Source organism: Pseudorasbora parva, chromosome 14, assembly GCF_024679245.1.
Source record: "Pseudorasbora parva isolate DD20220531a chromosome 14, ASM2467924v1, whole genome shotgun sequence".
NCBI lineage: Eukaryota > Metazoa > Chordata > Actinopteri > Cypriniformes > Gobionidae > Pseudorasbora > Pseudorasbora parva.
In genome coordinates this window covers 2930964-3003052 of record NC_090185.1, presented here as the reverse complement: position 1 = coordinate 3003052, position 72089 = coordinate 2930964, and the positions used below count along the sequence as shown (strand labels likewise).

The 72089-nt window shown below is 39.8% G+C and overlaps 1 protein-coding gene, 4 long non-coding RNA genes and 1 pseudogene across 6 annotated transcripts in view; all 6 read right to left on the bottom strand.

Moving 5' to 3' along the window:
• Positions 1–17414, bottom strand: part of LOC137040797 (uncharacterized) — a 34873-nt gene extending 17459 nt beyond the window's left edge. The window contains exons 1-4 of the mRNA XM_067416567.1: positions 17034–17414; positions 16298–16668; positions 13710–13762; positions 12389–12715 (exon numbers count right to left, since the gene is read on the bottom strand). Coding sequence (XP_067272668.1) covers positions 12389–12715; positions 13710–13762; positions 16298–16668; positions 17034–17414 — 1132 coding nt within the window. The remainder of the gene's footprint in view (positions 1–12388; positions 12716–13709; positions 13763–16297; positions 16669–17033) is intronic.
• LOC137039916 (uncharacterized) lies at positions 2342–3446 on the bottom strand. Of its 2 annotated transcripts, XR_010897779.1 has the most exons (5): positions 3417–3446; positions 2911–3047; positions 2649–2693; positions 2499–2563; positions 2342–2412 (listed from the first exon to the last, which is right to left on the bottom strand). It is a non-coding gene; the product is annotated as an uncharacterized lncRNA (long non-coding RNA). The 2 variants fall into 2 exon arrangements; XR_010897778.1 differs by lacking the exon at positions 3417–3446 and having other exon boundaries at positions 2911–3353.
• A 2096-nt stretch (positions 17415–19510) lies between the features above and the next one.
• LOC137039918 (uncharacterized) lies at positions 19511–20263 on the bottom strand. Its single transcript, XR_010897781.1, has 3 exons — positions 19975–20263; positions 19773–19824; positions 19511–19682 (listed from the first exon to the last, which is right to left on the bottom strand). It is a non-coding gene; the product is annotated as an uncharacterized lncRNA (long non-coding RNA).
• Positions 20264–23362: 3099 nt separating this feature from the next.
• LOC137040818 (uncharacterized) lies at positions 23363–26395 on the bottom strand. Its single transcript, XR_010897986.1, has 3 exons — positions 26167–26395; positions 25966–26073; positions 23363–23461 (listed from the first exon to the last, which is right to left on the bottom strand). It is a non-coding gene; the product is annotated as an uncharacterized lncRNA (long non-coding RNA).
• A 15538-nt stretch (positions 26396–41933) lies between these two features.
• Positions 41934–60792, bottom strand: LOC137040796 (CD48 antigen-like; annotated as a pseudogene).
• A 7969-nt stretch (positions 60793–68761) lies between these two features.
• Positions 68762–70740, bottom strand: LOC137039404 (uncharacterized). Its single transcript, XR_010897636.1, has 3 exons — positions 70358–70740; positions 70157–70264; positions 68762–68860 (listed from the first exon to the last, which is right to left on the bottom strand). It is a non-coding gene; the product is annotated as an uncharacterized lncRNA (long non-coding RNA).
• Positions 70741–72089: the final 1349 nt, after the last annotated feature.

The window sequence follows — 72089 nt, the reverse complement described above, 5'->3', positions numbered from 1 at the left end:
GCATAAATTAAATAGTTATTATTAGTTATGGTTTTTTATGCTTTTATATTGTATTTTCATTAGGCTATTAATTGCGAACCTTTGTACTGTTTTTATTTGTAAGCCACTTTGGACAAAAGCATCTGCTAGCTCAAATAAACCATAACATGCACAAAGTAAATACAGGTAGGTCTCACAAAATTTGAATATTGTGGAAGTTTCAATAATTCAAATTTACAACGTGAATCTCATACGTTATGTAAATTCATTAGACACTATGCGAAATATTTATATTATGCATGTTCATTTTGATTACTACAGCTTATATCTAAAGAAAACCCCAAATTCAGTATCTCACAAAATTAGAATAGCACAAACAACCAAAAATAAACAAAAATTTAATTACAGAAATTAGGACGTTTTCCCTGAACTCTGTCAACACGACTCACTGTCAATTAATCGGCAGCAGTCTGCCTTTATCCAGAAACAGCTCAGATAACGTGACAGTACTGTATAAAACTGTTACAGTCACCGACATAATATTTCTGTCTTCATCACAGCACAGAATAACAAAATACGTCCATAAGAACCTATTTATTATTTAACGTCCGTAAATTAAAACAGTGGACAGTATATTAGTTCATCATTTGTGTTCTGCATTGGGCTATGTGTAAATAATACGAAAATAAAAACTGCATGTAGGAGTGAAGAGGTTTGCTCCAGTCATGTAAACATTTTACTGCGATTAACTCCTTACTCTGATCATTGGAAAAAAGCGCATTATTGGTGTACATTAGGGATGTCAACGATTAATCGATGATCGATTAATTGTCGATAAGACATTTGATCGATAAGACTTATCGATCATCGATTAAGCAGGGTCATGCGCGTGCGTGCTGCTCAACCGCGAAACGGGAGGAAAAATGATGCGAGCGTGCCCCAGTTCTATTTGTGACCATTTTACAGCTGGAGTTACTTCTTCATCATGACTGCAAGTTTGCATGTGCAGTCGCAGCCTTTTGTTTTGTGCAAATGTAAGTTGTAATATTGTGTTTATATTGTGCAGGCCTATCTATAGCTGATTTATCTCATAAGGATGCATTTGGTTAATAATTAACGTTAGAGGCGGTAGTTAAAGCGTGGCGGTGATCAGCTTCAGCTCCAACAGCAATGCACAGCTAATAATGACTATTATTGGGACTGTCATATTACACAACATTAATGAGAACACTAGTGTAATAAAACATTGTGATTGTTAATTATTTGGGTTTATTTGCCGTGTGTTTCATTGCATTGATCCAGGAAGAGCACATGCACAACATGAGTCACGCATTCTGACTCGCGCATGTAACTTAGTTCAAGTGCACTTGTGCATTCGCATCAGATTGTGCTGAAGTAATTTGAAATATTACATTTATTTTGTGACGTTATATATGTGATGAATCAGGATGCGTTTCTTTTAGTGAAATAAAACGCACTAGCAAATGGCTTCAGTCAGTGATGGCTACCGGTTTTCATTCAGTGCTTCTGCTTTAGCGCATACAGAGCAGTGCATAATAACTATGATTGGGACGATCATATTATATACCAGAAATGAGAACACTATTTTAATAAATGGTTGTAAAGTCATTGGGTTAAGGTGCCGTGTTAAGAGCGTTCTAGGAGGAGCGTGTGTACGCGTCTCCCATTCTGAATATGAATATCAGCAACTCAATTCAAGTTCACTTGTGCATTCGCAAAATTTTGTGTAGATATAATTTGTAATATTTTGTTAACTTTATATAAATCTGATTAATCTCATATAGGAAGCTTTTTGTTTAGTTAAATAATGCGCTAACAAAGAGATTCAGTGCCTTCAGTGCTATCCGCTTCAGCTCGCGCAGTTCAAACAGCAACGCACGACTAATAATAACTATGATTGGGACTGTCACATTACATAACATTAATGAAAACAATATTTTAATAAATCGTTTTGAATTAATTGGGTTGAGGTGACGCTTCAGCACGTTGTTCTTGGAAGTGCGTCCACACATTCTGAATAACAGATCTGAGGCGGGGTTCATGTTGTATTACAGGTTATATTTGGTTATTAAATAAGTAATTTAATTAAATTATAAATCCATTTGACTGTCTGTTACGATCTTCTATTTTTGAATATATCACATGATGTAGCATGTTGTATACATCTATATAATGTATCCATTTCAAGTTTTACATTTAATTCAGTAATTCACACACTTTTCCAAAATATTCTAATTTTTGGAGACCTACCTATATAGAATGCATACGTGGAAATGGTTGTCTGGTTAGTTTGGCCATACCTTGACTATTTGGGGTCGATAAAGGCTGTAAATCGGTGGTGGGGTGCCTGCCATCAGTTGTTCTGCCTCCTCTGTCCAGAAGGCAAAGCGCTGCCCTAAGTTCTGCCCATGCCTATTTAAAAGTATGGTACTGTTAATGCAGCACAATTGTAAAGCAGACATTGCAAGCAATGTTTTAGTGCTTGAAATGTGTCCTACCTTGCGATCGAGAATTTCTCCAGGATCTGGAGACACCACCACTTCCGAATAGATGGTATGTCAGTCTGTAATATGCATGTAATATTGGAGTCTTGCATTGTTTGTTTTTTAACATTCTTGGATACATACATTACATGAACTACAACTTACATCCAAAAAGTGAAACATGGCACCAGTACAGATGCAGAGGGCATACTGTTAAAGAGAAAAATAATGACTTTCTGTGATAGACAAACAATGTTTTTACAAAATGAATGCACTTTTTGTAACACATCACTTGAAGATATTAAACATTTATTTTTTGTATTGCCCTTTTTCTATTTCATTTTGGACTGACTTTAAAATAGATATTCCTAAAATTACTATTCCGCCCATTACTCCTAGCTGCTGCTACCCGTCTCCACTCACTTACCTCTTATAGCAAAATTTTTAGCCATGCGTGAGACCTTCTTCTTCAACGCCGCATCCACTAGCCCGTAAACCAAATATCGCTGAACGGCATCGTAAAGGGCAAACTTCTCTGTTTTTCCTCTGAACTCCATTTTCATTCTATAAGAAAAAATATTTTTTTTCTGTCAGAAACCCTTCTCTGACACCAAATCCTGTCAGAAAATATTACATGCTACTGTCATTTCTTCACAACTTTATAAAAATCATGTATGCAATATGAAATAAGGTGAACAATTACTTTAAAAAAACAAATTTCTGTCAGAAACCCTTCTCTGACACCAAATCCTGTCAGAAAATATTACATGCTACTGTCATTTCTTCACAACTTTATAAAATCATGTAATCAATGTAACCTCTGTTGTCAGTGTCATCTAGGCCTTATCACTTTATTTTTATTAGATTTCTTTTTTAGTCGTGAAGTTAGTTATAATATTTAAACAGTTTGTGCAAAAATAAAAAGTTACTCACCTCTGGAAATAGGCTTACTTTGTTGCCGAGCTGTTGCTGAGTGGATGATTTGCGGGGGGCAGTGGTATTAAACTTGACAGCAGTCCAATCAGCCAATATCTCCAAGGCACATGATGACAAGATGGTAACCTCTGGCCAATGATTTTATGATTTTCAATGATTTGACCCCAAACCCTCCAACCGAGCTCATACTCATACTCATACATGCTCCACTCGCCCATAGTCATACTTTGTAATTAACAACAATAATAATAAACATTAAAAAAAAAAAAAAAAAAAAATCGCCCATAGTCTGCAGCCAGACGCTTCTCTTTTCTTTTGCTGTGAGTGAATGAAAGTCTCGTGGTATAAATATGCGCATGCGTGGAACAGATCGTGCAGTGTCGTAAATCGTTGCAAAACAGTATTTTTATTTGCGCATGCGCATTTTCTAAAGAGTCTACTACGCATGCGTAGAACGGATCGTGCAGGTGGAACGGATCGTGTACCGACACTGCTTTCATTCACAATTCGATGACGTCATATACGCATGCGCAGTCGAGCTTTGGGGACATCATTGAATGCACAGGAGAGTTTTGCTGGATAGATAAATAATCAAACCGCTTGCGCAAAAATAATGATTAATTATATCATTATTGTCATTTCAAATCAACTTCAAAATGACAACACACAATAATCCATGATGGAAAACCACAGCTAACTCGATAGTAAACTCCTTGCTCAGAAAAGATAAACTATAACATGTGACAGACAAAAAAATAAATGCTAGATGTATTCAAAACAGGAACAATAAAACCAGAAAACACACAAATCAACCTTAAACACAACATAAAGTACCAAAAGTATAGTCAGCCACATGGAACATAGTAAATGTGCAATAATATCAGAAATGCAAAACAGTTTATCAAAAATAATCTAACATATGCTTTAGTAAATTTGTTAACATCAGTATATTTTTATAATAATATGGATGGCTAATATAATTAGAGAAATGATCAGTTATTATGGAACAACCGTGATAGCCTTCCTTACCTTCTCATAAAGGAAATAAGACTGTGGGGGTAAGGAAGGGGCAACTCCCTCAAAGAAACACAACAGTCAGCTCCCCCCAATGGCAGGGAGAGAACATTACATCTTCCCTACACAAGCTATTATCATTTCAGGAAGGTTTATGGACTTTATCCAAAATACAAGCACTTTCCAAACCTTGAAAACACCACATTAAAAATCAAGCGTTTTCCAGGATTTCCAGCACCTGTACGAACCCTGTCTATCATTAGTTCATTAATCCCAGACCTGTTTCTGTTCTTCCCATGATCTCCCTGTTATTTAAACCTGAGTTCTGTTCAGTTCATCGTCCGGTATCGTCTACGTTACGTGGTTGTGTTTCTCCTCATGATTCTCCTGTGTGTTGTGTGGATTATTAGATTAAAGACGGTTCTTTGAGTTATTTTCTGAGTCGTGCGCTTCACTACAGCCACCGTTGCTGACACTAACAGTGAATGTTAATCTTCTTCAACTCATTTAACCAGTAATTTATCACATGATACAGAACAGAAGCAACTGAAGCCATAAAAACACATTTAAAACTCACCAACCAGACGCCACAAACAGAGCAAAAGTAATTTGAGGAACATTTTCTTCATCGGTGCACTGAAAAGCCCACGATAGCGACTCTTAAAATGGCTGCTAACCCTCAGATTGATCTGAAACACTGAACTGTGATATTTATCTGGTTGTGTGTGAATCCTCCCCTAACCTCAGTAAGTTTCCACTCACACATCCGTCTCCTTTAACATCACGGAAATCAACACGCTTTTAGTGATCTTACGTTTTCAAATGAATTCTGGCCCTGAATGAAAACTAGGGGCTGCGCTCCTGCCTTCATCTTCAGGCTGGAACTGCAAGCATCTTGTGAAAAGTGGCATAATACGTCCCCTTTAATATCATTTCAAAACTCAGTGTATCGTGGAGCCTCTGGGGATTCCCACCCCTATAAACTACTAGTATACGTATAAGTTCACTTGTAGTAAAGATTCAGGACAAATGAGAAACATGGTTGTGCACTTAAAGTTTGCTACACTTATAGTACACTTAAACATATACTTTTATATACTAAAAGTGGGCCAATTTAGTCCCAAGCAGTACTGAAATAGTGCACTTACAAGTATACTACTAGTACATTAATATTAATATACTTACTACATGAAGTGCACTTAAAATATACTGGAACATTACATAAATGCACTTAATAAAATTAAAGAAGTATACTTCTTTTTGCTAAAGGTTGTGTGGAGAGGAAGATATGAGCTTCTTATCAGAAAGATAAAATGAAGAGACGCTTCAGCCACAAACTACTGACGTGCACAGAGACGACAAACATCCAGCAGACGGTTAACCACCCGACAGATCAGACCAGACACACTGATGTTTGAACAGATAAAATTAAAGGAAAAAACATCACATGATTAATTTGACTCAAAAGCCAGTAAATCACATGTATAATAGTGTGTGCGTGGGTGTGTGTGTGTGTGTGGGGGGGGATGTCACCCCCATTTTTTAGGAGCTTGGGGGTCCTTATAATATAGCCATCATAAAATGTGTACTCAGTTTGTTGCATATTGGTGACCATGCTGACCCCTGACCCCGCCAAAAGCACCAACAGTGGCACGTGAGCATCAGAACTGGACCACGGAGCAATGGAAGAAGGTGGCCTGGTCTGATGAATCACGTTTTCTTTTACATCACGTTTATGGCAGGGTACGTATGCGTCGCTTACCTGGGGAACACATGGCCCCAGGATGCACTATAGGAAGAAGGCAAGCCGGTGGAGGCAGTGTGATGCTTTGGGTAATGTTCTGCTGTGAAACCTTGCAAAGCAAAAACTGTTCAGGAATAGTTTTGAGGAGCACAATGAGTTTGAGGTGTTGACTTGGCCTCCAAATTCCCAAGATCTCAATCCAATCAAGCATCTGTGGGATGTGCTGAACAAACAAGTCCAATCCATGAAGTCCCCACCTCACAACTTACATGTATTAAAGGATCTGCTGCTAACATCTTGGTGCCAGATACCACAGCACACCTTCAGGGGTCTAGTGGAGTCCATGCCTTGACGGGTTAGCAAGAGGTAGACGAACACAATATTAGAAATGTGGTCACAGTGTTATGCCTGGTCAGTGTATACTATTCATTTAAACATATAAAACACACACACACACACACACACACACACACACACACACACACACACACACACACACACACACACACACACACACACTTTGCTGACCTCCTAAATGTCTCTCAAACCAGATTGAGGGATCCAGTCTTCCTGACTCTGGGGCAGATGGGGTGGGGCGGGCTGGTCTGGATGAAAGGGGGCAAAAACTGTCTAAGGAGGATGTTAGAGTGGAGCAAAGAGTGTCGGTAGCACTGTTAGCATCCAGTGCTGAGAACTGAGCAGGTGGAGGGAGTGAAGATGAAACCATAGTGGATAGGCGAGAGGGAGAGAGTGAGCGTAGATTACGCCGAAAGGTAATCTGTGTAGGAGTACGTGTTGTATCAGGAGTCAGTATGAGGTTAAGAGTGATGAGAAAGTGGTCTGAGGTGTGTAATGGAGTAACTGAAGTGTTGTCCGTGGAGCAGTTGCGTGTGTAGACCAGGTCTAATTGGTTACCTGATCTGTGAGTAGCCGTAGTAGATACTAACTTAAGGTCAAATGAAGTCAGTAGAGTGCTGAAGTCTGCAGCTAGGTGTTTATCAAGATGGATGTTGAAGTCACCAAGCAGAATCAGTGGAGTGCCATCCTCAGGGAAGCTAGAAAGTAACACATCCAACTCCTCCACAAAGTTACCGAGGTGACCTGGAGGACGATAGACCACTACCACATGGATTTTAACAGGGTGAGTAATAGTGATTGAGTGCGATTCAAATTAATTGGCCGGTAGAGACGGTAATGGATCAAATTTCCAATCATTTGAGATATGATAAATAAAAATAAATAAAATATATAAATAAATAAATAAATAAAATGGAAGAAGCTAAACATGACTGTCAATCTCCCTCGGACTGGGGCTCCATGCCAGATCTCACCTCGTGGGGTCTCAATGATCCTAAGAAAGGTCAGAAATCAGCCCAGAACTACACGGGAGGAGCTGGTGAATGACCCGAAAAGAGCTGGGACCACCGTTTCCAAGGATACTGTTGGTAATACACTAAGACGTAATGGTTTGATATCATGCATGGCACGGAAGGTTCCCCTGCTTAGACCAGCACATTTCCAGGCCCGTCTTAAGTTTGCCAATGACCGTTTGGATGATCCAGAGGAGTCATGAGAGAAAGTCATGTGGTTAGATGAGACCAAAATAGAACTTTTTCTACTAAACATGTTTGGAGAAAGAAGAATGATGAGTACCATCCCAAGAACACCATCCCTACTGTAAAGCATGGGGGTGGTAGCATCATGCTTTGGGGGTGTTTTTCTGCACATGGGACAGGGTGACTGCACTGTATTAAGGAGAGGATGACCGGGGCCAAGTATTGCGAGATTTTGGGGAACAACCTCCTTTCTTCAGTTAGAGCATTGAAGATAGGTCGAGGCTGGGTCTTCCAACATGACAATGACCCGAAGCACACAGCCAGGACAACCAAGGAGTGGCTCTATAAGAAGCATATCAAGGTTCTGGCGTAGCCTAGCCAGTCTCCAGACCTAAACCCAATAGAGAATCTTTGGAGGGAGCTCAAACTCTGTTTCTCAGCGACAGGCCAGAAACCTGACGGACCTAGAGAAGATCTGTGTGGAGGAGTGGGCCAAAATCCCTCCTGCAGTGTGTGCAAACCTGGTGAAAAACTACAGGAAACGTTTGACCTCTGTAATTGCAAACAAAGGCTACTGTACCAAATATTAACATTGATTTTCTCAGGTGTTCAAATACTTATTTTCAGCTGTATCTTACAAATAAATAGTTTTAAAAAATCATACATTGTGATTTCTGGATATTTTTTAGATTACGTCTCTCACAGTGCACCTATGATGACAATTTCAGACCCCTCCATGATTTCTAAGTGGTAGAACTTGCAAAATAGCAGGGTGTTCAAATACTCATTTTCCTCACTGTATCTTTCCGCACTTAATTTAGATTTTTTTACGGGTGATTGGCGATGCAACACATATTAAAAGGCATATGAATATGACAGGAAGAGGGGCTAGACTGGAAAGAGTCCATGTACAGATTCACTGACCACAATACTACTGGAAAAAGCCCTGAGGAGTTGCTTTCCATCAGGAAAATCATTGGGAAGCTGCCATATTTTACCACACCACACAATGACCAGAAGACAAGGAATCATGATGCTAATGAAAACTTTACATCGATCACAGCCGAAGGGTCAGAGATTCACAACTACAGCTGAAGGACCAAGATCTGGCAGGACACGAAAAGACCAACAACTCCGTTCAGCCAAGATACATAAACTACTGTGTCCAAAAAGAGAAATTCTGTGTTCACAATATAAAAGGAATACCAGGTTTGAGAAGAAATTCTTAAAGTCCCAGTGAACCGGAAGTAGCGAGTGAGTTTTCTTCAGTGCTGTGACGTATTTCCAAGTGAAACGGAATATACAGTCCCTGTATATTCTATATATACTATATATAGTCCCTGACAAAAGTCTTGTCGCTTGTGTAAAAATTGACCTAAAGTGCCGCTGAAATTATTTCTAATCAAGATATTTTTACAAGAAATGGCTCATTTTAATCCCACCAGCTTTTGTGATAATGTTTCAGTGAAAAGCTAAACTTTCAAAAAGTATTCTAATTTTCACAGCTTGGTAAAGCCCATTGAGTCAATTTTTGCAAAGACATAAGTGTTGTCACCTTGTCATATGAGCTTCCCCTGTGACTAATAATGGATCAATTAGGTCTCAAGTGTGTATAAAAAGAACCCCAGTACGCTAGACCTTCACATCAACTGCAACTAGACCTCTGCAAACATGCCTAAGATTCACCCTGAGACTAAAGTTTTGATTATCAAGAGGCTGAAGACCAGATCCACTGCTGATGTGGCAGACACCTTTAATGTGTCTCAGCGTCAAGTACAGAGGATAAAAAAAAGATTTGAAGAGAGTGGAGACGTTTTTGACAAGCCCAGGTCAGACAGACCCCGCAAGACAACTGCTCGAGAGGACCGTTTGTTGGCTCGAAAATCCAAGGCCAGCCCATTTTCCACTGCAGCAGAGCTCCACGAGACCTGGTCACCTGAAGTCCCTGTGTCAACCAGAACAGTTTGTCGGATTCTGTCTCGAAATGGCCTCCAAGGTCGAATCAGTGCCCAGAAGCCAGCACTAAACAAAATACAATTGAAAAACCGTGTGGCATTTGCCAAGGCCCACAGCCTGCTAAAAGGATGGACGCTGGAAAAGTGGCAGAAGGTGGATTTTCAGATGAATCTTCAGTTGAATTACACCACAGTTGCCACAAATATTGCAGGAGACCTACTGAAGCCTGAATGGATCCGAGATTCACCCAGAAAACAGTGAAGTTTGGTGGCGGAAAAAGTCATGGTCTGGGGTTACATCCAGTATGGTGGTGTGCGGGATGTGCAGGATGGAAGGGAACATCAATAGTCTAAAATACCGAGAAATCTTAGCTACCTCTTATATTCCCAACCATAAAAGAGGCCAAATTCTAGAGCAGGACGGTGCTCCATCGCATACTTCCATCTCCACATCAAAGTTCCTCAAGGCGAAGAAGATCAAGATGCTCCAGGATTGGCCAGCCCAGTCACCAGACATGAACATCATTGAGCATATGTGGGGTAGGATGAAAGAGGACGCATGGAAGACGAAACCAAAGAATATTGATGAACTCTGGGAGGCATGCAAGACTGCTTTCTTAGCTATTCTTGATGACTTCATCAATAAATTGTATGCATCCTTGCCAAACCGCATGGATGCAGTCCTTCAAGCTCATGGAAGTCATACAAGATATTAAATTTGGATCTCACAGCGCCACAACTTAATTTGCTGACATATTTTTGTATTTGCAGTAAATTTGTTACATTTCTGTATAGGCTACAAAACTTTTGTCTTGCCAAAATTTGACCTTTCTGTCTCGATTAAATGATAAATATTTCTTCTGTGAAAATTATTTATTTCAGTGCATTAAACATCATTTGGGAGGGTTTTAGCTTTTCATATGAGCTATTTCTAACACCAATTAATTAATTAAAAGTCAGGTTAATATCAGGTATTTCTAGAAAATAGATAAGCGACAAGACTTTTGTCAGGGACTGTAGAATAGAGGGCAGGGTTTTTATCTCAGCGCTCCTCCTCTCCATCTCTCACTCATAGCAGACGAACGGCTGGAGGGAAGTGGTTACGCATTTTACAACGCAAGCCGTCAAACTGACATCAGCTGAGAAGGAACGCCGTTTCCAGACCGGAAGTAACTTTTCAGATTTTGATTGAAGATTACTACGGCAAACAATTTTTTTCTGTGTATTAACTTGCACAGATTAATTGTTCACCCTAAGACCTGTAGTATGCGCTAACAAAGTAAATAACATCGATTTGATTTCATGAGGACTTTAAGTGAAAAAGCAAACGAGACAGAAGATACTGAGCAAATAACTCCTGATAACATGCCAATTCAGGGAGAGCCACTAGGAGGAGCTGTTGCTCCGCAGATGAGACACAGAGACAAATCACACTAGAGATTTAAAGACTTTATCAATCGCCTGATGGAGGAAATGGAGCACCGATATGTTTTATGCATTTCACTGTGATCTCAAAGTATATTATAATGAGTCCCAAATCAGTATTTTCTCAGGTTAAAGATGTTTTATTTTATTATATTTGTGGATAGAAAAACAAGAAGAAAATGAATAACCAAATAATAAAGATTTACAAATAAGATTTAAAAAATCTGACACTGAAAGAGAGCAGAAGCTCAAATAATCATCAGTATTTATGATGACAAAAACACACTTGAAGAATCTTTAAAGTTTAGCGTTCTGCTTTAGATTCAAGCACTTCCTGAAAAAGATGGAAATATGAAGCAAAATTAATAAATCTAAACCAATATTAATAACCAGCCAAGATGGTGAATGACATTGTACAGCAGTTTTATTTAATTATTTATTTAATTTATGCACATTTAATAAATGAGTAGCAGAAATGACACAAATGGAAGCGTCTTGGATTTGCTCATGCGCAGTACGGGGATGTAAGCGTTTTCAGACGTTTCAGTGTAGATTAAACATTTTTGGAAAACGATTGAAAATAATAGTGTGCACGCGGAGCGTTTTTAGACGAAAACAGTTTTTAAATGTATGCGGATTATGTAGACGTAGCCTCAGTCAATAAACGCTAATATCAGCGCTGACATCAACTAATATCAGCGTTGCTGCCGTACCTGAACATGTGTGACAGAGTTGAGTGATGTCCAGATGTTGAGTCTGGTGGCTGATGGGATTGTTCAGCACACAGCTGTAGGTGTTTTTATCCTGATATTCCACCTCCAGAGGTAGAGAGAGACTGATGCTGAGATCAGACACACTGATGTTGGACAATAAACTGTTTCCTTTGTACCAGGAGAGAGTCACATGACTCACATTCACCGCTGATGAACACACCAATGAACAATATGATGATGATGATGATGATGATGATGATGAAGAACACTGAGAAGAGTTACTGCTGATGACAGGAACAGGCAGACGAGCTGGAAAACATCAGAGAATAAAGAGAAATGAGGATGAATGAAGATATTCAAGAAGACGAGGAAGAAACATCGAGAGGAACCAAGATGATCAAAAGTAGAACATTTAAAACTATTTAACAGAAAGTTCAATATAAACCTGCTGTTAATGTAAAACAGTAAGAGAATTAGTCATTTAAACTAATTATTCATGATAAGATACTTCTGTAGATCTCACTGTAATAAATAAAACATGTGAAACTGATATTTAACTCACCGTAGACAGAGAGACGGATATAAGAAGGCGCCCAGTATTTTTTTATCTGTAGTTGATAAAGTCCAGCATGTTTGATTGTGATGTTTGTGATGGTCAGAGATCCAGTTTGATTGTCCAGCTTCAGTCTGTCTCTGAATCTCCCATCAAGAACATCATCATATACAGTGAAGCTGTCGGCCGGTTTATTGATTTCAGCGATTACATTGAATCCGAACCTCCACAGAATCTCATCATCCTTTATTTCAGTGAGACGAGTGTTAAGAGTGACTGAATCTCCCTCCATCACTGACACTCTCTTCTCTTCATCACGAGTCCCTCCTGAAGAACCTGAAGAGTTTTTCACAGATTAAAGCTTTAAGATGAATCTTCACTAAAATACTTTTATTTATTTAAATGTGAAGTGAATCATATTCTGCGGTACAAAGACAAAAGATGATGAATGAAAAGAGAAATAGATTTATATATGGAACAATAACTAAATATAAAGACACTTTAATGTTTAATGTCACACTAAAACTAATGCTGTCGAGTATCTGAGCTTCATATTTGAAGTATTACTGGACAGCAGCATAGGTGGTTAGGAACATCTTTAGGAACAGTTTTAAATATGGTTATTTTTCTTACATGCATCGATTTGTTTCAGAAGGCCTTTATTAACCCCCTGGAGCAGTGTGGAGCAGTTAGATGATGAATATATGCACTTTTATGAACTTCAAAAATTACACTGCCATCATAAAGCTAGGAAGAGTAAGGACATTTTTAATAAAACTCCGATTTTATTCTTCTGTAAGAAGAATCTCATTTAATCCTAGGATGGCTTGAGGGTGAGTAAATCATGGGCTAATTTTAATTTTTGGGTAAACTAACCCTTTAACCACACCCACTTTTGTAGCATTTTTCAATCTTTTTTCATTTTGCATCAGTGTTTTTAATCACTCAATTTTTCGATCAGTTACTTTGCTTGACCAATCCTCGTTGAGCTCATTAAACGTGTGACGAGTAAGAAGTGCTTCCCTCATGTTTTTTTGTTTGAAATAACCATTGATTTTTGAGTAGAGATGAACATTGTTTAAATTTCACCTTCTGGTGAATTTTAGGACTGGAAACACACCTGAGGAACAAAAAAAGGGACCGGAAAAGCATGCTAGGTCAAAAGAGCTCAATACATGCATAGCGATGTGGATGGACAAAGAGCACAGTCTTTTTTTAAATACGGACCAACTTCAACAAAACCAATATTTTATACAGTCAAAGTTGAAGGAACCAGAGACATAACAGGGAATGAGAATATCAGCACTGTGATTCGATAAGACGAGAACACCTTTGAGGGTAAAGAACATCTTGTATCTGTCGCCACCACAGCTCACGGAGACGCTACAACCAGAACCGAAACGATAATCACAGAGCTCACAAAGACTGGCCTCGACACTGACAGAATTCAGCCAGGTGTGTGACAAAAACTCACAAATTCAGGTGGACAAAATCTCTTACAAGACAGACTGGGCCGAAACACACACACAATGTTTTTTAATCACTAACTACATCTAGTGGTTGTTTGGGTGTTATCAACAGAAAGTGAAATTCAAGACTTTTTCAGAGTTTGTGATCTACTTTACAGCCATTAAAGGTGCACTATGTAGTATTTTTGCAGTAAAATATCCAAAAACCACTAGGCCGGTGTTATCTATTTTGTTCAGTTGAGTACCTACAATATCCCAGAAGTTTCCAACTATTTGTAAATTGTAAGAAAATTAAAGGGTCATGAAACCCCCTCTTTCAGCTCAAATCCACCTCGTAATCTTTTTGAAAAATGCTACTTAAATGGGCGTGCATGTCCGTGAAAAGAGGGGAGGGGGTGGTTGTGGCAGAGCGAGGCAGGGGAAGAAAGAGGGGGGCGAGCAACTGTCATCTATCAGTGCAGAGCAGTGGCCCATGCCAAATCTCAACAAAAATATGGGGTTAAACGTAACGAAATGCAGGATTTTTAAAGCTGGCAAAATTAAAGTCCAATAAAATACACTGACAACCGTCTGTTTGACCATTTAAAGTAACCGAATGCCTTGCTACATATATTAGATTAATCGGAATTGTTTAAAATATAGAAATGTTATATATATAGAATATAGAAAAGTCCTCCGGACTTGGTACAGCATTGCCGGCAAGACGCAAACTGCGTTGCTGAGCAAAACCGAAGTCCACCTGTCTCCAGTTCTCGTAACTTTCATTCGAAAAATGTTTGTTACACACATAAAGCTTTGAGGTGTCGCTAGTTGATGGCCAACCAACCGCCCGCAGCCAGAGACTAGCCCTGGCAGCATCGCGGGGAAAGCCATGCAACACACCCGAATCTTTACACCAGGGAAACAAACACTTACGACCCATCATAAACTCCTCTCATCTACTCCGTGAACACGCAGACTGTCACTTCTGTCATTTGAAAGAACCACGTGCTGTCATGAATAATTAAGAGACGGTGTCTTCTCATAGGATAAGAAAACTCAGTCTCATTAATAATAATGAGACACCGATGCGTCACGTAGCACTATTAGAGCGATGGTACGTCACAAGCTGTGACGTGGACGCAATGTAGTTTTTAAACCCGGAAGACGAAAATAGGGTGAAAAACATAAAAATTGACCAGATTCCCCTTTTAATTAAATCTAACAGATGCTAACATTATGCTCAATGATGTTCAACACACATACCTCTGTTAAAATCTCAAAAATTTAGCTGTAGGGTTTCATGACCCTTTAACTAAGGACAGGGACGTTTCAACATTGCATTTGAGGGAGTCGCCTGTCAATCGCGTCATATCTGCGCTACCCTTGGTTTCGGCTTTTATTTGACAGGAGCGCTTTACTCTTAGCAGTGTGAACAAGTGAACGCACAGAGTAAAGTCATAACATCGTTTTAAACACACTTAAATGTATCTAATATGATAAACAGAGCTACATTACCTCAAAATCATAACCGGAAGAGCAGATCAGTGCAGGCGCCCGGCAAATGAGTCCCGTCCCGTCATAATAAAAGTCCCGGTATTCGCGAGGCGGGTATTTGTTTAACAATCGCTCCAGCGGCCGTGCTCAGCTCCTCAACACTCGGTCCTGCTCTGCTTTAGACTACAGTAACGTTAATAACCGCATGCATGAACGTGATTTCTGCCCGAGTCCTATTTTCCACCGGCTGTGATGAGAAGACCACATCTCCCAAGAAGCTGCGCTCACACTTTGCGTCATCAAACTACGCATTTGTTTTGAATAGGCGCCCTCTAGTGGACGGAAAGCTCCATAGTGCACCTTTAAGTGTGTAAATTGCGCAGCTGATTGCTTTAAAAGGATTCAGAGGAATGAGCTTTTTGAGAATTATCAGCGATTTGGTCCCAAATGAAACCAGACCAAAAAACACAATGCACAATGATTCTCCTGAAAGCATTACTACTGAAACCTGAAGCATTACTCTGTTGAGGAAACTGTATTCAGGTTATCATACAGTATTTTATTATTTATATATATATATATATATATATATATATATATATATATATATATATATATATATATATATGTGTGTGTGTGTGTGTGTGTGTGTGTGTGTGTGTGTGTGTGTGTGTGTGTGTGTGTGTGTGTGTGTGTGTATCATGTGACACTGAAGACTGGAGGAATGATCCTGATAATTCAGCTTTGATCACAGAAATAAATGATCATTTAAAGTAAAATTAATTGAAAACTAAATATTTTAAATTGTAATATATCACAATAACACCAATATATATGTGTGTGTGTGTCGGCTACTGGTCTGTCAGAGAGGGGAAGCTCATTTTCGGCCTACATCATAAAATTGTCTGTTTATTTAAAAGTAAATTCTGCCCTACGTTCATTTTCAAGAAAATGGTCTGTGACCCTGTCGTACCATCTAGGAGTCTTTTCAAGTGACTTGACCAGTGTCCTCTCAATGGCCAGCAGAGCTAGGCTGCTTAAACTGCCTTGGCCCATTGTGTTTCGGGTGTAGGACTTGAGTCGCTTTAAACAGGAGAAGCTCCTTTCTACACCTGCAGATGTAGCTCCAATTGTTGCCACTAATGAGAACAGTTTGTAAAGCTGAGGCATTGCACTGTCCAACTCCATGTCTTTAAGGAACACCAAGTAATCACCAAGCTTTCCCCTGTTACCCTGCAAGTCCTGATCTGAATACAGGACTTGAAGTTCTGACCTCAGTCTTCCTGAATCAAAGTGATGGCCATAACTTTTCAGGACACTTTGGAAGGCCTCCTCTGGAAATACCTCATGTCATCAAATTTTCCTCTTCTAAGAAGAGCATGCTTTCCAAATTTGAAAAACGTCGAGGAATCTGCTCCAACATGTTATCAGCAGCGGCAGTGGCTCAGTGGTTCATGTAGGTTGTCTACAAACCAGAAGGTTGGTGGTTCGATCCCCGGTTCCAGTTGACCAAGTGTCGAAGTGTCCATGAGCAAGACACCTAACCCCAGCTGCTCCCGACGTGCTGGATGGCGAAGTACATGGCTGACATCGCCGTCGGTGTATGAATGGGTGAATGTGAGGAAAAAATGTAAAGCGCTTTGGATAAAAGCGCTATATAAATGCAGTCCATTATCAAGGATGGCCATGTACAGATTTCTGTATCGCACTTGGGGATCCTGCAATTGGGTCAGACGGCGCTTTTTCATGGGCTCATCTCGTGGGTCTGATGTGAGATCTGCTGTTTTGGCATAAATGGCTTGGAAAGCCCCCTCTGACCTCTTCTCTTTGACAATTGCAAGAAGAGATTCAATTCTGTTCTTGCAGTAAAGAACATCCATCGTCCTCTGCTGGACAACATCAAAGACCACATCAGTCTCAGAGAAGATTTGTTCATATGTGTACAACATGAACACACACTCAAAATCCTCCAGTTTCCTCACAAAGCCTTTGGCACAATCCAGTGTATCATCATCCATTATTGTATCTGCAATGATGTTCTCCAATGTCTGCAGGAGGCCATCATAATTGTTTGCAACAGTGCTTACCATCCGTGATGTGAAATTCCATCTAGTAGGAGCGTTTCTGGGCAACCTTGAACAGACTCCAGACTCCAGAAAAGATGTCCTCTTAGTGGATTTTGAAAAAAATGTGGCAAATCCAGAGTGATGCAAAAAAAAATCTGCACTCAGGCATGCATTTAGCCCCCTGTGACAGCACCAGATTCAGTCGGTGTGCATAGAAATGCACAAACATTGCACTGGGGGCTATTGCTTTCACTTTGGCCTGCAGACCATTGAGATCTGAAGCCATGACAGCAGCCCCATCATAGGTCTGTGCCACAAGCTTGTCCTTAAAATTGTAGCTATGCATTTTCTCATTTAATATTTCAAAAACGGACTGGGCCAAACTATAGGCCTAATGCCTATAAACAACACGTGAAGACGACAGAATAAGACTACTGCGCACCGTGACACCGTCGTTTAGATTGTTTAATCTATTTAATCTATTTTTTAATAATAAAGTAATTTAGTTCAGTTAGAGAACAGACCGTTCAAATAAAAACGGAAGGTGTCTGCTGCATGATCCGAACGTGTGATCTTGAGCTGACAGATGATCGCGGAAGATTTGGTTTCAAAGTGAAATGTAAAAGCGCCTATTAAGGGGGGTTGTCATTGTGTTGTGTATTTCATTAAGAATAATAGGTTAATTCTAAACCAAAACTCAAATCTGCTTTGCCGCACAGAGTGCGCATTTACTAACAAGCTGTCATTCACAGTGTGGGCGCACTGGCGCGTTTTCAGTTCTTATGAAAGCTTAACTTTTATAGGAATTCATTGAAAGCACTCGCTTTGCATCCACTCCCGTTATTAATGCCCAAGCGGCAGTGCACATGTTCCTTTCGGTTAAATAGAATAGTGATTTAAAAGCCCAGATTCCGGTGATGTCATCACACTTTGATTAACCGGTGGGAAAATGTCCCCACCGTCTCATCCCTACTGTACATTCGCGAGATGGATGCGCATTGCTTAGTTTATCAGAGATAAGGACAAGAACGTAGGCTAGTCAAATGCAAATGCAGTCAAATACAACCTTTGTCTAAAACCGATCTCGCAACTATGTTGCAACAATAAGAAAAGAACAACGTTATTGTCATAACTTAGAGTTTACACAGTTCTGTTCTGTCTATGAACAGACCAAAGCTATTAATATAATCAGATAATCACTTTACCTCTAAAATATAACAGTTGGATCGTCATGATTTCTTGCATTGTCTTGAGCATTCACTTTTTTGCCATTCTCTATTGTTAGCCTGGATGGCCCATGTCATTATGCTTCATCATATGGCCTTTTACTGGATTTATAATGCTCTCTGCCTACATTTTAGAATGTTAAAGCTACTTCTGAAGTTATTTTGGTGAAAGTAACTCAAAAGTAATACAGGAGTAATGTAACGCATTACAATTCTGAGACAGTAATATTGTAATGTAAATAATTACTTTTAAATAGCAGAAATAAGTAATCTATAATATATTACAGTTTGGAAGTAACTTGCACAACACTGCCAAGCTACCTAAAATATTAGCATTTTAAAAACATGCATTAGTGCTATAATTTTAACACTGACTGTTTTTACTCAAAATAACTCGCAATCGCAGAACAAACCAATCGCAGGCTTGTAAACAAAAACTGTCCAAATTGTTGGAAACGTAATTGTGAACCAGATAATCAGAGAACATATCAGATAATACTTATTTTGACCTTTAGATATTAAAGTTTCTCAAACCTTGTTCCAACCCTTATGCGTTCCTTTCTTCTGTTAAAAACAAGAGATATTATGAAGATTGTTGGTAAGCAAACAGTTGACAGAAGCCATTGACTGCCATAGTAGGGGAAAAATTCTGTTGAACTCGATGGCTACCATAAACGGGTTACCAACATTTTTCAAAATATCTTGTGTGTTCAACAGACGAAAGAAACTCATGCAGGTTTGGAACAGAAGGGTGAGTAAGTTAAGGGAATTGTCATGTTCAGATGAACTCTCTCTTTGAGACTTTCCCTTCTACAAGCCCTAAATCTGATGAACTGCTTTCTATCCTTACTGTTCTTCAGCCTCATGAATGAAGATCAGGAATAAACACCAACCTCTTTGTTCTTCAGTGTGTGTGTGTTCTGGATCACTCGTGTTCTCACTGTCCTTCAATAAACTCCGTCTTTGCATATTTCAGCTCTTCCTGAGGGTCTGATGCTCGTCTTCACTTGTAGGCTGATGGGAATATTCCAGCATTTATTGGTGAATTGCAGTGGGAGGAGCAGATCTGACAAAATCAAGTAATTTGTTTAATTATTTTAATTAATACACAGTTTAATTATAACTAAATGCATTTATATGAATTCACAAATTCTACCTATTTTTATTTCTAAGAATTTCATCCACACACTTTTTCCTGCAAATCTTACCTATAATTAACATATAGACAAATATTTATAAGACAAGCACAATAATTAACATATACCAAATACAATGTAAGCCTAAAAAAACTAGAAAATAACTTTAAAAATTACACATTTGCAAGAATGAAATGAAATAAATGCTGTTATGAAACTTACCTATATCTTGTAGATAGCTGATCATGGCGCTTTCTTAAGGCTGTTGACACCAATAAAATGAGCTTAATGTGGCAATGTATAGATCTGAAGACATTGGCATAATGAATGAGGTGAAAACAGGATCTATTGACATAAAATAGAGGCTTTGCAGCTTCTCTGACAAAAATTATGAGCCATATTCTATCAATACTCACAGAATTTGCTGCTAGAAACAGAATATAAGTGCTGTAATATTGCTATTATTTCACTCAAATGATACAGAAAAATAGCAGTAATATAAAGACAGACACTACTTTAAACAATCTTAATTTGTCCATATGAATCTACAGTTATTTTCCTAATAACTACATAAAGTAATTAGATTGTTAACATCTTACCGTTTTGTATGAGAAAAAATCATACCACCACCTTTAAAAATAACAGTTTTAGTTAACAGCGGCAAACCCGATGAAAACCTTTCAGAAATGACTCCGCATTTAAGAAATGCGATAATAAAGACGTCATCACCGCGGGGCGAAATAACCGGTAATTATCAAAAACACACCAAATACTGTATAAAACAGCAAAACATATCAGCATACACAAACAAAAATAAGGGTAAAACTGATGTAGACAGACATTTCATTCAAACTCAGTCGTGTGGGGTGAAATATATTTTATTAGGCATTTTATTTAAAAGCTTTATGGAGAAATTTAAAACACAGAAAGCCACAAAAGCAATCTTCATAATATTGCTTTTAGATTCAAGCTAAATTATAAATTTATTATTTATGCAAAGAGAATCAGCAAACAATAAAAATGGACAGCAAAAGTTTAATACTTGGTGAAGCAAATACACAAAGTAAAAGTGGATACAAACGACATCGATCTATTGACTAACAGGATAGCAAAGCATCTCAAGAAGGACAGTTGCAAAGCTACATGACAGAAAATCTGTTTTCTAAACACATTATAAGAATATCTAGTTGGTTTACAACAACAAAGAACAAGTAAAATCAGCCTCTTCTTCAGCTTCTTAAACGAGAACAGTTCGAATCCTTCTACTTTCCTTCATAAACGTGTCAACAAAGAATAATATACAAGAACTCAATCTTTGAGTTGATGTGAATCTCACATTTGAAACTGCTGGTCTCGAACTTTATTCACTGTGACAAATTTAGATGATGTTTCTTTGTCCTGTCGGTCATTGTGGCTGGTTAGGACAGATTTAGGGGTTGTTTACATGATAGTGTTGGGCAATGTCTACCAAACTGGAATCAGACGATGTTTACAGTGAAATATTGCGATGGACGATGACATTGAGAGGTTGCGTTTGAGATTTAAGCTCCGCTAATGTGGCACACGTCTGGAAAAAGAGAGAACGCGCACAGAGCTGAAAGGGCTTGAATAAAGTGCGTTTGGCTTAAGATAAAACTACTAGAGGATATAGCGCTGAAATATTACCACAAACGATCGTATGTGGTGTTATCCGCACCGCTGTTTTGACGCTTCCCTCACTTCATCTAGAAACTGGAAAATGGTGCTATCGTTGTGTCTCGTGGTCCGGATGGAAACATGTTGAGGGGTGCTAGGGTCTGCCATTTGAATATCATTGATTTCGTTCACATAAAACATCCAGTAGTCTATAATTTCTTTATAAAATCTTTAGTGTTTAAATTGTCTTCATTGAGGCCATGTCCACACTAATACGCTTTAATTTGAAAACGTATATTTTTCTCTCCGTCCACACTGAGACAGCGTTTTAAGTCAATGAAAACAGAGAGAGAGAGAGAGAGAGAGAGAGAGAGAGAGAGAGAGAGAGAGAGAGAGAGAGAGAGAGAGAGAGAGAGAGAATGGTTAGTGTTGTTTATTGGTGTTGGTAGCAGGTTTTTGAGGCCTTCAGCCCAGAGGTTGGTGGCACCTTAACATGAGCACGGTCGCGCTGAAGTGAGCTGTGGTTTACAACAGAGATTATTTTACTCTCAAATAATCTTAGACAAGCTGCCTATGATTATTGTTTGCTATATCAGTATGGTTGTATTTTTTCCTCTCTTTATGACAGCGGCAGGGCCGGCTCTAGCTCTTTGGTTGCTCTAGGCCAGATGGAGTTTTGCATTTTCAATTCCACAGTGAATTTTGAGACATTCATTGCGGGATATATAATCTTAAATGGGAGTTTAAATGCAATTTAGAAAAATAACATTTAAATGATCATTTTTCTACAATTTTAGCTTGAACATGTTAAACACATCTAATTATTTCTGTAATACATTTTAATTTTGCAACTTATATAAAGTATTACAATATACAATTTATGTTTAAATTATATGTTAAAACTAGTGTAGGCAAATGTAAATTATATTTTTCAATTTGAATTATCATTTTGTTCCAAATGTTGCACACATGGTATGGAAAATGTAAATTTAAATACTGAAATGCATTGCCACTTTGCATATTGCATTGCAAATTTTATATCGCTACACTTCAGCTTCCATAAATAGGGGTGAGCACGAATATATTCGATCTGTAATTAATATTCAAAAAATAAAAATAATATTGAAATTTTACTATAGTGCTTCGCTGGCCGTAAAAGCAGTGAATCCATTATAAATCCTCTAAATCTCGCAGTTATAACTAAATCCACTGGGTGGTGCTGTGGAGCGTGTTAATAACTCGACTGTATTTGATCACTAATGTCGTCTGCCTCGTGATGTTTGGAATTACTTCGATGAAAATTATCTTACAAAATGGAGTTACTTTTAATACATTAATTAATGAAAGTGAGTTAAACATAAAATCACACCCAAACACCAGTGGAATGAGGACAGCTGTCCATCACCGCATTCACGAGTGCAGAAGAGCACAGATGTTCACTGAGTGAGAGCGCAATAACGTACATGACAGCAAAATACATTTCATGCAAATCATGATTGAGACAAATGCTTCCTTTAAGTTTTGTTGAGGGATTAAGAACAGAAAACACAAAGTGCTGTTAGAAACTTAACTTAACACCGTTATCTTTGTGTCTCTGCGTCTGTCATCGGGGCTTGTAGTTGCCAACTAACGGTAAGTTACTTCAGCGAGCATTTGATTCAATGAGCGAGGCCGTGGCATGAATCACAGAACGTAAACGGTCTTGTGGAGGGAATATCTATATCTTACCCAGATACAGCAAATCTATTTTACGATTGGCTGTTCGGTATCTGTATATATTTTATTAGATTAACTGGTGCGTGGCAGAGCCGTCAGAACTCTACGGGGAACTCGCTTGACTCCTCTAATAGCGCGCAACTTAGTGTGTGTTACCCTGGCGATTTCTCTGCGTGAGAAATACATGGTGTGGCGTGTGTGAGCGTGTTGAAATGCGTGTCTTACGCCCAAAGCTTGAGACTTGAGAGCTCTGCATTTACCTCTATTGAGAATGAGATGTCGTCGTCCGGACACCGCGCCCCGCCCCCTTCCGCCATTTTGGGAGGATGGTCCGCCAGGTATTGGATTCGGACAGAGACTGGAGAAGAGATATTCTGATGATTACCATGTACATCATTTTCCAAACTCAATGGAACATGAAGTTTTAATCCACCCCAGCCGATCTGAGAAAGCAGCTGCTGGTAAACATACGCCATTATTTCACCACAGGGTGTCAGTCATCGTCTTACTAGTGCCACGATGCTGGAGTGTGTTGACATCTGATGAACACTATCCTTTATTTATTTGTATTAAACATTTTGAAAACTATTCTGTCATTTTTCATTGTCAATTCTATGTAATTTACATGTTAATGCCAAAACGCTTCATATTCAAAGTAACTTAGGCCTATAGCTAGTTGACTGTCATTTTCCTCTAAGGTTACATGTACGTACTGAGCATTTAGTCTACTTAAGACTGGACTAAAAGCACCAGCGCACAAGCGTTCCTTTTTATTAGTTAAATTCATTTAGAAATGTAAACTTGTCATCAGGTATAAAATATGGTCAGTATGAGAAAAACACTGTTAAAGGGGCGGTGAAACACTCAGTTTCAGTCAATCTCATGTCAATCTTGAGTACCTATAGAGTAGTATTGCATCCTTCATATCTCCGAAAAGTCTTTAGTTTTATCATATTTATAAAAGAAATATAGGCTGTACCGAGTCTTTCCGGAAAAAAACGAGCGCCTGGAGGCGTATCGTGTGGGCGGAGCTAAAGAATGACAAGCGCGCAAAGCGGTGACGTCCTCAAGCGTGGAGAAACCCATCTATCTCAGCTAATACAGATAATGATCCACAATCAAATCTGAGGGAGAAATAAATTGAACAGGAGAAACGGCAACATCAGGACGTCCGTCTCTGTGGTATGTAAGTTACTGTATTTAATGGCCTCTCCACATTTCTGTGTGTTTACTCGCAGTGTATGAGGACATGATTCGGTTTATGGACTATTGTATGCGACTAAACCTTAGAAGTAGCAAGCAAAACGGTTTTGCACGTCAGACTAGTGTAACGTTATACAGAGAACAACAACGGAGAAACCGTTAGCGCATTTGAATGACGAAGCACGCGATCGTGTCGTTTACTGATGTTTACTCACGCGACGGTAGCCGACAGCACAGACATCTGAAGCAGTTTAACTCACCGGCTGCTTCCAAAGCAGGACCGAAGCTTTAGCGCTGGGACTGCTCCGTCAAAAACACACTTCTTTGGTATGATTTGGTGAAGTCCTGACAGCAGTGGTGTGTAAATCCATTTTGAGACGCAACTGAAACGATGTTGTGAAGCTTCCCGTCATTTCTGCGTTCAAATCGGTTCAAATGCAGCGCTGCCTTCCCAGAATGCTGTGCTTAAGCGTTGAAGTCGCTCGACGTCACCCATAGGAATAAAGAGAAGCGCGGCGCGGACTATAACGACAGAAGTGTTCACGGACGACTGGATCTGCATCTGAGAGACTGTTTACAGCGTGCTCTAGTCACGCGTGCGCACCCTACCGGGAGAAGAGCCCGTACGGCCCATACAAGAACCTTCCGCTCTATCGACGTCAAGCCGACCCATACTCGAAAAAAACTCGCCGAAACTTGTGAGAAACCGGAAGGAGTATTTTTGACACAGAAATACTCCATCAAACGTACAAAATTAGTTTTTGAAACTTTGTCTATGTTTAGGATGGGAATCCAAGTCTTTAACAGTGTAAAGAGCTCAGTATGCAGGAAACAGCATTTCACCGCCCCTTTAATGAGAGGATGAGCACTAGACTGTTGCAGGATAGTGGGGAGATATATTTATTTATTATTCAGAATACACAAAAATATATAGAAACATTTCAGGAACGTGTAAGGTAGTAAGTTAAAGCGTCTAACGTTAGTTCCATTCTGCGGCAGGCTGCTCGTATCGATTGACGTTTTTGATATCATCCAGCTCCTCTAAATACCTCTGCCTGGCGCTGGTAGCAGTTTCTCCCTGTAGTTAACCATTTATTTTTATTTTCCATGCTAAAATTTCTCAGTTTAAACGACGTGATAATTCCTCGAGCCGTCTTTCCTGCTCCGATCTCTCTGTCGCTCTTACAGTGTTGCCCCTGGCAACCGATAGCCAGATCCCAAAATGGTGGACGGGCCCAAACACCGCCCAATTTGTCACGTGACAGCAAGCTACCATGAGGTATATCCTTATTCTCAATACAATGAAGTCACATTTCTCCGGAAATCAGAAATAAACAACTACATTTTGCAAATAAAAAGAATGTTAATGTAATCTTGTAACTTACATGTTAAAATGACTTAATTATGCTTTCTGCCGATGCATTTTATAGTTGTTTTAAGACAGAAAAATGTCACCACATCACTTTTAAACAGATTCATCAAAGTCTTTACAAAGGGACCTTATATATTTTGATCACCCAGTGCTGAAGTTGCTAGATATCTAACATTAGCTGGTGTCGGTATCATGATAACTGTTATCACTGTTAGCTAGCAAATGCATAGCAGCCTAGGAAAACACTGAACAGTGAGCTATTTATGCAAAAAGCAACTAAAACTTACCAGTAACTTCTGTGGGCAGTATCTTCATCTCTTCGTGTCTGCTTCGATTAAATGTAGATTTGAAAAGCTTGGTTCTGATGGTCAGATTGAATGTAGTGTTAACGTAAGCTGAAAACAAAAGAGAAGTGCTGTTACAATTACATTTTGTGTTAGAAAATACAACTGGCACAAAAAGTAACGTTAAGTAAATACAAATCTTACCTGGAGTCAAAAAAATAATGAGAGCTGTACGTTACTCTCCGATGAAAGACAACTTGCCTGAAGAAAACTTTCAAAAAGCTTGTTGAAAAAAACAACAACAACTAAAAAACATCGCCACAGTAATCCATATGAATCACATGGTTTCCTCCAAGTCCTCTGAAGAGACACGATCGTGTTTAAATTTAGATTTGTTTTATCGCATTCAAGCAACACGCACAAACGCACAGCATATCTGATCATCTCTGAGGAGAGCTCATTATTATGAGAACCAATCAGAGTCGTTCAACGGCTCTGGAACCAATCAGGTTTAATCATGTGTGGTTTGAATTTAAGCACAAGAAAAAACGGGTTTTTATTAAAGATTTATAATTTATGATCACTGTCAGGCCCGGACTGGCCATCGGGAGCGCCGCAACTAATTTGGCCTGCTGCCATGGCGAGCGTTTATTTTTATTTTATTTTTAATAATTCTTATTTTATATTATTGCTTTCACTAAAGTAATAATTTTCGATTTCGGCATTCAATAAAATTATTAATAATAATAAAAACAAATAAATCACGAATCTGTTAGTCTGGTCTTGACCGACTTGCCTCAGCCAACAAACGCGCGGGCAGCACCCGATGATGGAGAAAGCGGCAGGTCAAGCAGAGAGGGAAAGGGCAAAGAAAAAGAAAAAGAAGGCACTCAAAGAAGAAGCAGCAAAACGTTGCAAACTTACTGACCTGTTCAGGGCTTCAAGTGAAGGTCAGTTTTATCTGTAAATACAGTTCTTTTTTTCTGTGTTAAATTAGTATTGAACTGCTAGCGAACGTTAGCGGTAGCACCCCTACCTACTATCGCTAAAAGAGATGAATATTATTTAGTGTAAAGTTACATTAGTAATTTAGCAGACACATATTCACATTATGTAATATTGATAGGTACTGTGAACAGGGAGGAGCAATAGTCCAGACAACAAAAGGACAATGCTTTTCCCATCACTTCGGAAAGGCATTTACTTTGAATAAAAATGAAGAAATGTTCCAAAAGCAATGTGTTCGCATATTGCATAAGTTTCCAGTCAACTCGCTCCTTGTCCAATAAAAACAACCCACATAATCCGTCTTCTTCAAGAGAAATCTTCCTTTAATCTTGATTTGTTAATAAATTAAGCAAATATAATAAATATTATCTTAAATCCTAAATATTACGGATGCAGTAAAGAAAAGGTGCGACTCCACTCTCTTCCGCATGATTTACAGTCGCAATTCTTAAAGGGCCAGTCTACAATTTTAACATGCAACATATTTTAATGTAAAATTAGAGAATAATTATCTAAAAAGTACACACAAATAAATAAAGTGTACAACCTAAACACAAACACTTAAAGACTGAAATGCACCACATAATGTGCAATATTTATCAGTGAAAATAATTAGCGATAGGTGTCCCATTAAGGCTGCATTCATTTAATAATTTGAATAAATATAATCATTTACACGTATTATTAGTGAATCATGTTAATGTATAACAATACTGAGGTGCAAATATTATGTTTCTGTCAAAAAGTATAAATTGCATGTTATTACTATTTACACATATTGCAAAGAACTGCTCCTTTTATATGGTGTAAATCTAATCTATTTTCACTGAAGCTATTTCACTTTGTAAATAGTATCTACAGCTTTTTTGTTTTGGGAACATGGGGGCTCATCAGGACTGCAGTGCAGAGGGCCAGGAGATGGTGCATTGGCCTGGATCTTGTGCTATGCCCCTGTAGATACTGTCAAAATATAGTTTATTACTGAATACATTTGGACATTTATTTATACAATTATGGGTGCGTCTCAATCAGCTCACTAGTTTGGTAGGAAAGGCACTGATCAGGGAATTAGTCTGAGTCTTAAAACTTTCCCCCCTTTTTTTAATCAAAAGAAGGTGGAGATAATCATCCTAGCACTCGCTGTGGTGCAGTGATCACTCATCAGATTCAGCCAGGCAGAGAAAAAGCTTTTACATATTGTAGGCAATATAGTGTTGCTAAATTTGGGATATTTAATAAAACAATTTTTAACTTAAAAACATAAAAACAACATTTAGTCTTAAATATAATACTTTGATTTATACTAAACTAGATGGAGACAGAGATATTTAAGAAAATGAAGAAAAGGAAAGGGGAAGTGAGGGTACCGTTTGAGATCAAGCCTTTAATTATTTAGGTCTAAAAATAGGGTCGTCTGTGTTTCTACATTTTATTTTGGGGGCATATTGGCCTGGATGGGTGTAGGATTTCCCGGCCTGAAATTGTGTCCCAGTCCGGCCCTGATCACTGTTCTCTGTAGAGATCGGTGCTTATGATGCATTTCTAATAATATGATGTTAAAATCCTTGTGGGAATTTCAGTAGTAGCCTGTTAAACGTTTCATCTAATGGACAACAGCCTTTAAAGAAGTTAAAGTGAACAACATATTAATAAGTATGCATATTGCAATGCTTAATAATAGTTGACAAATGCTTGTTTATATATATATAGAGTCAACTTTGAAAACATTCAAATGATAAATGCATACGCTACATATTTAATATATTGTATTATATAAGTATTATGAAGAAAACATTAAGAGAAATCCATGTTAAGTGGTCTCTTCATTTTTTCCAGAGCTGTATATTGTATAAATACACTAAAACTTCACTAAAAGTGTGCTTGTGTTTAGCATATTTCTTAAAAGTGCTAGCCGTCTAAAACACTATTTAGGTGAGTTTAAGTGGTTATACGCATCTTGTTGTTGTGTAAGGGAGCTGTTCATGTTACACTGTAAAAAAAAGGCAAATTTTAAACTTTTGCAGTACAATCGACTTGGATGTTTAAGTTATTTCAACTTAAATGATGTTAAACTGACTTTAAAAAATTAGTTACATCTTGTATAACTAATAAAAACAAGTTTAACATTGCTCAACTTATTTTGATGAGTTAAAACAATGTAAAAACATATGTTGTCATAACTTATTGAACATCTTATTTTTTACAGTGTAGACAGACGTTTTAATTGCATTTTGTGTCTGTTAAGAGGCACAAAGACACCCGTTACGTTTATGCCCCTAAAGCTGCCGTTTAGCTGAGGGGGCTCTGGGCGTTAACTGTAATAACTCCGTGTCGCAAACACCAATCCGGTTCACTTTTCTTTCTACACACAGAACTCACAAAGATATAACGATCAAGATAAACTTAAAAATCCACCGGAGTTATCCTTTAAGCTCCAGCTCAACTTCCTGTAGATCCTGTTCGATGGTGTTCTTCTTAAAAGTATCCTGTGAAGTTGAGAAGTTAAAAATGTAATGTTAGTGAGTCTTAAACGAATATTTAAAGCTGGAAATCCTGTGAAACTCAAACCAGTGTATCATATTTCACTAGCATTGCGATACTATTGTATTTTTATCAATGTTTTGAACCTGTTTTTATTTTTATATTTTATATTTTCAAGCTGACTCCATACAGCTCTGATGAAGAGGAATATAGAAAGACATTAAAAATCAGTCATCAAAAATCCTGTCCAGCTCTTCTGGATCTGATGTCATAAACCAGAACAACAACAGCCCCGCCCACCAGAGCAGAGACGACCAATCAGATCACAGCTTCTCCAAGCGCATCAGATTCAGAACTGCAAACCAGTTTCGCCTACTGGGTCATTCCTACAGTATACAGTAACAATACCGCATATTTTACATGAAACCTTCCTCAAATTTCATGATTTCATGCATAGATTTACTACATTATCCAAAATGTATAATGATTACAACTAAAGAATGATATAAAATAATAATAATAGCACAATTATGTTTTCTCAACTTCACTTAAAGCTTTTTTCTAAATGAGCAATTTTGTCCTAAATCACATGATTTCCTGGAAGTGGCATAATTTGCTGTGAGGGAAACTTCTCCAAGAACACGAACCTGACTCTGAACCTGATTTGATTTGTTTTTTTATTCCGCATAATGTCTTTAAAAGAATCAATAGAAGAAACAATCAAAGAAAGTGGATGGTCTTAATTTTCTCAGTGTCTTCATCTGGATTTCAAGCACTCTTGGCTTGGAAACTGTGATTTGTTCATAATTTCTCTCCTCATAGAATGAAAGTGTGGAATAACTAATTGATTACAATTAGAGGCAAGAGTATCTTTTAGTAGAAAGGGTTGGATTATGGTTTAAATGACTTGAGTGATCTGCTTGATTCAACACACAACATTTATTCTTCTGATTCTTTTACGGCTAAGTAAAATTTTCCTGTAAAATATAAAGATTTTTTTACAGTAAGCTATCCCTTCTGGACTTGTTCATTTGATGAGCAGCCATCGGTCTTATTCTAAAGTAGATGCTGAAGACTAATTTCCTTAAAAATGGTAAAAACATCTGATAAAAAACGCTCTAATTGATATTTGACAGGTCTTTCATTTAAAAAGAGAAAGTTTTATTGGAATTGCTTTCTGAAGGAAGTTCATTGGAGAAAGGCACGGCTGTTATTTCAGATGAGGAAAGAGAAATTCACTTAAAGATCTTACATAAAATATATCCAACTACTATCTTACTCTCTAAGTTTATGGATATTGGGATGAAATCTCTTTTTATAATAGTCCTGAAGAGTCTCACGCCATTTGTCTTTTTGATTGTCAAAGTGTCCAGACCTTTTGGAAAGCACTTTCTCTGCTGAAACTGGATTAATGATAACATTGAATGTGAAAGGAATTAATAGTTAATGGGAACACGAAGATTAAAATATTGACAATTCTGTAATTTCATTATCCTCAATGGCAAATTCTTTGATGTAATTTCAGTGCTGAACTCCATTCATGAGAATGGCATATTTAATGTAAATGTGGAAATGTTCACCGCTGTTAAACTGACAGCTCGCTGATCTCGAATACGCTGTTAATGAATGTGCGGAGCCTGAACCAGTGAATGTTGATCCTCTCTGACTAAATGAACCAGTCATTTATCACGTGTTACCAGAACAGAAACAACTGAAGCCATAAAAACACTTTTCAAACTCACCAACCAGACGCCACAAACACAAGCAGAGCAAAACAGGCAGAAACATCTTCAACGGTTTCAGTCCACAAATATGAAGAGAGTAACTCTTCAAAACTGGTTCAGTAATAAAATGACAGACGTGCTGATGTGAAGCTGCTCTGTAGTAAAGTGAAGTGAAACGCTAGAATAAGTTAAAATAACTGCCTATTGATTCAGTGTTAGTGCATGTGACCTTCTAGCTCATTTAAGCTCTTAATTCACACTCTGAACATGGTCAGTTTCTCACTTTGAGCTCCAGTACGCCTCGACTTCCTGTCACTGGTGTAATTTTCAACAGTATAACGGACACATACAGGGCTGGATTTACCCCATATTGTGACATGGCTAAAATACATTTTGGCCCCAAGACACCCAGAAGCTTACTTACTAAACTATGCTTGTCCAAAACCGCTACTTTTCAGGAAATACAAAAAAAAACACTGCATTTTATAAATACTTTAACACTGTGTTGTCCAAGTGGATATTGTGGCTTTATATATGTAGTCATATATTTGCATAAGCCGTTTTATTATTAATATACCAAAATCAAGCTCAAATGGATGAACAAATCTGAGACATGTGTGTGTTTTAACCGAGACAGTGAGTGGATCGCATGACGTTTTCATCAACTGTGTGATCTCGTGTTATAAAAGATGAAGTGTTAACCACATGCTAAGACAGTATTAGCTGTGACTCGATGACTAAAGCTAGAATAAGGGCACGGTTGCACTGTCTGGTTGCTTTCGTGCATCGGTCTGAGATCTTGTGCAGGTGAAAAGCGTTTGGTTAATGATGAATATTGACCTTCTGTGCGTACCGTAGTGGCTCCTGCTGGTAGCAGGGGTGTGTTCTACAGTTCGTCTAAAAACGGCTGAATTACATATCGAGCAAAAAAGAACAGAAGGAGACCCGGCCGGGTTGCGTTGTGTTTTCGTTCACACACATCTACCGGACTGGCAGCGGCCTCCAGTTCAATTCACATTTATTTGTATGGCGCTGTTCACAGTGCATATCGTTTCAAAGCAGCGTCGCAGGAAATGTAGTTGATCTAAGAGTATTTTATGATCTATAATGTCGAACGCAGCACTAAGATCAAGTAAATCTAGTACTAGAGACACAGCCTTGGTCAGCAGCTGAGAGCAAGTCATTTATAGTTTTAACGAGCGCAGTTTCTGTGCGGTGATGAGGTCTGAAGTTTTTCACAGGTAGAATTGAGCAGACACAACTTTATCTAGTATTTTAGACAGAAATGGAAGATTTGAAATGGGTCTGTAATTTGCTAATTCATTTGGATCTAGTTGTGGTTTCTCAGTGAGAGGTTTAATAACCGCCAGCTTGAACGGCGTGATATGGCAAATATCATCAGTACACAGTGAGCAAGTAACAAGGCACTGATCAGTGACATCACTTTGCGGTATGATATCTATATCGGTAGGATTAGTTCCATGCGATATAATTAAATCTAGTGTATGATTCAAACAATGAGTGGTCTAGTGGCATTTTGCTTGAGGAGTTTAATAAATCTGTGAATGCGACCCCTAACGCATCGTTTGTATTATCGACGTGAATGTTAAAATCACAGACAATCAATACTTTATCAACAGTGACCAAAAGGTCAGAGAAAAAAAATCAGCAAACTCTTTTAGGAAATCAACACAGGGCCCTGGAGGTCTATACACGCTGGCCAAAGCAAGAGATAGGAGATTTTTTCTTATATCTGAGAGTGAAACATTTAGCACAAGCACTTCAAATAAATGAACTCTGTGTCCTGTTCTCTGAGTAACATTAAGAATATCTCTATAGATATTTGCAACAGCGTCGTCATAACCATTCAGACCATGCTTGTGCTGAATTGTGGGATTTGTTCACTAATGGTTTGGTTTTCTGGCTTAATCACAGTAATCTTTTCTATTCCTATGATAGATTTATTGTTTGATCTCACTGATCGGGGAATAGAAACAGTCTCTCTAGAATGCACTACACTCGCATTACTATCAACTATCCGTCTTTCGGATGAGACGTTAAACCGAGGTCCTGACTCTCTGTGGTCATTAAAAATCCCAGGATGTCTTTCGGAAAAAGAGTAGGGGTGTAACCCCGGCATCATGGCCAAATTTGCCCATTGGCCCCTGTCCATCATGGCCTCCTAATAATCCCCATATCCTGATTGGCTTCATCACTCGGTCTCCTCTCCACCAATCAGCTGGTGTGTGGTGAGCGTTCTGGCGCAATATGGCTGCCGTCGCATCATCAGGTGGATGCTGCACATTGGTGGTGGTTGAGGAGATTCCCCCCTTCTATGTAAAGCGCTTTGAGTGCCTTGAAAAGTGCTATATAAATCGAACGCATTATTATTATTATTATTATAACTAACTATGTGGGTGGAACAAAGACATTTGTGCTTTGACTCACTAGTCATACAGTGTGTAGCGTCTTAGGCCCCGTCCACACGAAGCCAGAGCTTTCCCAATCGGATCTTGCGTCTACACGAGTGTCACAGACACGCCAGGCTCCCACAGCACAGATACACAGCGCACACTTTCACCTGAGTATTAACCACGCACACCTGCAACCCATCACCACCACAATCACCAGGAGCACAAAAGGCACACACACCCACGCAGTCACTGTCCGGTCTCGTTAGAGAAAGGTACTAACCTCTTCGGCTGACCTTAAGGACTCCCTCGATGTTACTTACCCGTCTCCAGTGTCTTCTACCCAGTCTCCAGCGATCTCCAGTGTCCAGCGTGTGTGTGTTCTGTGTTCTCCAGCGTTCCTCTCCTGCGATACCTCCTACGATCTCCCAGTGCACCCTGAGCAACACAAACCCGAACTATCATCAGCCCATCTTCACTCCGTCAAGTTTCAAACTCAACTGGTTGTTCAAATAAACCTGATACTCACCATCTTGTCTCTGTAGACTCTGTACCCGTAACAACGAGATCACTGAAACCGACTCAAAACGATGTAGTAAACATGCCAGGCCAGTGTGTGGCGCTGTAATTCTGCCACAGAAATGCACTAATAACGGAGAAGAAGAGTTGTGGCTAGAAGGGGTATAGCGGTGGAAGGAGGTGAGGCAAAATCTCACAATAAAATAACAATAAATACATTTGCTACTTAACAGATGTGTTTTATTAACGCCTAGACTTACCCAACCCTAAACCTACCCTTACAATAATGCAGATATGGTCATTAAATGACGCATTATTAATGTGCACATGCCCAGTGCCCATAGCTGTATCCCTTTAGTCTTTCACCGTGCCGGACGTAGCGTGATGATATCACCGTTTCACAAAATATACGGATTGGCTGTACACACGAAAACACAAGATTGTCGTTTTCAGATTTATCGACTCTGGGACCCGTTTTCAGAAAATATCGGATTCATTCTTCCAAAACGCCGGATCCGTGTGGACGAAACACTAATACGGTACAAAATGTATACGTAGCTAAACACGTCTCCGTGTGGACGGAGCCTAAGAGGAGATATTTTCCAACAGAAGATCCACTCGGATCCTGCTGGGGTGTAGGCCATCAGCACGGAAAAGCCTAGGCCACTCCCAGAAGAGATTGAGTTACACCATGACATTAACCATTCATTTAGAGCAAATAATCTACTGAACATTTCAGTCCTCATCGATATGTGGGATGCACTCCGGACATGATGACCCTCGTCGCGTGTGATGTTCTGCTTACCGTCTCCATCAGGCTCATGAAGTGAGCCTGAGCTGGTTAACCATGAAGTCCTTAACAGATGTTTCGGGATCTTCGGTGGATGATTCGGGAATGCCGGAGAAGATTAGATTGTCTCTCATACTGCGTGACTGTAGATCCAGGATGGTTTCTTGCATAGCTTTGTTTTCGGCGGTGACGGAGGTGAGTTGAGTGGTTACAGTCGAAAGTTTAGCGGTGAGTGAGTCCACTTGAGCCTGTAAGTGAATAGACTTGTTGTTGACTGTATTCTAGGCTATGGCGAAGATTTTGGAATTCCTTGTGAAGTACTTCGATTAATGAGAGTCTGGAATCCAGGTTTGATAAGCGCTCGTTGATTGATAAAAGTATTTCGGAACAACAGTTTGTTTTGGTAGGAGTGGATGTTGGTGAAGATGAAGAATCGGTTTAACTGGGAGAGTCCGAACTGCACGTGGCTTTACTAATTCTAGAAACTGTAAAAGATGTATAGACAATAGACCCACCCATGCTCCTCTCTCATTCTCACTGTATCATCCACACATTTCTTTCTTTTTTTTTTCTTCTTCTTTCTTTCTTTCTTTCTTTCTTTCTTTCTTTCTTTCTTTCTTTCTTTCTTTCTTTCTTTCTCTCTCTCTCCCTCCCTCCCTCCCTCTCCCCCTCTCCTTATCAATGTATATTCTCACATTAAACTACCTGCACCACGCACACACACATTAAATGCACCAAATTAGTCTTCTTGCTCACTGTTTATATGTTTCGTTGTCGGTTACAGGTTTTTATGTTTGTGCTGTTTTGTATATCATTTGGTATTGTAGATCCACACACACACACACACACACACACACACACACACACACACACACACACACACACACACACACACAGAGAGAGAGACTTGTACTCACACAGCATAATTATGAGGTACACACTATAGGGCCATGCAATTAAAATTTTTAACTTGGAATATTCGTGGAGTTGCCTCACAAGCAAAAAAAAAACAAAGTCCTAAATTACCTAAAAAATATGCAAGCTGATATATGTTTATTACAGGAAACTCACTTCTTACAATCAACACAAAACTGCTTAAAAACTACATACTTTAACCACTGTTTTTCCTCCTACTATAACTCAAAACAAAGAGGAGTATGCATCTTAATTAACAAAAAAATACAATTTAACCACCATACAACCATTTCAGCTCCTGAAGGCCGTTTTATCATTATTAACATTTCAATCGACAATAATCCAATCACAATTGGCAACATTTATGGACCAAACTCTGATGACCCCTCCTTCTTTTCAAATTTCTTTTCCTCTCTTTCAAACCTTTCCAGCTGCCCAATAATTATAGGGGGAGACTATAACACTGTAATCAATCCACCATTGGACAGGTCAAAACATATAGGAAAATTCTGGCAATCCTCCAAAACAATAAAACAGTTCATGAGTGATTTTGGTCTTGGCGATGGTTGGAGGCTACAACACCCACTCGCCAGAGAATATACTTTTTATTCTAATGTCCACCAAACTTACTCCCGCATTGATCTATTTCTAATCAGTAATTCAATCATACCAAATATTACAGAAACTAAAATTCATCCCATCAGTATCAGTGACCATGCTCCGGTAACTCTCACATGGAACCCACCTGCAATACAGAAGCACCCCACCAGATGGCGTTTTAATACATCACTCTTGAAAGATCCAAAATTTGACAGCTACTTCAAGAAAAAGTGGACATCCTTCCTTGAAATAAATGACTCTCCAAAGTCATCAGCATCACTTCTCTGGGAAACATGGAAAGTAGTATTACGGGGGAAAATTATATCATATTCAGTCCATAAAAAAAAAGAAGGAAAAAGAAAAAGAAGTCCAACTAGAAGAAAAAATTAAAAAATTAGAAATTTTACATGCAAACAACCCATCAGAAACCATCCATAAAGAATTAAGAGAAAATAAATATTTGCTTAATGAAATAATAAACAAAAGAAACCAGTTTCTTACTCACAGACTTCGTCATGAGACTTTTCACCATGGCAACAAATCCGGTAAATATTTAGCCAGTCAAATCAAAAGAAATAAAGAAAGAACAGCTATAACCTCTATTAGAAACTCAGCAGGGAAGCTAACCAATTCTCCAGTTGAGATAAACAAAATATTTGAAGAATACTACACACAATTATACTCATCAGATCTGGACCCAAACCAAGAAGACATAAACCAATTCCTTGATAACACCCTTCTACCAAAACTCAACCCGGAACAAATGAACTCTCTCGAATTACCAATCACTGAAAAAGAACTCCACTCTGCGCTCAATCACATGCCAAATAATAAAGCACCAGGACCGGATGGCTTCCCTGCTGAGTTCTACATTCATTTTTGGTCAACCTTATTCCCACTATTCAGTAGAACAATAACAGAAATAAAACAAAATGCTAAATTCCCATCCCACATGAACACAGCGCTTATATCACTCATCCCTAAACCTAACAAAGACCACACCCTCACATCTAACTACCGTCCTATATCACTTATAAATGTTGACATAAAAATTATCAGCAAAGCATTATCCAATAGAATTGAAAAAATAATACCACATATCATCCATCCTGATCAGACCGGCTTTATAAAGGGTAGACACGCATCCAACAATACTCGCAGATTATACAATTTAATGCATTACTCATCAGTACAACAGAAAGATACTCTCATTGCCACCTTAGATGCAGAAAAAGCTTTTGATAGGGTCAACTGGAAATTTTTATTCACCACACTACAAAAATTTGGCTTTGGAGAGTCATTTATTAACTGGATCAAGATTTTATACACATCACCGTCTGCCACAGTCACAACCAATGGACTAACATCACAAAGCTTTGCACTGCACAGGGGGACGAGGCAAGGATGTCCACTCTCTCCATCTCTATTCACCATTTTTATTGAACCTCTAGCAGCAGCCATCCGCCAAAACCCATCAATCAAAGGCATTGAAACACCACAACAAACACATAAAATCTCACTTTATGCAGATGATATTCTACTATTTATACAAGAACCTCTAGTGTCTTCACAAGAAATAATTAAAACAATCCAGTCTTTTTCAAAAATCTCAGATTACGCAATAAATTGGAACAAATCATCCATCCTCCCTTTACATAAAACCAAATGGGATGTGGCACCCCACCAATCATCCATACCTATATTTCATGATCACATCACTTACTTAGGCATCAAGATTTCCTCCAGACTGTCAGAGTTGGTAACACTTAACTTCACACCACTACTAAAAAAAATAGAAGATGACTTGCTTCGATGGCTCAACCTTCCAATCTCCATAATTGGCAGAATAGCAGCAATAAAGATGACAATTTTACCAAAAATCAACTATCTATTCTCAATGATTCCAAGCCACCCCACACTCACCTGGTTTAAATCATTAGACTCCATTATCACTCGCTTTTACTGGAAAAATAAAACACCAAGGATAAAACTCACCACACTACAAAAAAACAAGGCTCAAGGAGGACTAGAAGCACCAAATTTTTATTATTACTCGATAGCTAACCAACTGCAATACATATACAAATGGACCCACCCCACCCAATCCGATATTATATGGCTAGATATAGAACAATCACTCTGCAAAGAATTAAATATAGCTGACATACCATTCCTCACCAGATCAATCAAACAACACACATGTTTTAAGACTGTAACTATAGCTTCCACTCTGACAGCCTGGTGGAAATTTCACCAAATCACAAATTCTGTACTAGCTCCATCTATCCGCACCCCATTGTGGAACAACCGTGACTTCATTAGCAATAAAAAAATACTGAACTTTCGCACATGTCCTGAAAAGGGTATCACTCATATTAACCATATTTTCAAATCTAACACATAAACAACATTTCCGCATTTGGCCCAGGAGTTTGGCATCAGGAGCAATGAATTTTTAAAATACCTGCAACTCAAATCTTCTGTTCTGGCAAAAATAAACATCCGAGCCAAAAAATTAGAACTTCCTCCAGCAATATCAGACTTGGTTAACATTTCATCTCCAAAGAAACTTCTCTCCAAAATATACAAAATCATTTCAAATCAATTTCAGACCATATACTTACCAACAATAAAATGGGAAAACGATCTCTCAATAGCTCCTGATGCCAACTTCTGGACCCAAATCTGTAAAAACATCTATTTCATGTCCAAAAATGCTAATCTTCAATTAATACAATACAAAACACTTCACAGAACACACTACACGGCCAATAGATGAGCTAAAATGGGTTTCACATCAGAAATTTGCACACATTGCAGTCAGAAATCTACAGATACATACATCCATGCAACCTGGCACTGCACTCCAATCAAACACTTCTGGGAAGAGGTCACACAGTCACTGTCCACTATAGTGGGCGGCCACATCCCACTATCGCCCTCTCTTTGCTTGCTTGGGGACCTCACAATAATTACAGATAAAACTATAAACATTAAAACTCTCCTCATAGCCCTAACCATTGCCAAGAAAACTATCCTCATGAACTGGAAAACTCGTATTAACCACTGGAAAAATCTTCTCACCGACTTTATTACAATGCAATACACATCTCTCCCCTATAATCCCTCATCTGAAAGCGACCTCTGCCATCCAACACTTTCTGACCTCTTACAACTCTGAATCCCCTCTCTCTCCGTAACTCCGTCTCCTCCCATCTCTTAACCAATCCACAGGCATTACTGCATAGTTCCAATTATTGTCAATATTGTTTCATTGTTTCATTATTGTTATTGTTATGATTGCTATTGTTTATTATTATTTTTATTATTGTTGTTGTTTCCATTGTTGTCTTTGCTTTTAGCATTGTCATCATCATCATCATTATCATCAACTATTATTATTGCTGTTTTGGAACTTCAAACCTGGTTTTCATTGTCACCACTACTACTATAGTAAAATCGATTGATTATTTCTAATTTTCCCCCTAATCTTTTCATGTGTTTTTAATGCACCACAATGTAGAAGAGAAATGTGTGTATGTATGTATATTTAAATTGGAAAACCTCATAAACACTAAGGCAGGTAGGACAGGCGAGAAATGGTCTCTCTAGGACAGCATCTCTGTCCCAAGTTGAGACACTCGCACAATGTCCCCCTTCTTTTAATGCACCTTAGACACTACACACAACTTAAAAAAAAAAAAAAAAAAAAGTATAGGGACTGAAAAGATGTGGGGGGAGGATTAGCTTATATTATTATTATACTATGTGAAATTTATTGACCCATTGAAAGTGGTGACAGTGATAAATATTACATAGGAAAAAAAAAAAAAAAAAGGGGACGCTGATTATTACAATGATGATGGTATGATGATGATAAGTGATGGTAGTGATAATATAATAAATAACAAATTTGTAATTTTGCTTATGAATACACACCCACACCTACACTCACCCACACACACCTTATACATTTACACACTTTTATCTCACTTCTAGAATTATGTAATTGCTCGAATGTCAATTACTGCACTATTGTGGTTTGTATGTCTGTATATCAATAAAAAAAAAAAAAAAAAAAAGGCTCATGAAGTCCGTCTTCAGAACCTCCGTCTGCCATATCCTGATGCCGTTCACCTTCGCATTCAGCACAAATCGCTCCGACACTCTCGTCACCATTCAGGATCGCAGAGACGACAAGAACACGAGCACCAGGAAAACAGTGACTGCACACCTTACCTGTCCTGAGGCAGCATGGACGTGCCGAACGATGGAACTGCCGATAATCACAGCATCGCATTCTGACTCACAAAGAAGGGAAGAAGCGGTTCTGGATGGAGATCTCAAAGACCGGGGCGGTGGAGTGGGAGAGCCTGAGGTCTGTGCAGACAAAAAAACCTGCCTGGAAAGTTTTCAGCGCTGTTCGCTATTCCCATAGCTCGGCCTGTTGGTTGTTTATTATTGTGGATTGATAAAACAACAAGAAAATTAATGAGCTAATAATAATTTAAACATTTACAAAGAATGTTTTAAAATAATGCTGTATTTGTGGCCACTGCTGAACTTTTTTAGATATATATGAATTATTCCTCCAGGAGGCGCTCGACAGTAAATAATAAAACATGGAAAGACTCTTGAACCTCAGAGCGAGAAAACTTTATTGAAAAGGCAAGAAAATACATTTGGCAAATGGACAGCATGTTAGATCGAGCCAAAATGTTGGTTCTGATGGCTCTCCAAATATCAGATTCAGCCCCGGCGCCGAATCCTTGCCAGAAGATATAAGTCTATCAGCCTGAGAATTTGACTGAGAAAGCAGGAGACGAAGTGATGATCATAACAGAGCAGAGTTTGTTGAATAATCTTAGTTGCATATGTTTCAATGCTCAGAGTCTGTCCAGAAGTTACACCACTCAATGCTCTGGCTTCATCTGACCAATACATTTACAACAAGTGTTATTATACCAAGAGAAAAACTATGGAGAATTACTACTTCACAACATCGTCCTGTGATGATAAAAGCCTTGAGACATTCTGTGATCTCCTACTCGTGAAGACAAACATCCCTTCAAACACACAATCATAAGATTAAACAACAAGAGCAAGCAAATGAGGACAATAAGTCATAGAACACACAAAGGGACAAAAATTAACAATAATGATAACATTATTAAATGATAAGTGAAGTAAATCAGATCATAATAATCTGAATACATGAATGACTAATGAAATTAATATAAAACAAAACAAAGAAAATAAAAAAACACCAATGTAAGGTTGCTTTCTTCAAATACAACACAGGTTGTTGTTGAAAACCTTTAGATCCGTCAGCAGTATTAAAGTGAGATCTGTGTGACTCTTTATTATTTTATATCATTGTTGTATCAGAGAGAAATATAAACTTACAAATAAGATTTTAAAAATCTGACACTGAAAGAGAGCAGAAGCTCAAATAATCATCAGTATTTATGATGACAAAAACACACTTGAAGAATCTTTAAAGTTCAGCGTTCTGCTTTAGATTCAAGCACTTCCTGAAAAAGATGAACATATGAAGCCATAAATTAATAAATCTAAACCAATATTAATATATGCAAAATCAGTTTGTGAGAGATGACATCATCAATCATGTACCTGATGTGTGAATATGAGCTTGATCTCGTTCAGCTCTTCTGGATCTGATGTCATAAACCACAATCATGACAGTAGCCACGCCCACCAGAGCAGCGAGGACCAATCGGATCACAGCTTCAGTGGGACCACAACAGTGGACTGAGGAATAAAAACATCAAACTGAGATCAGCTCAGTCAATAAACGCTAATATCAGCGCTGACATCAACTAATATCAGCGTTGCTGCCGTACCTGAACATGTGTGACAGAGTTGAGTGATGTCCAGATGTTGAGTCTGGTGGCTGATGGGATTGTTCAGCACACAGCTGTAGGTGTTTTTATCCTGATATTCCACCTCCAGAGGTAGAGAGAGACTGATGCTGAGATCAGACACACTGATGTTGGACAATAAACTGTTTCCTTTGTACCAGGAGAGAGTCACATGACTCACATTCACCGCTGATGAACACACCAATGAACAATATGATGATGATGATGATGAAGAACACTGAGAAGAGTTACTGCTGATGACAGGAACAGGCAGACGAGCTGGAAAACATCAGAGAATAAAGAGAAATGAGGATGAATGAAGATATTCAAGAAGACGAGGAAGAAACATCGAGAGGAACCAAGATGATCAAAAGTAGAACATTTAAAACTATTTAACAGAAAGTTCAATATAAACCTGCTGTTAATGTAAAACAGTAAGAGAATTAGTCATTTAAACTAATTATTCATGATAAGATACTTCTGTAGATCTCACTGTAATAAATAAAACAAGTGAAACTGATATTTAACTCACCGTAGACAGAGAGACTGATATAAGAAGGCCCATAGTAGGTCCATAGTTCATAAAGTCCAGCATGTTTGATTGTGATGTTTGTGATGGTCAGAGATCCAGTTTGATTGTCCAGCTTCAGTCTGTCTCTGAATCTCCCATCAAGAACATCATCATATACAGTGAATCTGTCGGGCGTTACATTGATTTCAGCGATTACAGCGTCTTTATATCTAAACCTCCACTGAATCCGATGACCCTCCACCTCTTCAGTGAGATCAGACTCTAGAGCGACTGAATCTCCCTCCGTCACTGACACTGAATCATCAAACACACAGAACAAACAGAAACAGGGTTTGTCTCAGATCAACAGATTATAATGGTTTATTAAATTAAATAGTTCAACATTTGAAATAAACAATATCATAAAACAACAAAACGAAACAAAATTTTGTATGAATCAAATTTTAACTTTGTCATTAAAAACAGGTGTAAATGTTTTTAACTCACCAATGACAGTGAGAGTGAAATAAACCGGCCCATAGTTGGTGATCCATAGTCGATAATCTCCAGCATGTTTGATTGTGATGTTTGTGATGGTCAGAGATCCAGTTTGATTGTCCAGCTTCAGTCTGTCTCTGAATCTCCCATCAAGAACATCATCATATACAGTGAAGCTGTCGGCCGTTACATTGATTTCAGCGATTACAGTGACTTTATATCCAAACCGCCACTGAAGCCGATCACCATCCTTCACTTCAGTGAGACGAGAGTCTAGAGTGACTGAATCTCCTCTGTTCACGCGAAGATCCCCTCCTGAAGAAATGTTTTAATTTTAACCAGTCATTTATTACAGAAGTGACTGAAGCCATAAAACACATTAATTATTGTTATTATTAATATGAAAAGACAACAAAAGACTGATAAATTGCTTCAGAAATAATCCTGTTCGATGGTTTTCTTCTCAAAGTTACTTTAGTGAGTCTTAAACTAACATTTAAATCTTGAGCTCCTGTGAGACTCAAACCAGTGTATCATATTATTTTACTATCATTGAGATAATATTATATTTTGATCAATGTTTTGAGCCTGTTTTTATTCTTATATTGTCTATTTTCATTGTAGTTAAGGTTTTAGTAATTCTGTGTTTGTGTGATTGTTAATAGTTTTGGGGGTTTTATAGGCCCTGTGTAGTTTTTATTCATTTTATTTCAGCTTTAGATATTTTAGTACATCAAGTTAAACTTCATTGAGAAATGTTTCCTTGACAAATAGCTGAAATAAAATGTTTTTAACTTCAGTGAACATTTATATTATTGAACTAAAACTAAAATGTTTTTCCAGCTCTTCTGGATCTGGGGCCTGGACCATGATGGTAGTTTAACAAACTCAGGGTTACAGGATTAGTTTAGAGTTGACAAAACCAAACCAATCTATTCAGGCTTTGATCCTGAACAGCCAATCACACGCTCTGACATCAGCAGAGAACAGCCAATTACACGCTCTGTCATCAGCAGTGAACAGCCAATCACACGCTCTGTCATCAGCAGTGAACAGCCAATCACACGCTCTGACATCAGCAGTGAACAGCCAATCACACGCTCTGTCATCAGCAGAGAACATCCAATCACACGCTCTGACATCAGCAGTGAACAGCCAATCACACGCTCTGTCATCAGCAGTGAACAGCCAATCACACGCTCTGACATCAGCAGTGAACAGCCAATCACACGCTCTGACATCAGCAGTGAACAGCCAGTGATGCTTGTTCAGTTGCTCTCCACCGACTGCGCTGACCAAAAGCATGATGGGAAATGACTAGCTGACGACACAGCTTAATGCTCATTGGTTTAAACAACCGTGATGTAAGGTTGTTTTTTTAAATATTTGATTTTAAAACTCTGATCTGATGTTTTAATGTGTATAAATTATGTGTGAATATTCCCAAACTCTCGGACAGTGCGATCTTTCTGAGGGTTATGTGATTGTTGTCATATTAATAAAAATATATAAAAACGTGTGTAATCAAAGTAAAAATGCTTGATAAACAGGCCTTTCGAAAGGAAATAAATAACAAAAACTTTGACACACACACACACACACACACACCTGATCTCTCACACACACACACACACACACACGTCTATATTACCAAGAGGGGACCTGACCGATGTCTACCTATCCAACAGGGGACCTCCATAGACTCTAATGGAGCTGTGTGTGTGTGTGTGTGTGTGTGTGTGTGTGTGTGTGTGTGTGTGTGTGTGTGTGTGTGTGACCGATGTCTACCTATCCAACAGGGGACCTCCATAGACTCTAATGGAGCTGTGTGCGTGTGTGTGTGTGTGTGTGTGTGTGTGTGACCGATGTCTACCTATCCAACAGGGGACCTCCATAGACTCTAATGGAGCTGTGTGTGTGTGTGTGTGTGTGTGTGTGAGACCGATGTCTACCTATCCAACAGGGGACCTCCATAGACTCTAATGGAGCTGTGTGTGTGTGTGTGTGTGACCGATGTCTACCTATCCAACAGGGGACCTCCATAGACTCTAATGGACCTGTGTGTGTGTGTGTGTGTGTGTGTGTGTGTGTGTGTGTGTGTGTGTGTGTGTGTGTGTGTGTGTGTGTGTGTGTGTGACCAATGTCTACCTATCCAACAGGGGACCTCCATAGACTCTAATGGAGCTGTGTGTGTGTGTGTGTGTGTGTGTGTGTCCGATGTCTACCTATCCAACAGGGGACCTCCATAGACTCTAATGGAGCTGTGTGTGTGTGTGTGTGTGTGTGTGTGTGTGTGTGTGTGTGTGTGTGTGTGTGTGTGTGTGTGTGTGTGACCGATGTCTACCTATCCAACCGGGGACCTCCATAGACTCTAATGGAGCTGTGTGTGTGTGTGTGACCGATGTCTACCTATCCAACAGGGGACCTCCATAGACTCTAATGGAGCTGTGTGTGTGTGTGTGTGTGTGTGTGTGACCGATGTCTACCTATCCAACCGGGGACCTCCATAGACTCTAATGGAGCTGTGTGTGTGTGTGTGTGTGTGTGTGTGTGTGTGTGTGTGTGTGTGACCGATGTCTACCTATCCAACAGGGGACCTCCATAGACTCTAATGGAGCTGTGTGTGTGTGTGTGTGTGTGTGTGTGTGTGTGTGTGTGTGTAGTGTGTGCGCTTTTGTGTAAAAGCAGGGTGTTGTGATGCGTCTAGTGCAGTACTGTGGGATGAGAGGTAAGATGCATGCCTGTTTGTTTACTTGCTTGCCAGCCTCTTGCTTACAGCTAACTGCCGCTGGCTAGCCCCTAGTGGTGAATAGGGAAGCAGCTACGGTGTAAGTCTACCCATGCCAGTACAAAGCCTCTCCTTCACCAAGACTCCTGTCAGGCCTCCACGTGGCTACACACGGTAACTGGGTGCCTTGCGGCCTCAGGCTAACTTGACAGGGGATCTCGGAGCTGCGGTGGTCCCCAGAGGTCATTCCACGATCAACCACCGCCCCGCTGTCTTTCGGGTTAGTCTGGTAAGACTAAGACTAGGGGAGCACACCCTGAAATCAAAGCATGTGCTGGTAGGCGTACATTAAGGCAGTTCTCCAACAGACCGGATTTCTGGCAGCCTCCTGCAGCTGGGGGGGGGGGAACCGGTCGTCCTGGATTCTTTCCTTGCCATTGGATTACATCCCCCTACAGCAAAGTAGTGGTGTTGGAGCAGGCGCATCTCTCTCACCACTTAAATCACTTCCTTGCGCAGGTATCTTCTGTTTATCTTGTGGTGTTTCTTCAAGATTCTCTTTCAAGTCCACTGGCGATGGAGTGCTTGGTAACGGGGGCAGGACTGAATGATCTGGGAGTCCTTAGCTCAGACTCTGCACAGTGGCGACACGGGTATATGGTCGTCAGTAGCTGGAATGAGTGGCAGCTGCTCCCGGCAGACCCCTGTGTGTCTGAGCAGTCCTATTAAGGAGTCGCACTGCTCACCCCAACTGGGGAAGGATCTAGAAAAGGTGATCTAAACATTGTCCACTCAGATCAAACCTGGATAGGATACCGCACCTATCAGGTCATTCCGTTTCAGCGGTCGAAAAATTCAAAAGAAATATATTCCATTACGCATAGCAACATGGAACATTAGAACTCTCCTGGACTCAAACTATGGCACTAATCGACCTAGTCGAAGGACAGCATTGGTTGCTGCTGAGCTTAAGCGTTACAACATTGACATAGCTGCATTAAGTGAGACCAGGCTTCTGGGAGAAGGATCATTAAAGGAGGAAGGTGAGGGCTATACTTTTTTTTGGAGAGGATACCCTACAGGAGGACAGCATCTGCATGGCGTTGGTTTGGCCATTAAAAATAGCATCCTCCCAAACCTTACTGAAGCCCCAATTGGCATCAGTGAAAGGCTAATGTCACTCCGCTTCCCTCTTGTTGGAAAGCAATATGCCACTATTTTCAGTGCTTATGCACCTACTCTTCCATCAGAAAAAGAGGTGAAGGATAGTTTCTATGAGACATTGGATGAGGCCCTTAGGAAAGTTCCACAAAATGATAAAATCTTGCTGCTGGGTGACTTCAATGCAAGAGTAGGAAGAAATAGTGATATTTGGGATGGAATAATTGGACATCATGGCATTGGAAATGTAAATGCCAACGGATTAAGACTCTTGAGTCTCTGTGCTGAACACAGCCTTATCATCACTAATACCATGTTTCAATTAAAAAACAAATATAAGACCTCTTGGTTACACCCACGATCCAAGCATTGGCATCTGCTAGACTATGTCATTGTCAGACAGAATGATATGAGAGATGTGCTCTTAACTCGAGCTATGAGAGGAGCTGAGTGCTGGACGGATCATCGGATGATTGTTACCAAGGTAAACCTGAGGATCCAGCGGGCAGTACATCTTAGAAAGGCAGCGTCAGGGAAGCTAAACTGCGCAAGGCTCCAAGATACTGAAGTACGGAACAACTACCGATGCTCTGTTGCTAAGAAACTTCAGGACATTGAGCCTCTTCTCAGGAATGAAGAGACAATTGACAGCAAATGGAGTTACATAAGTACATCTCTTTATGATGCAGCAGTTGAATCTATTGGAAAGCACAAGAAAAAAAACCAGGATTGGTTTGACGAAAATTCCACACATATTACCACCCTCCTTAAAAAAATGCATATTGCCCATAAAGCCTTCCTTAATAATCCAACTTGTGAAACTCTTAAGAAGGTCTGGCACGGACAGAGAAAAGCAATGCAAGGGACCTTGCGGCAACTGCAGAATCAGTGGTGGATATCCAAGGCCCAGCAGATTCAATCCTTTGCAGATAAGCATGATATGCATAATTTTTATAATGCAGTTAAGGCCATTTATGGCCCAATATCTTACTCGATCTGCCCCTTGAGATCAGCTGATGAACTGACCCTCATTAAGGACCAAACAGGTATTGTTCAAAGATGGGGAGAGCATTTTCAAGCCTTATTAAACCAAAAGGCATCTGTTGATCTTACAGTGCTGGAGGAACTACCAACTTTACCAAGCATTCAGAGTCTTGATGTTCCACCTTCTTTTTCTGAAGTGTATGCTGCAATCAAGAAATTGAAAAACAGCAAGTCCCCTGGGCCTGACTGTATTCCTGCTGAGCTCCTGAAGGAAGGAGGGTACCTCTGCACAAGGGCAATCCATCAGTTCATCACCCTAGTGTGGCAGCAAGAAAATATTCCCCAACAATGGAAGGATGCAAATATTGTCACAATATATAAAAACAAGGGTGACAGGTCCATTTGTGAAAATAGTAGGGGTATCTCTCTTCTTTCAGTTGCAGGTAAAGTTCTGGCAAAGGTAATGCTCCATAGACTTGTTAATACTATCTCAGAAAATCTATTGCCTGAATCCCAAAGCGGGTTCAGAGCAGGTCGAAGTACAGTGGACATGATATTTACCACACGCCAGCTGCAGGAGAAATGTCGCGAACAACATAAGAACTTGTTCATTGCTTTTGTGGATCTTTCCAAAGCCTTTGATTCTGTAAATCGTGACATCTTATGGGAAGTGCTTTTGCATTTTGGATGCTCTGTAAAGTTTATCACATTGCTACGACAGTTCCATGATGGGATGACTGCCAAAGTGACATTGGGTGGACTAGAATCTGCACACTTTGCAGTAGGCACTGGAGTAAGGCAGGGCTGTGTTCTTGCACCAGTCTTGTTTAACATCTTCTTACTGTGTGTCACAAAGCTGCTGCATAAAGAAATGGAAGAAGAAAGTGGCGTTACAGTGGCTTATAGACTGGATGGTAACCTGTTTAACATCAGGAGGTTCCAGGCAGTCACTAAGCTTCAGTTGGTTCGAGTGCTGGAATTGCAGTATGCAGACGATTGTGCCTTGGTGTCACATACTCCAGAAGACTTACAGAATACTCTTAATGCTGTTGTTAAAGCATACAGCAGGATGGGTCTAGCTGTGAATATCAAGAAAACGGAAGTCCTTTGTCAGTGGTCCTCGGATCCTCCACAAAAGCCACCAGTTTTCACTGTTCATGATTCCACACTTACTATAGTGCCACACTTCAAATATCTTGGCAGTTATCTATCAAATGACTGTAGCATAGATCAAGATATTCAATATAGGATCAAGCAGGCTGCATCTTCATTTGGGAGGTTGAGGAAAAGAGTGTTCAGTAACACAAATTTAAATCTCCACACAAAGATTGCTGTTTATCGGGCAATCTGCCTCACCGCCCTTCTGTATGGTTCTGAGACATGGACTATCTATGCTCGACATCTGAAAATGTTGGAGTCTTTCCACATTAGATGCCTGCAGCGTATCCTTAAGGTGACTTGGCAAGATCGAGTGCCACATGTTGATATCCTGAAAAAAGCTAACTGTTGGAGTATAGAAGCAACTCTAATGCTATACCAACTTAGATGGCTTGGTCATGTGGTGAGAATGCCATCAAGTCGCTTTCCACGTAAGGTATTGTACGGGCAATTACATCTTGGATGTCGTTCTGCAGGAGGTCAAAAAAAGAGACTGAAAGACCAACTAAAAGCCTCTCTTAAGAAGTGTGGGATGAACCCCTTATCCCTGGAAAGTAGTGCCGCAAACCGTACACTCTGGCGGCAAACATGTCAGAATGGAGCACAAAGCTATGAAGCCAGGAGAATTGAACTTCGCTTGTCTAAAAGAGATCAGAGAAAACAGGCAATGCTTGTTCCCGCACCCCCAAGGCAATCCGGAGACATTTTTACATGCCCTGTCTGTAAAAGACAGTGTGCTTCCCGCATCGGACTTTACAGTCATCAAAGAACACACAAGTCATAGAAGAAGTCATCATCGGACATCGATGGACTACCAGAGAGTGTGTGTGTGTGTGTGTGTGACCGATGTCTACCTATCCAACAGGGACCTCCATAGACTCTAATGGAGCTGTGTGTGTGTGTGTGTGTGACCGATGTCTACCTATCCAACAGGGGACCTCCATAGACTCTAATGGAGCTGTGTGTGTGTGTGTGTGTGTGTGTGTGTGTGTGTGTGTGTGTGTGTGACCGATGTCTACCTATCCAACAGGGGACCTCCATAGACTCTAATGGAGCTGTGTGTGTGTGTGACCGATGTCTACCTATCCAACAGGGGACCTCCATAGACTCTAATGGACCTGTGTGTGTGTGTGTGTGTGTGTGTGTGTGTGTGTGTGTGTGTGTGTGTGTGTGTGACCAATGTCTACCTATCCAACAGGGGACCTCCATAGACTCTAATGGAGCTGTGTGTGTGTGTGTGTGTGTGTGTGTGTGACCGATGTCTACCTATCCAACAGGGGACCTCCATAGACTCTAATGGAGCTGTGTGTGTGTGTGTGTGTGTGTGACCGATGTCTACCTATCCAACAGGGGACCTCCATAGACTCTAATGGAGCTGTGTGTGTGTGTGTGTGTGTGTGTGTGTGACCGATGTCTACCTATCCAACAGGGGACCTCCATAGACTCTAATGGAGCTGTGTGTGTGTGTGTGTGTGTGTGTGTGTGTGTGTGTGTGTGTGTGTCCGATGTCTACCTATCCAACAGGGGACCTCCATAGACTCTAATGGAGCTGTGTGTGTGTGTGTGTGTGTGTGTGTGTGTGTGTGTGTGTGTGTGTGTGTGTGTGTGTGTGTGTGTGTGTGTGTGTGTGTGTGACCGATGTCTACCTATCCAACAGGGGACCTCCATAGACTCTAATGGAACTGTGTGTGTGTGTGTGTGTGTGTGTGTGTGTGTGTGTGTGTGTGTGTGTGTGTGTGTGTGACCGATGTCTACCTATCCAACAGGGGACCTCCATAGACTCTAATGGAGCTGTGTGTGTGTGTGTGTGTGTGACCGATGTCTACCTATCCAACAGGGGACCTCCATAGACTCTAATGGAGCTGTGTGTGTGTGTGTGTGTGTGTGTGTGTGACCGATGTCTACCTATCCAACAGGGGACCTCCATAGACTCTAATGGAGCTGTGTGTGTGTGTGTGTGTGTGTGTGTGTGTGTGTGTGTGTGTGTGTGTGTGTGTGTGTGTGTGTGACCGATGTCTACCTATCCAACAGGGGACCTCCATAGACTCTAATGGACCTGTGTGTGTGTGTGTGTGTGTGTGTGTGTGTGTGTGTGTGTGTGTGTGTGTGTGTGTGTGTGTGTGACCAATGTCTACCTATCCAACAGGGGACCTCCATAGACTCTAATGGAGCTGTGTGTGTGTGTGTGTGTGTGTGTGTGTGTGTGACCGATGTCTACCTATCCAACAGGGGACCTCCATAGACTCTAATGGAGCTGTGTGTGTGTGTGTGTGTGTGTGTGTGTGTGTGTGTGTGTGTGTGTGTGTGTGTGTGTGTGTGTGACCGATGTCTACCTATCCAACCGGGGACCTCCATAGACTCTAATGGAGCTGTGTGTGTGTGTGTGTGTGTGTGTGTGTGTGTGTGTGTGACCGATGTCTACCTATCCAACAGGGGACCTCCATAGACTCTAATGGAGCTGTGTGTGTGTGTGTGTGTGTGTGTGACCGATGTCTACCTATCCAACAGGGGACCTCCATAGACTCTAATGGAGCTGTGTGTGTGTGTGTGTGTGTGTGTGTGACCGATGTCTACCTATCCAACAGGGGACCTCCATAGACTCTAATGGAGCTGTGTGTGTGTGTGTGTGTGTGTGTGTGACCGATGTCTACCTATCCAACAGGGGACCTCCATAGACTCTAATGGAGCTGTGTGTGTGTGTGTGTGTGTGTGTCCGATGTCTACCTATCCAACAGGGGACCTCTATAGACTCTAATGGAGCTGTGTGTGTGTGTGTGTGTGTGTGACCGATGTCTACCTATCCAACAGGGGACCTCCATAGACTCTAATGGAGCTGTGTGTGTGTGTGTGTGTGTGTGTGTGTGTGTGTGTGTGTGTGTGTGACCGATGTCTACCTATCCAACAGGGGACCTCCATAGACTCTAATGGAGCTGTGTGTGTGTGTGTGTGTGTGTGTGTGTGTGTGTGTGTGTGTGTGTGTGACCGATGTCTACCTATCCAACAGGGGACCTCCATAGACTCTAATGGAACTGTGTGTGTGTGTGTGTGTGTGTGTGTGTGTGTGTGTGTGTGTGTGTGTGTGTGTGTGTGTGTGACCGATGTCTACCTATCCAACAGGGGACCTCCATAGACTCTAATGGAGCTGTGTGTGTGTGTGTGTGTGTGACCGATGTCTACCTATCCAACAGGGGACCTCCATAGACTCTAATGGAGCTGTGTGTGTGTGTGTGTGTGACCGATGTCTACCTATCCAACAGGGGACCTCCATAGACTCTAATGGAGCTGTGTGTGTGTGTGTGTGTGTGTGTGTGTGTGTGTGTGTGTGTGTGTGTGTGTGTGTGTGTGACCGATGTCTACCTATCCAACAGGGGACCTCCATAGACTCTAATGGACCTGTGTGTGTGTGTGTGTGTGTGTGTGTGTGTGTGTGTGTGTGTGTGTGTGTGTGTGTGTGACCAATGTCTACCTATCCAACAGGGGACCTCCATAGACTCTAATGGAGCTGTGTGTGTGTGTGTGTGTGTGTGTGTGTGTGACCGATGTCTACCTATCCAACAGGGGAACCTCCATAGACTCTAATGGAGCTGTGTGTGTGTGTGTGTGTGTGTGTGTGTGTGTGTGACCGATGTCTACCTATCCAACCGGGGACCTCCATAGACTCTAATGGAGCTGTGTGTGTGTGTGTGTGTGTGTGTGTGTGTGACCGATGTCTACCTATCCAACAGGGGACCTCCATAGACTCTAATGGAGCTGTGTGTGTGTGTGTGTGTGTGTGTGTGTGACCGATGTCTACCTATCCAACAGGGGACCTCCATAGACTCTAATGGAGCTGTGTGTGTGTGTGTGTGTGTGTGTGTGTGACCGATGTCTACCTATCCAACAGGGGACCTCCATAGACTCTAATGGAGCTGTGTGTGTGTGTGTGTGTGTGTGTGTGACCGATGTCTACCTATCCAACAGGGGACCTCCATAGACTCTAATGGAGCTGTGTGTGTGTGTGTGTGTGTCCGATGTCTACCTATCCAACAGGGGACCTCTATAGACTCTAATGGAGCTGTGTGTGTGTGTGTGTGTGTGTGACCGATGTCTACCTATCCAACAGGGGACCTCCATAGACTCTAATGGAGCTGTGTGTGTGTGTGTGTGTGTGTGTGTGTGTGTGTGTGTGTGTGTGTGACCGATGTCTACCTATCCAACAGGGGACCTCCATAGACTCTAATGGAGCTGTGTGTGTGTGTGTGTGTGTGTGTGTGTGTGTGTGTGTGTGTGTGTGTGTGTGTGTGTGTGTGTGTGTGACCGATGTCTACCTATCCAACAGGGGACCTCCATAGACTCTAATGGAGCTGTGTGTGTGTGTGTGTGTGTGTGTGTGTGTGTGTGTGTGTGTGTGTGTGTGTGTGTGTGTGTGTCCGATGTCTACGTATCCAACAGGGGACCTCCATAAACTCTAATGGAGCTGTGTGTGTGTGTGTGTGTGTGTGTGTGTGTGTGTGTGTGAGACCGATGTCTACCTATCCAACAGGGGACCTCCATATACTCTAATGGAGCTGTGTGTGTGTGTGTGTGTGTGTGTGTGTGTGTGTGTGTGTGTGTGTGTGTGTGTGTGTGTGTGTGTGTGTGTGAGACCGATGTCTACCTATCCAACAGGGGACCTCCATAGACTCTAATGGAGCTGTGTGTGTGTGTGTGTGTGTGTGTGTGTGTGTGAGACCGATGTCTACCTATCCAACAGGGGACCTCCATAGACTCTTATTGTCAGGTACACCAGTGTATTTACATTTGTGCCCGATTGTATGAGCTGCCTATTCAAATATAGTTTCTGCTCTCTAAAATCCCCCCGAAATCCTTTGTTCTTGAGATTTTAAGAGTGAGATTTGATTTCTTGCACCAATTACAAAAATAAAATAAATCAAGGACTGGACAAGCAGAAATTGTTCTCTGGGCACACAAACTCGTGAAACTGTGGATCAACATTGCTTTAGCACAAATGCATTCAATGGCAACATCTTTCAATTTACCTGAAATCTTTTCTCACTTTGACACAAACACAATCAAAACTTTGTTCTACAGGCCAATCCGCACATCCTTACATGCTGTTTTCAAAAGTGTTAAACTTATGGACAAAACAATAACATAATACAAAACTGAATGAGACAGCAATTTACAACATGTATACAGTAATACTGTAATGCAATTTATCCTGCTAAAAAAATCAAACACTATCAAAGCAACTTTGATGAAACTGAACACCAACACCAGTGTCAGACCATTACCATCCATTCAAAAGAGGAAACTTAGGAATAATGTTGTACTGTAATGTAAGCATGCAGTGAATTATGAGCAGCAGAGAGTGTCATTCTAGTTTTGTAAAGACATTTTAATTGTATAATGTTCCTGATGTTAGTGTTGGATGTAAACCTGTGCTGCCAGTGCTCTGGAAGAATGAGTTAACTTAAATTAACTGCTGTGAAGCTGAAAGTTGGTTAGCAAATGTATAAACTCCTCACTCAGTTCTCCTAAAGATTGGGAAATGTGTCCTAGCGATTGTAATTTCATTTCATCATGTAATTTAATTTAATTTGGTCTAGGACACAGGTAACAGTAGTGAGGTTCTGTGTCTCACCTGTGAGAGTCTTCATGCATTGAAATGTAAATTACTGCTGGGGGGTTGAGCGGCAAACTCAACACACACACTATTCTCTATTCCAATATCAAGAGCACATCTAAACCACCAGCCCAAACACATTACAGGTGAAAGCACAAATAAATACAAAAGATATGATCCACATGAAATAAACAGTGCTTTTCAGGACGGTCTCTCAGTAGTTGTAATATATCACTGTATTGTCCTCACTGTAAAAAAATAAAAAAATTATATATATATATATTAGGGCCGGGACTCGATTAAAAAAATTAATCTAATTAATTAGAGGCTTTGTAATTAATTAATCGAAATTAATCGCATTTTAATCGCATATAAATATTTGACCTGAGAACAATGAGAAGTAATTTTTCACATGTATTTTTAGTATACCATTGAATAATGACGGAATACATAAGCTTAATCAACAAAATATAGTTTATTTATTTCAGTCCAGCAGACCAGCGCAATGTTTGCCATTAAGTTTAGCAAAAGCATATTTGTGATATTTGAGACTCGATGTGCTGCGGTGATACGCTAATTCCTTGTTGTATAGCTTGCACACAACCTTGACGACGCTTCCATTCTTTCGTTTTTTAAAACAAAATTTCCCATCCAAGCAAAGCAGTCTCATCAGCTTCTTTGTTCATGTTCACTCATGCCCTGCGTCTCAATCCGCTCCCTAGTCCACTAGTCAGGGCACTGATCAGGACATAAGTCAATGGGCTGACTATATTTTTTTTATATTTTTTTTTTTATTAGTTAATCATTTTTAAAGTTACTTTTTCTTAAAGTGTATGTTAAAATAATTTTGTATTAATTTGTCCACTTAAGAGTAAAAAGTCCTGAAAGAGAGCTCAGTTTAGCATTCGTGGACTGTCATAGATCCAGCTTTCAGGACTTTTTTAATATAACTTTAAATAACGCAGATTTCATTCATTTGAACAAAGAATGTCATATACACTTGGGATGACTTGAGGGTGAGTAAATCATGGGCTAATTTTCATTTGTAGGTGAACTAACTGCTGTAAACTGGGCCCACAAACACAGTAGACCCCCCCCCCCCCCACACACACACACAATTTACATTTTAATAATAATAAATAAGGCAAGACTTGAAAACCCAGTTTGTGAACCAAAGGCCAACCTAGAGGAAAGGAAAATCAAACCTGAGATCTGCTTCTCAACTCACATCTTTCTTCTAGACAGAAATGAGATCAAGTGAACATCAAATTGAGACATAAGGCTAAGTCTCCTGCTTCTCACATGTTTATCCTGAGACAAAAAATGACATTCTCTCATGTTTATCTCCTCTAAAGTTTCATAAGAGATCTCAACAACATCACACACTGTGCTCTGATTTGTCTCCTTGGCTAGAGAGACTGGATTGCTCATATGTGTCTCCTCTAAAGTTTCAGAAGGGATCTCAACAGTATCGCACGCTGTGCTCAGAATATTCTCCTTAGTTAAAGTCTCTGGCACTCTCAAAATTGTCAAACAAATGTTGGTCACTTATTCAAAACTCTTCACACAGTGATCACAACTTCAGTCTGTGCAAGCTAAACTGAGGATCATTGGCACTTGATTTGAGACATGAATGAAGTGTTTTGTTAGTTTTTGTGGATGTTGAATGTGAAATAACTGCTGTGAGGCAGAAAGTTGGTTTGGAGAATAAGTTTTGAAAATGACCAAAGTATTGAGAAATGTGGCCTAGTGATTGTAAAAACTGTAATTTAGTTTAATTTGGCAGGGCAAATCCCAGCATCTTCTCTAGTTTATCTGAGAAGGGTTCTGCCACATTGGTAGTTTGAGCTCTATTGGCCTGTGGTTCACAAACTGGTTTTTCAAGTCTTCCCTTATTGAAATGTAAATTGTGAGTGGGGGGTTGAGGAGAGAAACACACAGGCGTCGTGATTTACTATCTAACAGGGGACCTGAGTCAGTGTGTGTGTGTAACGTAATCACTATTCAATAATGACCTGCATTTAATACATTAGAGAGCTATTTCTGCTTGATTTAACCCTTTAAACTCAGGTATTTCTGTAAAAACTCTAAGGGCCCTATCTTGCACCCAGCGCAATTGACTTTGTACACCGCCGCATGTGTCATTCCTATTTTACACCCACGCAAAGCGCGCTTTTCCCTCCACAGAAGCGCGTCGCTAAACTAGTGAATGAACTTGCGCTCCCTGGGCGGTTCAGCGCAAAAAAGGAGGCGTGTTCCGGCGCAAACAATCCCTGGAGCTATTCTGCTGTTCCATTAAACAATTGCGCCACTGACCAGAAAAAACCTGGTCTAAAGTCAGCGGCGCGTTGTTCATTATGCTATTTTAAGGGCGCATACTTGACCATAATGTATAGCGTGCACAACGCGCATACACTTTGCTCATGTAATCTACAGATGCAACAGTTATTTTTTGCAAATCATAAATTACTACACTAAAAAAATATTAACACATGAGATGACGGAAATCATTGTGGTGTGCCACGAAGATGTGAAAAAAATATTCAGGCTAATTGTAGTAATTAAGGATCAGACCTGTTTGCCCAATAGTGGCAAGACATATCTGTATATAAGGACATCTGACAAACTGGTTTGTCCGTCAAGAACCAGGAGAAAAAAAAAAAAAAAAAGAAAAAAAATCGACTGAAAAACGGAAAAAACTGTTTAACCGACGCTATTTTGGGTGGGTTTCTCCCCATCCCCATACAACACAACTCCTCTGTCTTTCACTGCTCTTACAAGACCATCCGTCTCCTCGGCTGTGAACCGCTCCTGGCGTGCGTCTGGTAAATACGCCATAATAATAGCGACCCATAATGGAACTTGCGCAGCTGCTTTTAAAGGGAATGTTGGATGCCGCTCTGATTGGTTTATTCACGTTACGCCCAAACTACACCTATGAATAATGAAGCTACTTCAGACAAACCCATTTTAGATTTGCGCCGGTGCAAGAGTCATTTATCCCGCCGGGAAAAGAGCAACAGCGCCGAGTCCCGTCCACAAAGTTACCTGCGCTTCACGCTTTGACACTTGCGTTTCAGATCGTTAAAATAGGGCCCTAAATCTTTGCAGTGTGTTTATGACAGCAAGAAATGTCACAGCAAACACACAGGCGTCGTGATTTACTATCTAACAGGGGACCTGAGTCAGTGTGTGTGTGTAACGTAATCACTATTCAATAATGACCTGCAATTAATACATTAGAGAGCTATTTCTGCTTGATTTAACCCTTTAAACTCAGGTATTGCTGTAAAAACTCTAAATCTTTGCAGTGTGTTTGTGATGATAAGAAATGTCACAGCAAACACACAGGCGTCGTGATTTACTATCTAACAGGGGACCTGAGTCATTTTGTAAATCATAAATAAATCAAAAGTGGTTAGTTTAAAAAGCTCATAAATGTATAAGGTGGTAAGATGGGCCTTTTACATCGGCCAAAAGTCACACATTATTTTTACAAATACTTGGCTAAAATAAAATGTTTTTAATAATGTCTATGTTAACACTTGTTTAAAAGAACTTTAGATGCAAAGTTTGTCCCATTTACCGTACCTTTTCTGTTTGATAAATAAAATAATGCATTATTTTTCAATAAATATAGGCTACTGTCATTAAAATGTTATATATATAAATACAGAAACAAAAAATATTTACAAAAGCATTGAATGAGATCCCTTAATAATTGAATAAAGTTTTACGGTCTGTCCACGGCCCTGATGGATGGTATTTACTATATTTATTTGTAGAAACTGAACACACACACATTTTGATGGCAGATGTATTTCTAATTACATCCTGGTTGTTTAGATTTTTTAATCGTTTTTTCTTGGATCCTGTAGTATTTAATTTTAAAGTAATGCAAAGTTTGAAACTAGTCAGGGTGTTTAGTAAAGAGATATAATCTATATAATGTTTGTTCCTTTAGTCAGCAGCCTGTTAAACAGCAGCTCTAGAGTCAGAGGACAGCAGGCCATTCAAACAATAGAGGAGTGTGTGTGTGTGTGTGTGTGTGTGTGTGTGTGTGTGTGTGTGTGTGTGTGAACGACGTGTGTTTAAGGGCTATTACAGTTCCTGCTCCAGCCTACAGGGGAGCTGCTGAGCATGGCCTTAAACACTCACACACTCTTAGGTCCCCTCTTGGTCAAAATTTTTAAAAATTCACCAGAGTGTTTTTTCTTGATTTTAATATGATTTAAACACACACACCTATAGGTTCTTACTTGGTCAAACATTTAAAAAAATCACCAGAGCATTTCTTTAGTGTTTTACTTCATTTTCACATGATTTAAAGCATTGGTGAGTGTGTAACGACGCCAAGGTCCCCTGTAGACAAGTACACACACACACACACACAATCTCGCAGATGTCTGATCCACTACGAGAAGAGAGAACTGTAATCTCACACACACACACACACACACACACCTGATCTTGCAGGTGTCTGATCCACTACGAGAAGAGAGAACTGTAATCTCTCACAAACACACACACACACCTGATCTTGCAGATGTCTGATCCACTACGAGAAGAGAGAACTGTAATCTCACACACACACACACACACACACACACGATCTCGCAGGTGTCTGATCCACTACGAGAAGAGAGAACTGTAATCCCACACACACACACACACACACACACACACACACACACACACACACACACACACACACACACACACACACACACACCTGAACTGTCCGGCTTGTCTGCACTCTTCACTCCTCCCCTCGCTGCAGCCTGTAGCACGATGACGTACTGGATCAGATCTAACGCGTTCTGGACGCGCATGCGCGGTGCTTTCATTCACAATTCGAAGACGTCATATACGCATGCGCAGTCGAGCTTTGGGGACATCATTGAATGCACAGGAGAGTTTTGCTGGATAGATAAATAATCAAACCGCTCGCGCAAAAATAATGATTAATTATATCATTATTGTCATTTCAAATCAACTTCAAAATGACAACACACAATAATCCATGATGGAAAACCACAGCTAACTCGATAGTAAACTCCTTGGTCAGAAAAGATAAACTATAACATGTGACAGACAAAAAAATAAATGCTAGATGTATTCAAAACAGGAACAATAAAACCAGAAAATACACAAATAAACCTTAAACACAACATAAAGTACCAAAAGTATAGTCAGCCACATGGAACATAGTAAATGTGCAATAATATCAGAAATGCAAAACAGCTTATCAAATATAATCTAACATATGCTTTAGTAAATTTGTTAACATCAGTATATTTTTATAATAATATGGATGGCTAATATAATTAGAGAAATGATCAGTTATTATGGAACAACCGTGATAGCCTTCCTTACCTTCTCATAAAGGAAATAAGACTGTGGGGGTAAGGAAGGGGCAACTCCCTCAAAGAAACACAACAGTCAGCTCCCCCCAATGGCAGGGAGAGAACATTACATCTTCCCTACACAAGCTATTATCATTTCAGGAAGGTTTATGGACTTTATCCAAAATACAAGCACTTTCCAAACCTTGAAAACACCACATTAAAAATCAAGCGTTTTCCAGGATTTCCAGCACCTGTACGAACCCTGTCTATCATTAGTTCATTAATCCCAGACCTGTTTCTGTTCTTCCCATGATCTCCCTGTTATTTAAACCTGAGTTCTGTTCAGTTCATCGTCCGGTATCGTCTACGTTACGTGGTTGTGTTTCTCCTCATGATTCTCCTGTGTGTTGTGTGGATTATTAGATTAAAGACGGTTCTTTGAGTTATTTCCTGAGTCGTGCGCTTCACTACAGCCACCGTTGCTGACACTAACAGTGAATGTTAATCTTCTTCAACTCATTTAACCAGTAATTTATCACATGATACAGAACAGAAGCAACTGAAGCCATAAAAACACATTTCAAACTCACCAACCAGACGCCACAAACAGAGCAAAAGTAATTTGAGGAACATTTTCTTCATCGGTGCACTGAAAAGCCCACGATAGCGACTCTTAAAATGGCTGCTAACCCTCAGATTGATCTGAAACACTGAACTGTGATATTTATCTGGTTGTGTGTGAGTCCTCCCCTAACCTCAGTAAGTTTCCACTCACACATCCGTCTCCTTTAACATCACGGAAATCAACACGCTTTTGCTGATCTTACGTTTTCAAATGAATTCTGGCCCTGAATGAAAACTAGGGGCTCCGCTCCTGCCTTCATCTTCAGGCTGGAACTGCAAGCATCTGGTGAAAAGTGGCATAATACGTCCCCTTTAATATCATTTCAAAACTCAGTGTATCGTGGAGCCTCTGGGGATTCCCACCCCTATAAACTACTAGTATACGTATAAGTTCACTTGTAGTAAAGATTCAGGACAAATGAGAAACATGGTTGTGCACTTAAAGTTTGCTACTGTTACACTTATAGTACACTTAAACATATACTTTTATATACTAAAAGTGGGCCAATTTAGTGCCAAGCAGTACTGAAATAGTGCACTTACAAGTATACTACTAGTACATTAATATTAATATACTTACTACATGAAGTACACTTAAAATATACTGGAACATTACTTAAATACACTTAATAAAATTAAAGAAGTATACTTCTTTTTCCTAAGGGTTGTGTGGAGAAGAAGATATGAGCTTCTTATCAGAAAGATAAAATGAAGAGACGCTTCAGCCACAAACTACTGACACGCACAGAGACGACAAACATCCAGCAGACGGTTTATCCACCCGCCAGATCAGACCAGACACACTGATGTTTAAACCGATTAAATTAAATGGAAAAAACATCACATGACTAATTTGACTCAAAATCCAGTAAATCACATGTATAATAGTGTGTGCGTGGGGGGGAGGATGAGGAGCTTGGGGGTCCTTATAATATAGCCATCATAAAATGTGTACTCAGTTTGTTGCATTTGGGGCATGCTGACCCCTGACCCCGCCAAAAGCACCAACAGTGGCACGTGAGCATCAGAACTGGACCACGGAGCAATGGAAGAATGTGGCCTGGTCTGATGAATCACGTTTTCTTTTACATCACGTTTATGGCAGGGTACGTATGCGTCGCTTACCTGAGTCGGTGTGAGGTCCAAAAAGGTAGTTTTCCTGAAGGCAACACCATGTCATAGAGGGTTAAAATACATTTACAATAAACAAGGACTGGTATATCTTACCTAATGCAGAAGTAGTCTGGCTATTTCTGAGTTGTGTAGATGTCCACTATCCTCTTTTTTGATAAATTTGCAGTCAAATCGTTCTTTATGTGCAGTAGGGAAAGATCCAAGAATCTGTCCTGAGCCATTGAGTGGCCAGTGAACGGTCCATAAAATTACTCTCCGCTCCAGAGTCCACGAAGACTTGACAACTGTGTGACCGGTCTGCCCATTGCACTCTTTCCGGCAGGAGAGTGGCGGACGAGGATTTCCTCAATGACGCTCCACCCGACAGTAGCCTCCTTTCTACTGTCGGGCTCGATCTTTTAACTGGCAGTCATTGAGGAAATGCCCCGTCGCGCCACAATACATGCATCATCCCTTGGCTTTTCGGCATTCTCTTTCCTGCCGGGAAAGCCGAGCTCGACTCACCTGCATGGGCTCGGGATCGTTGAATGGGCTGACCGTGTCCCTCTCAGAGTAGTCGACGGACTCGAGAGATTCTCCGCCGGTCCCGCATCTCCAGTCTGGAATCCACCCGAAGTGCCAGGTCTATCAGATCATTGAGACTCTTGGGAAGGTCTAAGGCGTAGATCTCTTTATGGACACGGTCAGCCAGCCCATGCAGGAATCAGTCCTACTGCGCCTCCTCGTTCCATTTGCTCTCAGCGCCCAAGGTCAGGAATTGAATGATGTAGTCAGATACAGAATGCTTGCCTTGGCGTAAATCCGAGAGTTTGCGGGCCGCCTCGTGGCAGCACGGTCGAACACAAGTCTGAGTTCCGCTGAGAGCGCCTGGAACGAAGAGCAGCAACGATGATCATTCTACCACACCGCCGCTCCCCAGACCGCCGCACGGCCTGACAACAGGTTGATGACCAGCGCCACCTTCGCCTTCTCCGTGGTGAACGTAGCCATCAGCTTTCAACTAAAATATCTTCTTTTGTGTTCCGAAGATGAACGAAGGTCTTACGGGTGTCTAATGACATGAGGGTGAGTAATTAATGAGATCATTTTCTTTTTTGGATGAACTAACCCTTTAATATCATTTCAAAACTCAGTGTATCGTGGAGCCTCTGGGGATCCCCACCCCTATAAACTACTAGTATACGTATAAGTTCACTTGTAGTAAAGATTCAGGACAAATGAGAAACATGGTTGTGCACTTAAAGTTTGCTACTGTTACACTTATAGTACACTTAAACATATACTTTTATATACTAAAAGTGGGCCAATTTAGTCCCAAGCAGTACTGAAATAGTGCACTTACAAGTATACTACTAGTACATTAATATTAATATACTTACTACATGAAGTACACTTAAAATATACTGGAACATTACTTAAATACACTTAATAAAATTAAAGAAGTATACTTTTTTTATAAGTATAAGTATTTAAGGGTTGTGTGGAGAGGAAGATATGAGCTTCTTATCAGAAAGATAAAATGAAGAGACGCTTCAGCCACAAACTACTGACACGCACAGAGACGACAAACATCCAGCAGACGGTTTATCCACCCGACAGATCAGACCAGACACACTGATGTTTGAACCGATTAAATTAAATGGAAAAAACATCACATGACTAATTTGACTCAAAGCCAGTTAATCACATGTATAATGGGGGGGGGGGGGGGCAATGTATATGGGGGTCTATAATTCTTCTATAGAATTGTTATTTTGGAGGATAAAAACATTTTTTAGGAGCTTGGGGGTCCTTATAATACAGCCATCATAAAATGTGTACTCAGTTTGTTGCATATGGGGCAGCATAGCTGCTGACCAGTCAGGGTGCCCATGCTGACCCCTGACCCCGCCAAAAGCACCAACAGTGGCACGTGAGCATCAGAACTGGACCACGGAGCAATGGAAGAAGGTGGCCTGGTCTGATGAATCACGTTTTCTTTTACATCACGTTTATGGCAGGGTACGTATGTGTCACTTACCTGGGGAACACATTGCCCCAGGATGCACTATAGGAAGAAGGCAAGCCGGTGGAGGCAGTGTGATGCTTTGGATAATGTTCTGCTGTGAAACCAATCAAGCATCTGTGGGATGTGCTGAACAAACAAGTCCGATTAATGGAGGCCCCACCTCGCAACTTACATGACTTAAAGGATCTGCTGCTAACATCTTGGTGCCAGATACCACAGCACACCTTCAGGGGTCTAGAGGAGTCCATGCCTTGACGGGTTAGCAAAAGGTGGACGAACACAATATTAGAAAGGTGGCCATAATGTTATGCCTGGACAGTGTATACTATTCATTTAAACATATAAAACACACACACACACACACACACACACACACACACACACACACACACACACACACACACACACACACACACACACACACACACACACACACACACACACACACACACACACACACACACACACTCAATATTGGTGCATTCATTCATTCATATTGCCGGAACAAAAGTGGCCTAACTGCACAGTGTTGCCCTGAGGACACAAAAACAACAACACAGTTTTAGTATTTAAATGAAAATTTTAACAAAGATGAAGAAAGGTCTTACGGGTGTCGAAATACATAAGGGTGAGAAATTAGTGGCCAAATTTTCTTTATTGGGTGAAATAACCCTTTAACGAATCACACTCCATAAAGACAGAGCATATTTAGGCCACGCCCACACCTGGGGGAAAACAATCCAACACTCTCCATTGACTTTGTATTGCGTGAAGTCTTTTCTTACTTATAACAAGAAACAGAACAATGTCTAAAAGCTGATATGTGACAAGGTGTGCAGCAAACAAGCTAAAAAACACAGAACTAAGTTTTTATAAGCGGTCGATCCCAAAAAACGAGCGTTTAAGGAGACAAAAGTGCATACAGGCAATAAGACGTGAAGCTTCAGCGGGAAGAATGGGTTCTATGTTCTATGGGTTCTGCGATTCTATGTAGATATATATAGTATACTTATATGTAGTACATAATAAGGAAAAATGTGTTTGTCGTAGCACTATTTTACACGTTTCTTGGGTCAAATGATATGTGCCATTCATTAAAATTCACTTGTGAATGCTTATAATAAGTATCATTATTCATTAAAAATATTACAGTGCAAGTTTTTAAAGTTTTAACATTTCACGTTTAAAGAAATCTAGTGTTTGATCATATCTAAATATTTATTAGAATGCAAAGACTGCAATACTTTTTTGAGCAACTAGATTAGGTACATGTATATTTATTAAAGAGCCAATAAGGCACCTAATCGCGTAATGGCATTACAAATAAACTTCTTTTTTTTTTTTTGCCACAAAATGACTCTAATTTACCTCTTTGAATTAGAATTCTCTATTTTAACCTTAATTACTACACTAATTGTAATATAAATAATACAAATATTAGAAGAAAAATATTTTAAGTGGTCATTTTTTGACAATAATTATTGCACAAATAGTATTTAGTACCAAAAGATCTCCTCAAAATATTCAATAAATTTTACTGAACTAAAATATAGAACATTTATTTAATTGAAAAATAGTTATGGTGTATGGTCACATTTGACCATCAATGAGTAGGCTGAGTGTGACTAATTAGTAAGGAATACCTGAGGGCTAAATACATTAATGTTACAATGTTGCATCTCTATCACTCTCTATAATAAAACGATCCTGTAAATATGGCTGACTTAATAATCAATGCACACTAACAGTATGACTTACTGTTTACCAAAACTTGCTGCAAACATCTGTATAGGCCTAGTGAAACCTTCTGTATTCGCTTAAGCCATTCAAATGCATTGACATAGAAGTATTGAGCACTCTATGAGCCACAAGACCTGCGCGCGCCGCCGGAAGACGAGATCATGCCGCAAATCCTCTTTTCAAAGCCTCTCGCTTTAACATTGTGCCACATTAGCGCCAAAACGCTATTTATTGTTTGAATTTCACATTAAAACAGATTTTAAAAAAATATTAAAGCAAAGCTTTGTTTAATATCAAAAGGAGGTTTGGCAATTTGGCGTGAGATTGAGTTGGGCGGAGTGAGAGCGTGACACTGAGCCTGAAAGCGTGTGTCACGCCAAATGCGTGAGTTGGCAACCTTGTGACACTCAGTATGTCTCAGTATGCCTACGTGTGCAGTAAACATGTTGTCAAATATCCAAATGTCAGTTTTATATATTATATTTCCTGTCGCTGATTACTTTCCCCTCCAGTGGGCGCAGTTCTCAGTGTAATATAACAAGTCGCGCTCTGACTCAAGTGCCTGTATCCACTTTTGTGTCCTTAAAGGGGCGGTGAAACACTCAGTTTCAGTCAATCTCATGTCCATCTTGAGCACCTATAGAGTAGTATTGCATCCTTCATATCTCCGAAAAATCTTTAGTTTTATTATATTTATAAAAGAAATATAGGCTGTACCGAGTCTTTCCGGAAAAAAACGAGCTGGAGGCGTATCGTGTGGGCGGAGCTAAAGAATGACGAGCGCGCACAAAGCGGTGACGTCCTCAAGCGTGGAGAAGAAAACGTTCCTCTAATAAACCACGGCTATCAATCAGATTCAACTAATACAGATATGATCCAGAATCAGATCCGGAGGCTGAAATAAACTGAACAGGAGAAGCAGCAGCAGCAGGACGTCCGTCTCTGTGCTGTGGACTGTATTTAGTGACCTGTCAACATTTGTGTGTGTTTACTCGCAGTTTATGAGGACATGATTCGGTTTATGGTCTGTCAAGTTTTGAACTGAGTTCAGAGTGAGATTTCGGCCGTGGGGGTTTGGCTGGGTACGGGGGTCTGATATGAAAAATGACACAAATTCGTACAAATAAAAAAAATATGCATTTAATTAGTGTGTGTGTATGTGTGTGTGTGTGTGTGTATGTGTGTGTGTGTGTGTGTGTGTGTGTGTGTGTGTGTGTGTGTGTGTGTGTGTGTGTGTGAGAGAGAGAGAGAGAGAGAGAGAGAGAGAGAGAGAGAGAGAGAGAGAGAGAGAGAGAGAGAGAGAGTGAGTGTGTGAAAGAGAGTGTGAGTGTGAGAGAGAGAGAGAGAGAGAGAGAGAGAGAGAGAGAGAGAGAGAGAGAGAGAGAGAGAGAGAGAGAGAGAGAGAGAGAGAGAATGGTTAGTGTTGTTTATTGGTGTTGGTAGCAGGTTTTTGAGGCCTTCAGCCCAGAGGTTGGTGGCACCTTAACATGAGCACGGTCGCGCTGAAGTGAGCTGTGGTTTACAACGGAGATTATTTTACTCTCAGATAATCTTAGACAAGCTGCCTATGATTATTGTTTGCTATATCAGTATGGTTGTATTTTTTCCTCTCTTTATGACAGCGGCAGGGCCGGCTCTAGCTCTTTGGTTGCCCTAGGCCAGATGGAGTTTTGCATTTTCAATTCCACAGTGAATTTTGAGACATTCATTGCGGGATATATAATCTTAAATGGGAGTTTAAATGCAATTTAGAAAAATAACATTTAAATGATCATTTTTCTACAATTTTAGCTTGAACATGTTAAACACATCTAATTATTTCTGTAATACATTTTAATTTTGCAACTTATATAAAGTATTACAATATACGATTTATGTTTAAATTATATGTTAAAACTAGTGTAGGCAAATGTAAATTATATTTTCAATTTGAATTATCATTTCGTTCCAAATGTTGCACACATGGTATGGAAAATGTAAATTTAAATACTGAAATGCATTGCCACTTTGCATATTGCATTGCAAATTTTACATCGCTACACTTCAGCTTCCATAAATAGGGGTGAGCACGAATATATTCGATCTGTAATTAATATTCAAAAAATAAAAATAATATTGAAATGTTACTATATTGCTTCGCTGGCCGTAAAAGCAGTGAATCCATTATAAATCCTCTAAATCTCGCAGTTATAACTAAATCCACTGGGTGGTGCTGTGGAGCGTGTTAATAACTCGACTGTATTTGATCACTAATGTCGTCTGCCTCGTGATGTTTGGAATTACTTAGATGAAAATGATCTTACAAAATGGAGTTACTTTTAATACATTAATTAATGAAAGTGAGTTAAACATAAAATCACACCCAAACACCAGTGGAATGAGGACAGCTGTCCATCACCGCATTCACGAGTGCAGAAGAGCACAGATGTTCACTGAGTGAGAGCGCAATAACGTACATGACAGCAAAATACATTTCATGCAAATCATGATTGAGACAAATGCTTCCTTTAAGTTTTGTTGAGGGATTAAGAACAGAAAACACAAAGTGCTGTTAGAAACTTAACTTAACACCGTTATCTTTGTGTCTCTGCGTCTGTCATCGTTGCTTCTACTTGCCAACTAACGGTAAGTTACTTCAGCGAGCATTTGATTCAATGAGCGAGGCCGTGGCGTGAATCACAGAACGTAAACGGTCTTGTGGAGGGAATATCTATATCTTACCCAGATACAGCAAATCTATTTTACGATTGGCTGTTCGGTATCTGTATATATTTTATTAGATTAACTGGTGCGTGGCAGGGCCGTCAGAACTCTACGGGGAACTCGCTTGACTCCTCTAATAGCGCGCTACTTAGTGTGTGTTACCCTGGCGATTTCTCTGCGTGAGAAATACATGGTGTGGCGTGTGTGAGCGTGTTGAAATGCGTGTGTCTCACGCCCAAAGCGTGAGACTTGAGAGCTCTGCATTTACCTCTATTGAGAATGAGATGTCGTCGTCCGGACACCGCGCCCCGCCCCCTTCCGCCATTTTGGGAGGATGGTCCGCCAGGTATTGGATTCGGACAGAGACTGGAGAAGAGATATTCTGATGATTACCATGTACATCATTTTCCAAACTCAATGGAACATGAAGTTTTAATCCACCCCAGCCGATCTGAGAAAGCAGCTGCTGGTAAACATACGCCATTATTTCACCACAGGGTGTCAGTCATCGTCTTACTAGTGCCACGATGCTGGAGTGTGTTGACATCTGATGAACACTATCCTTTATTTATTTGTATTAAACATTTTGAAAACTATTCTGTCATTTTTCATTGTCAATTCTATGTAATTTACATGTTAATGCCAAAACGCTTCATATTCAAAGTAACTTAGGCCTATAGCTAGTTGACTGTCATTTTCCTCTAAGGTTACATGTACGTACTGAGCATTTAGTCTACTTAAGACTGGACTAAAAGCACCAGCGCACAAGCGTTCCTTTTTATTAGTTAAATTCATTTAGAAATGTAAACTTGTCATCAGGTATAAAATATGGTCAGTATGAGAAAAACACTGTTAATGAGAGGACGAGCACTAGACTGTTGTAGGATAGTGGGGAGATATATTCATTTATTATTCAGAATGCACAAAAATATATAGAAACATTTCAGGAACGTGTAAGGTAGTAAGTTAAAGCGTCTAACGTTAGTTCCATTCTGCGGCAGGCTGCTCGTATCGATTGACGTTTTTGATATCATCCAGCTCCTCTAAATACCTCTGCCTGGCGCTGGTAGCAGTTTCTCCCTGTAGTTAACCATTTATTTTTATTTTCCATGCTAAAATTTCTCAGTTTAAACGACGTGATAATTCCTCGAGCCGTCTTTCCTGCTCCGATCTCTCTGTCGCTCTTAGAGTGTTGCCCCTGGCAACCAATAGCGCCAGATCCCAAAATGGTGGACGGGCCCAAACACCGCCCAATTTGTCACGTGACAGAAAGCTACCATGACGTACATCCTTATTCTCAATACAATGAAGTCACATTTCTCCGGAAATCAGAAATAAACAACCACATTTTGCAAATAAAAAGAATGTTAATGTAATCTTGTAACTTACATGTTAAAATGACTTAATTATGCTTTCTGCCGATGCATTTTATAGTTGTTTTAAGACAGAAAAATGTCACCACATCACTTTTAAACAGATTCATCAAAGTCTTTACAAAGGGACCTTATATATTATGATCACCCAGTGCTGAAGTTGCAGATATCTAACATTAGCTGGTGTCGGTATCATGATAACTGTTATCACTGTTAGCTAGCAAATGCATAGCAGCCTAGGAAAACACTGAACAGTGAGCTATTTATGCAAAAAGCAACTAAAACTTACCAGTAACTTCTGTGGGCAGTATCTTCATCTCTTCGTGTCTGCTTCGATTAAATGTAGATTTGAAAAGCTTGGTTCTGATGGTCAGATTGAATGTAGTGTTAACGTAAGCTGAAAACAAAAGAGAAGCGCTGTTACAATTACATTTTGTGTTAGAAAATACAACTGGCACAAAAAGTAACGTTAAGTAAATACAAATCTTACCTGGAGTCAAAAAAATAATGAGAGCTGTACGTTACTCTCCGATGAAAGACAACTTGCCTGAAGAAAACTTTCAAAAAGCTTGTTGAAAAAAACAACAACAACTAAAAAACATCGCCACAGTAATCCATATGAATCACATGGTTTCCTCCAAGTCCTCTGAAGAGACACGATCGTGTTTAAATTTAGATTTGTTTTATCGCATTCAAGCAACACGCACAAACGCACAGCATATCTGATCATCTCTGAGGAGAGCTCATTATTATGAGAACCAATCAGAGTCGTTCAACGGCTCTGGAACCAATCAGGTTTAATCATGTGTGGTTTGAATTTAAACACAAGTAAAAACGGGTTTTTATTAAAGATTTATAATTTATGATCACTGTCAGGCCCGGACTGGCCATCGGGAGCACTGCAACTAATTTGGCCTGCTGCCATGGCGAGAGTTTTTTATTTTTTTAATAATTCTTATTTTATATTATTGCTTTTACTAAAGTAATAATTTTCGAATTTGGCATTCAATAAAATTATTAATAATAATAAAAACAAATAAATCACGAATCTGTTAGTCTGGTCTTGACCGACTTGCCTCAGCCAAACGCGCGGGCAGCACCCGATGATGGAGAAAGCGGCAGGTCAAGCAGAGAGGGAAAGGGCAAAGAAAAAGAAAAAGAAGGCACTCAAAGAAGAAGCAGCAAAACGCTGCAAACTTACTGACCTGTTCAGGGCTTCAAGTGAAGGTCAGATTTATCTGTAAATACAGTTCTTTTTTTCTGTGTTAAATTAGTATTGAACTGCTAGCGGACGTTAGCGGTAGCACCCCTACCTACTATCGCTAAAAGAGATGAATATTATTTAGTGTAAAGTTACATTAGTAATTTAGCAGACACATATTCACATTATGTAATATTGATAGGTACTGTGAACAGGGAGGAGCAATAGTCCAGACAACAAAAGGACAATGCTTTTCCCATCACTTCGGAAAGGCATTTACTTTGAATAAAAATGAAGAAATGTTCCAAAAGCAATGTGTTCGCATATTGCATAAGTTTCCAGTCAACTCGCTCCTTGTCCAATAAAAACAACCCACATAATCAGTCTTCTTCATGAGTAATCTTCCTTTAATCTTGATTTGTTAATAAATTAAGCAAATATAATAAATATTATCTTAAATCCTAAATATTACGGATGCAGTAAAGAAAAGGTGCGACTCCACTCTCTTCCGCATGATTTACAGTCGCAATTCTTAAAGGGCCAGTCTACAATTTTAACATGCAACATATTTTAATGTAAAATTAGAGAATAATTATCTAAAAAGTACACACAAATAAATAAAGTGTACAACCTAAACACAAACACTTAAAGACTGAAATGCACCACATAATGTGCAATATTTGTCAGTGAAAATAATTAGGGATAGGTGTCCCATTAAGGCTGCATTCATTTAATAATTTGAATAAATATAATCATTTACACGTATTATTAGTGAATTATGTTAATGTATAACAATACTGAGGTGCAAATATGTTTCTGTCAAAAAGTATAAATTGCATGTTATTACTATTTACACATATTGCAAAGAACTGCTCCTTTTATATGGTGTAAATCTAATCTATTTTCACTGAAGCTATTTCACTTTGTAAATAGTATCTACAGCTTTTTTGTTTTGGGAACATGGGGGCTCATCAGGACTGCAGTGCAGAGGGCCAGGAGATGGTGCATTGGCCTGGATCTT